Genomic DNA, 70,984 nt, shown 5'->3' with positions numbered 1-70,984 from the left:
CTCAAGTGCAATTGCAAGAAATTCGAAGGATTTAGAGTTTAAGCAGCAAAATCGGAGCTATTTCTTAACTAATTCCCACTTTTTAGAACTACAAGAAATCCTCGCCCTCTTCGATACACTTTATTAGAACTTGTATAGTATCCAGAAAAGCGCGAGTTTCGATATCCGGGGCAAGGTTTTCACTCGCTCACTCCAATTCCATTACCTCAAGAATGACATCGACATCATCAGACGAACATCTGCGGTGGTGAGCGAAGTGTACACCCATTGTAAACGTAATGTCTTAAGCGTTTGAGTGGGGATGAAGGTGTTGAAGACAAAGTACCTCCTTGCCGGAGGCTCTGGCCGTAATAGAGCCCGCCTGGGAAGCAGAGTATCAGTTGACAATAACGATCTTGAGGTAGTAGAGGCTCTGCTACTTTTGTACGATCGTAATTTTGGATTACAACCTAAGCAATTCTCCACAAATACCTACGATCCAACAAGACAAGAATTGCAGAAAGGTACTCTGATACTTCCGGTAGTGCATTGTGAGCCATGAGTTATGGACGATACGGGCGTTGGACTCCAACACTCTCTTAGAGGTATTTCAGTGTGTGGAGACGAAGAAGGAACCACTAGCTAGTTAAACTGTTTGGTGACCAAGGTCGGAAGGATAAGAGGGCTACCATGAAGAGCTTGCCTGACTCATACTCTACCAGGAATGTGCTGGTGAGCAACCAGTTGAGGATCGCAGCAAGTTCGTTGACTAGATTAAGTGGAACAAGATCAGTCGGAGATTAAGTGCAGCCAGGGATGGAGTAGAGCATTCTGCCAGCTAAAATCAATTCTATCCACAGATTTCCTAAGTTAATGCTTTAAAAAATGACGGACATGTGGGCAAAGAAATCGTTTCATGAGGCTATATTTCGTTTGGACAGAATCTGGAAAGTGAGCAGGATTCCAACAATGATCCGAACTATCTATCGAAGCCATTATCGTAACTTAATCCATTCAATCCATCAGCAGTAGATCTCAAAAGGTTCAATACAATAAGTAGAGATGTAAAACGAATAACTTTTTCCAGTTTTAGTTTTAGCTGCCTTCCAGTATATCTAGCACACATGAATTCATTAGCCAATGTTCGAAGCACCTAGTAACGAACGAGTAAAATTATAATTCATTATCGTTCGTCGTGTGTCGATCAATCAACGGATATCCCACCAGTCGCGTTCGAAGGGTTTTGGGTGCTGCTGATAATTAAAAACCCATCAATGCAATTGCATCACTGCAGGTTGCGTCTCGCGGGACCTACTCGCTGCTGCACATGTTCCACCGATTGTTTGCAATTATTCAGCTGAAAATTTATTAGCGAACTTACTGGAAGTGCATCGCTGGTAAGCGTTCCCTGTTTGTGCCAACCCGAAATCCGGCGTCCCTTTTAGACACACCAATCGCATAGCACCCTAAACTACGCTTGTAATCAGTGTAATTGGACACCGCACATGGGAAAGTTGGCATCCATGAGTACGTGTCTAGCGTCAAACGAACGGGAAACGGAAGCACACTTCGGTGCATTTACCGAGTGCAATGTACCGGTGCTTCTCCTCCATGTCGATGGTACGGTTCCCAAATAATTCACACCCGCGACATGCCCGAAAGTGGATTGAAAAGTCCTTTCTCCCCATAAGTCATTTGCATCCCACAACAACCATTTGATCGCGAAACCATACTTAGGACAGTACAATGCTTATGCTTTGTTCATGTCGGAAGTTGCAAACACCCAAAAAAAAAACTGTGGCGTTAATGACGCTGTAATAAAAGAAATAAAGTGATCCAACCACTAAATCTCCCTTTTTATCGCTCCTTTTATAAACATCTTGACGGAATCGAGATTCCCACCACAGCCGCTTGCAGCCTGTGTGTTGGAGGACGGGTATAATATATCCTATTTTCTGGCCACAATTAGATTCGTGCAACTTTTCACAAGATAATTGCCCCAACAGTGAGGGGTCGAAAAGTTTATCCCATCATATTTTTTTTGCGCATTGTTTTTGCATTACTTTTCTGAACTGTTTCGACATCAGCATGGCAGAAAAAAGGTGCCATTTTGATGGAGCTAGAAAACACCGAAAAAAAATGACGTACTAAGAACGGAAGGTTAAAGAGACGATGACACAATCATGGAAAATGACCTTAAAAACCGATCCAACCACATCGGTTTGATGTTTCGTGCTAAACGTGGTGAAGAACATGGTGGACTCTTTTAACGGTGTAAAGTGCCACTGTCACTTGAGCGACGTACGACGAGTGGCCATTATGAAAGTGACTGTTACCGCTAGGAATAACTGTGCGACGGTGTGCTGTTTCTTGATTCGCACCAGCCAAAGAATCACCATTACACAAGCAACATTCAAGAGTTTCCTAATGGACGGTTGAGAGTACATGAGAATGATGGTGTATTTATTTTATGGAAAATTGTTACAATTCATTTAATGGATATGTTTGACTATCTCGTTCCCCTTTGGCATACTTACACTGGTTGAACACGATACGATGGGCAGTGAATTATTATAAAGCTTAAATAAGTACCCAATTTCTATTTATTCTGCCTAAGTCTCTGGGTCTGGAATAAGTTGATCAAATCGCCGAATAACTTCCAAAATCCAAATAAGAATACGCATTCCCGTCTTACAAACTTCAAATTATGTGCTCAAAAACCTCTTGTTAAGAGCGCCTTAAAGTATGCAACCATTATTGCATATTTAACTATTTATGTGATGACATTACCCTAATGTGAGCCCTCTCAAGGGTCAGTCAGTATCTCTGAAATTTCCGAGAATGTTAAAGCTAGGTAACTAATCCGAACCAAGAATTACCTTTCGTTTGATCCGATAAATACCTTCCAACATACAGTACCGAAAAAAGGTTAAACGTAATATTTGCATATTTTCAGGCGCTATAGTTGCATATTTCGGCGGAAATGCATTGAATCGCCACTTTGCGTAAATACTGTTTGTTTCAACCTAATTTAAAATGTTGAATTAAGAATATTTTAAAATAAAATAAAGTAAAGGTAAGGTAAGTAAAGTAAGTTTAAAGTAAAACCGAATCATATTAGAACTAAATTACCAAATCATCATCCTAAACTAAATCAAAATAAGCGTACTTTATGGCTGTTTAGAATTACTTCAAGGAGATGCTTCCATTTACTTGATTTGCTACAATTCTTGCTACGATCAAAATGCTGTCTTCTACCGAAAAAGCCAAATGAGCTGTAACGGACATCATATTTATCTTGTTCCAATAAAATTGCCCCAAAAAAAAATGGTCAACAACCTTGTATTGCAATTGTTTACAAATTTCCCAACAAAGATTTCAGCCAATCCTGCCCCTTCGTTAGTCCTATGCTTTCCATATATCAACATCAAGTCTTCGGGAGAATCTTTTCCCTTGAAACCTATGAAACGCAGCATCATTCACCGTCCGTCAAAAGAAAAGAATGTGCAAACCGTAGGACTTCGTTCCACAGTCGCCCACTCATTGTTCAGCTGTCTCATTACAAAACCGACTCAGTTCTGCCATATTGGTGAGCCCAATCACTGCGATTCAAGTGCAATTAGATTCCTGCCACAGCCATACACATCCGGTTCGGGCCAGCCCACAGGGGAGGGGGGGGTAAATGTGCATTTTCCTGGCAAAAAGGGAAGGAAAAGGGGCAAACCCATTTCGTCAGCGCTTGACCCTCTCGAGCCGTGCCTGGTGACACATTGCCAGTGACACAAATTCCACCGGTCGCCCACTGTCTCGGCATGGGTTGTACATGACCGGGCCGCCCGGTGGCTTTTGTCAAATCCCGAACCGAAGGTTACACTTTTGTCTTGGGGGTTTCGGGGGTGGGCCTAGAATTCATGAGACGTCGTGACTCGGTACCCACCGCAAAGCACAACGTTAGCTGTCCCGATGTGCCATCGCAATGCACTCACTTGTCCACTTTGCATTGTGACTTTTATGCTTGCCATTGTCATGCCGCCGGGGTTTGGGCTGCCCCGGGAGAGAATGTTCACGTCTTCGCAATGTTAGGCGGCCGTTGGCAAAAAGAATATGTGACACACAAATGCTTCTGTGCTCGTTGCAGCAAATCAAGGTTATTGGATGGTACGTTTGGTTCAGGCTTTCAAGATCTAATGATTATTATGATGAAGAATCTACATTAAGTTCCAAACTTAAAGTTCTATTTATTATTTTCCTAATTAGAGAAACAACTTGAAAACTCCAAACTCCTCATTCGACTGTAGAAAAGAGTTGTCGAACTCGGAAAAAGCTTTTTGTAATCCTTTAAACAATCTAAACGCAGCGTCTATTAATCCAAATCCTTCGAGTGTCACAATACGCTCATGGATTGCAGTGTTATGTTTAGCTGCCAATTGCTTCGCACTACGTATCGCACATGACACATCTCCATTACAGTGCCTTCGTAAACAACAAGGTGATGGTAGGAAAAACAGCTTCCTACACACCCCCACCGACCGACCGCACTGGCATGAAATCGCAATCAAACTAATTTCTCTGTCAAAAATTCAGGACAACCTGTTCGGTAGCGATGGCCCACCCTTTTAACCAGCCTGTCGTTAGCGGGCGCAAACGTGCGGGCCTGAAGGGCAGCAACACCCTCGGGGTAGCAGACAACCGGTGCACACAACATTGAGCGCTTTCGATACGGCCGGGCAGCACACAGTCGGGGAAAACTTTCTAATTTATTATAGTCCAAGACAGTAAAAGGGCACACAGAACAAAAAAGACGTTGGTTACTCCGTTCCATTGGCCGAGCAGGAGGACACCCAGCAGCAAGCATTTCGTCGGTAAGCGGAATGGGTAGCATTTTTGCGACACCGGCAGAACGTACCGATTGTGCCGGTGTGTTTTCGTGCTTTTTTTTTCTTCTTAAGCTTCTTTTCCGTACCTGGAGTGGCTTTCCATTCATGACACTCTTTGGGCTATCTTCATTTTAACTCCCGGGCTCCGCATCCCTTAGCCAGGCACGGTAAACGGAATGGTTCGATTGTAAATAAAGCTGACAACCGGTGCGTTCTTCCCTTCGGTGTCCTGCTTTTGCTCTTGGCCCCTTAGCTAGCACGTTGTTTGGTCACGTCAAATCTGCTTACATTAAAACCAGAGCAATGTTGAATTTATTGGTACTTTTTCGTTCGACCTAATCGGCTCGTAAATATCTTCGCCGAGAGTGTTAGAAACGGGTTGAGAAGTTTCAACGCAAATGGGATTTGAATTTATTAGTGTTATAGAAAGGTATAGAAGAGAGTGAATTTTTTCGTATTACTCATTTAATTTTTTTTTTATTAATAGAAGCTCTAGTCTTTTAATTACCATTGGTGAATCACAGTTTTTTAACTTCAATAAATGGTATAGCGTGGTAGCTGACAATCAAAGAAAATACGCCTAAATGTATGCAGTACACAACACAAGCTTTACATAGGGTTTCCAAATTCAAAAGTGTCGAACCCCGCACAGGTTATAGGATAAGAGAATTTAAAACACATGCACGCTAAGTTACACAAACATTAATTTAATTTAATTAAAAAATAATACAGATATTGTTTGACGTAAGAAAATCAGCTTCATCGTTAATATGAAACGGTTTCCTTTTCGATTCCCACTTCTTTTCCATCGATCTTTAGTTTAGGAAGCGTTTGTGTGCACCATTGGTGGGCGAAATAAAATGAATAGAATTGCATTTTTACAAAACCAATGTGTCCATAAACTCGATAAAGAAGCAGTTATTGACTCCAACAAGTTGCAAGCATTCCTTTTGTAGATTTGAAAAGTATAATTTAGATACTTTTTTTAGCTCAGCTAAAATCAGCGTCTAATCCATCACGGGTGGGTGTTTTTTAGGGCATAATTAATATTTTGCTGTGTGTTTTATACGAATATTTCTTATCAAACAATCAAACAATAAAACCATGTTTGCATGCGCTCATTTTTGCACTTTGCACTTTTCTGAATGTTCTCAAACCAATTGACGAAGGCACACCTCCAAAACATGATTTTTGAACGCTTCACCAGCATCTTCTGGCGATGACACCATGAGACACTTCCAAAACATGATTTTTGAATGCTTCACCAGCATCTTTCAAGATCTAATGATTATTATGATGAAGAAACTACATACAGTTCCAAACTTAAAGTTCTATTTATTATTTTCCTAATTAGAATAAAAGAAGCAAAGGAATAAATACACAAGATCATGACGATCCTGCAAAATTGGTTCGCGCACGGCATCAATCTTCTCCGGCATAGTGACCATTCTTGAAGGACCTTCACGAAACTCGTCACTGAGCGAGCATCGGCCACGATTAAATTCATTGTACTAGTTTTGTTTATAATGTTATAGAAAGGTGCTTCATCGCCATACAAAGATTAGAATTCTTCAAGGCAGTCTAGTCGTAATAATCCACGCCGAAAGCTATGAAAAAATGATCGCACGATAATGTGCCCGGGTCAATACCATTTTTTGGTGAAACCAAATCACTTTAAACATCGCAAATTATTAAATATATTCAACGGTTGATTCGAATGCGACTGCTTCGACCGTTTGACCGTAGAGGGCGCCATATCATTGCGGCGATACCGATCAAGCCGATGATATCCGAGCTACGAGGATCAACGGCCGTGAAAAAATGGACTCGAAAAAACTAACGCAGCGAACGAGGACGTGATTTTTTAGCTGTTCTAATTAACCAAATTTGAGACAAACGATTTGACAAATAAAAATGACTAAAAGAAGTCCGTGTTGAGCGTTTTTATTATGTTTGTGCCGTTAATGTTTTATGTAGTGGAAAGTACTTTTGGAAAGTACACAAAATATTGGTCGCACGACACAACGTTCCAAGAAATGTAACAAGTAAACAGAATAAGTATTAACTAAAAACATAACACACAATATATTTAATGTTTAGTTCATAATTCACTCAAAACCAATACTTACCTAATTTTGTTCTTTTATTATATGGTTCAAGGCTTTCCGTTGAGTTGTTTAAAACACATCAAAATATCAACACTTTGTTCTTGCTACGGCACATTACGATATTTTCACTCGCACCATAACTCCCCGTACGATCACCACCAACGGTCACCAAACCAAAACCCAAACCCACCCGCCCCAACGGCCGTGGAAAGCAAACAAACTTAATAGGTGTTGATTGTGCTTTTGATTAAAATTCAACGAACTACTGGAAAAAACGCTGTTCACAGCAAAGCACCCACACACACAGGCACGCACGCACACATACGAGTTTCGCACATCCGACGCGTCGAAGAAAGTTACACTCTCGAAAGAAACACTTTGCACACGGCTTTGCACATATTTCCGGCGGCGTTCTGTTGGAAGATAAAGAATCCATTACATCAGCACAAATTCAAGTGGAAGTGCAGTTTTCATGGTTTTTTTTTTTTGTTTGGTTTGTTTGCTTCTGTCTTACACTCGCTAAGGTTCTATTTTAAGAAAACGGATCAGACCCGAGAGTTGCGAAAACTGAGAAATTAAACAGTAAATCTCGTCCACTAGCGCACTAACTTTCGCTTTGATGTGCATATGCTTCATTTTGCACACATTTTCTTACAAAGGCCCCCACACCAAACGACATTGAATCGAAACGGGCTGGAAAACACTACACAAAACCGATGGGCATTGCTTATCGTTCGTGATACAAGCGCTATGTTTCGCGCCAAAGAAAAAAGGACCTTGCAACGGATGAAAACATGCGGGAATTGCCATCAATAAGGAAATTACTTACAACCTGCCCCACCGTCAGCGGGCCCAAAATCTTTCGCTGTTTGGTTGGTAATTTATACACCAAGTAGCACAATGAGTACAACAACCAAAATGCTGAACGGTGCGAATATGTTCCTCAGAGTTCCGCTTTTTTGTTCACGCATTTTCACGCACACGGACTGGGCGCTCGATGTGGCTCATTTTACAGTGCGTTTCAGAAGTAACCTTCACGCCCTCGCAAGAAAAAAAAATTGATGAAAAAGGAATGAATTTATTCTGCACAAAAAGAATAAGCACACACACACACATACACAAAAACACCACCCAACCACCGCCCGGGTGTCGGTATGAAATGATTGGTTTTAAATTAAATTTTACTTTAACGGCTTCCTTTCATTTTCCATTTAGCAAAACATCATTTTAGCAAAACAGATCGGCGCCATAAAAGTTTACAGTTTGTTTTTTTTTTTTTTTGTTGTCCACTCTTTTGCTTGCTCTCGTGTTCCATTCTTTTCATTTACTCTTGGCCGAGAAAATTGTACACTGTTGCGTTCATGTTGGCCACTTGGTGCGTTTGTATCGTAGCGCTATCTTAAGTTTGGCGTTGCATCATCTTCGATGCATGTTTCGAAATCGAAGTTCCAAACCAAACGAGCACTTTCACTGTGTCCGATTTCACGATTGGTGAACGGAAAAGCAATCACGCGTGTGCGCTAGTTTGTCCGGCCGAAAAAAAACCACAAAACCACACATCAAAAGATCCTTTTGAAAACAATCACATCGGTATTTGTACACGAATCCTTCGTTGTTCTAGACGAGATCTGTAGGTATTTTTTTGTATCATTTTTCCCTCACACACGCATAATATTTTTGAACAGAAGAAAATGTGTTCGAATGTTTCAATTGTACGAAATAACTGATTAAAATTGAATTTTACCAATGAAATAATTTTAAAACTGTTTTTAATTTTTTTTTTGTTCAGTCATAAATACAGTTTTTTTTGCGTGTTATGCGACTGAGGTGCGCCAGAAAAATTTGCGTAACTCGAATTTTCGCATAATTCAAGTTCCCTTTATAATTACGTTTAAATCTAGTAGTCAGGGATGCAATATTTCTTTTCACGTTACGAATTACATTCATAATTGAAATTATTTCGATTTATTAAGTTTATTTCGACAATTACAGTAACAATTTTCCAAAAATAATAATTATAAGCAAAATGTAGAAATTTTTTGAAAAAAAATTTGAGCTTTGGTAAATAAATAATTTAATTTCGCATACAAAATTACAAGAACTGTAAAATTTTTAAAATCCTCGTATCCCAAATTTGCGTCACATAACTCAGAAAACGACTGTATTAAACAAATTTTGGTAAAAATTAAGTTCCACTAACACGCACAATGAACATAATCACTTACTAAATTTTTAAAACATTCTAACAACCACAACCGACACCTTAGTCAATCCAGTTAAACAATTCTTGAGCGGTGCTGTATGGTTCACTCATCGCTCGGAGACACCCCGAAGCGAATGCGTTCGAACCCGAACAAGTCAACGCAACTACTGACGGATGGAACCAACGCGTTCGCTTTCATCGATGGCACGCGTCCGCTTTTAAAGCGTACAGGCAACCGGGCGCCTCCTTTACCCAACCATCGCACGCGGCATGCGGAACGGCCAAAGAACTGATCTTCACTGCTGGTGGGCTGATGGAAGCAGGAGAACAACCTGCAACACTGCGAGCGACAAACAGGGACAGTGCCATTTCGGTGCGGGTTGTAAACAAGTGATCTTCGCAGGGGAAAGCTTGCTATCCCAAGGAACAATTTTTGTGCCGCAACTAACAGTTTTTACACCGGCTACTCATACCCATACTGAGCTGCTTGCTTGGTAAGATAATATACCTATCCCTTTCGCACATTGTGCTGCTTCTTGTACCTTCTCGCTCTTCTGAGCCTTTGTTTCTTTTTTTTCCGCTTCTTCCGCTGCTGAAGGCGGCGTGAGGATTGTTCTAGGATTATTCTAGATTAACCTATGATATCGGTTTAAAATGATAGGTAAGCCAAGTTTGGCCATTTTTGTTGAATTGGCCTTCCAAGTTGAATCGATGAAGCAACATTTACTGTTTAATCATAGGTTCACAGGAAACTCATCGCATCGCGTTCCATGTCGGCAACGGAGCTGGATGGACTCGGCTCATTTCCATCCGCCTACATCTCATCCGAAATACTCCGCTCGATCGCGACGAGGCTAGCACTCGACCTCCCCACTCCCGTATAGTATTTTACTATATTATTATTAATGCCTAAAATAGGAAAGTGTTGTTAAATGTTGCCACTACCAGGACGTCTTAAATAAGTCCCAGAGCGAGGAGCAGAAATTATACGCGTGGCCATTGCAGGAACGCAATAACCATTAGCATCTTCCAGGCACCCAGGCACCAGGCACCCAGACGGCCCCTTCTACGTTCCTTTCACACACCCTCGGTGGGCCGAACAATCCTGCTATTCGGCCCAAAAATGGCCAACCTTTCACTTCGTGCCAACCTTCGCAACTGCTCCGTGGGAAACTCGGCGAATGGAAATGGCAAACAGGCTCGTTCGCGAACCGATAGTTTGCTCGCTCACACTTTCACACTTTCGCCCAGTGTGCCCGAAGCTCAACACGTGCTTTTTGCCGAACGTCACCCGAAGCAACCCGCAGCGTGAAAGCGCGCCTTCAATCCAACAAGCACCAGCTACGGGTACTCGATGGGTATAAATCTGTAAACCACGGACGGATTAGCGGATGGCAAAGGGATTGGAGCGTTTTGGGAGCGCCACAATAAAATTTGATCAGTGTGCTCGCATAATGTCACCTGCAGAAACGCTGGTCGTCAGACAGGTGGTAGCCAATTGCTTTTCCCGTTGCCTCGAAGCTTCATCACAACTGGGCCCCTATTGTTTGGTGCTGGTTTTGCTGGTTAACCGCATCGGTAGCTACCAAGCAACCGGACAGCCCGGTGTGCGTGGCAGTAGTTGGTGATTATTGCAGGCGCGAACCACTGTCGACGGTGATGTCGTTCACATTCGCTGGACAAACGTTGTTGCAAACCACTCGCAAGCCGCAAGAACTGTGGGGGGGACAGAGGGGGGGAGGGGGGGGGTTGCTGAGCACACCTCAGCACATTCTGGTAGTACTTCTTCTAGCAACCTTCTTACTTGAAAAACAAATGAGAATTTCCAAGAAAATTACTCTAAATGTTTCAAGAAATCATGAATCATGAAATTGCAACATTATTTTGATTCGAACGAGGGACACTTTTGATGCTATATTTCATATTACGAACGTTTTGATTCTGATTTCGGACAGGCATCGAAACTTCGTCAATCAGGCTTATAATTCACACACTTTCTATGCTAAAAGCACAACTATCTCGTTTTTAACTTACCACCGTTCAAATACGTATCAAGGGACATACCTGTCCACGATTTTGGTCACATTCTTGTTCTTTTAAGGTAGTTTAATCATGCAAAACAAAGCAAAGCCCCTCGCGGTGACATGTCATGTCAGTTACTGTCAGTAACGTTATAAATTGATTCCAGTGTATCACGTCAATTATGCAACATTATGCAAGCAGTTATGGTTATAGCCTGAGTATGAAAATATTCGTGATGAACATGGCCGTCAGCATTCTGCGAACTTCGTGTTATATTTGTGTTATATTCTTCGTGTTATACATGTTATATTTTTACTGTAATAACTGTTATAAACTGTTATATTGACATCTTAATTAGACCTCGAGCTCTGTTGGAGATTAATAAACGAGTATAGTAATGAAGTCTATCTAGCCATCATTCCATCTCATTCCTGGTTGTCCGGTGTCATTCTAACGACAATGAGTTCGAGCCCACCGGAAACTAGCTTGCCTAATTCGCAGCAAACTCGAGATTAAGATCTGATTTTCGAGCTTGTAAGTGTATATCTCCCCTTAAAGCTCACTTTACAGATATTCACAACGAAGAGGGAAAGCCCTAAATTAAACTTCCTAACGAATGCGGAACATTCGGAGGATTCCTTTACCACGCCATAATTACACCTTTGTACACCGATCTTGAGCAGAGCTATCTTCATCCAGACACGAGCCAGCCCTTAAAGCAGCAAGGAAAATAATTAAACTCATTTGTACTTGATTGAAAATCGCATAAAATCTCACTTGCACTCGTATCGAAAAGCAAATTAACAACTTGAAGCTGCAAAACCCGCCGGCGCTAGCGCAGCCTTTCTGGTTTTATTATTTCTGTCATCAACTCCGCTTAGGAATGAGTGCTATTTAATTAATCTGTCAGCACTAGCGCACCGCCGTAGGTTTGCTTCCCTTATTCTGGCCCCCAACTAAATATGATATAGTCCTGGCGGTACGTAAAGCTTTGCTAACTTTTCAATTCCTCTCCATCGGGTTGGATGTTTGCAAGAGACACCATGCTCATGTTCCATGTATCCATTCCGGGGCAGGAAAAAAGAAACGAATGGAAGGAAAACGAACCATAGTTTAAAGCGAAACGAACATCGATGTGAGCGTTACATTTACAGCATCCTGTCCAATCCTTCCCGGCGAAAAACCTAGATGATTGTGCAGGAATCGCCTCGGCACGTGTTAATGGTGGCATTTCACGTGTCACGGGTGATAATAAGATATATCCAGTACGCTGCTATTATCCAACTCAACAGGTTCATTACGGAAGGAAGAGAGACTGTTCTTTTTGCCAATAATGCTGACTGCATCTGTAGAGAGGTATCCTATGAGGCTACTTAGAGCGATCGTATCAATGAAGTATAAGCGTAAAATTACTTTTTTATGAGGTAATGATGATATAAAAGTTGTACAAATTGTGTAAATATCCCTCAAGGTTCCTTATTTTCGTTAAATAAACAATGATTAATGCCGGAACCTACTTTTATCAACACACAAGCAAGTTATAACATATGAAATTATTTGAGCAAAAGATTGACACAAGCTGGAATTTCCCAACCTCAAACAGTAACTACTATGACTCACTCACACATATGATGCTCTGGATGGGATTTCTGTGGCAAACAGTTATTATTTCTAGTGAAGTTAACCACAGAAGCAGCAGGAAGCCGGAGGTTTATTTAGCGACCATCCGACTGGAAGATGGCCGATAAAGACCACCACCAGCATTGACCAGATGTAGGTCTTTGTTAGGGGAATCCCAACCCTTTAACAGGTTTACATATAACTTGTTTGCTTCGGGGGGAAAAAAAAACAAAGATGTGCTGATGTGTACAGCGAAAAGGTTACCGAACTCAAACCTCGGCTGGACTTTACAGCATGTTCACAGAGCTAATTCAAAAGTAATGGATTATTTATATTGGTTTAATAAAAATAAGCCATGATACATGTTGATAACATGCAAAAGCCGTCATATTGGAATAAATTACATGTTGATAAAAATACAATAGCTAGATCAAGGTTAAAAATCCATCATTTAATTGGAGGTTTACAGACACGATACAAAAAATATGTAAAAGAATAAGTATAATGACATGAATACCAGAAAACATATGTAAACTAAATATATCATAGTCGGAATGAACATAAAAATCCCAAAAAGTGCAATACTAGAAGCGAAATAATAAAAAGAGTGGAGTACAAAGATATTACAAAAACAATCAATAATTTAAGTTATTTTGTAATAACGCATGAAGAAAATGCTGTAGGCATAACTAAATTAGTAAATGTGAAATATAAATAGGACAATGTAGTATTAATAACAAAATATTCTTTTCTAAATATCAATGCGTTGATAAGCAACGATGTAATTTCTTAAATCATAAAACTACGATTTCTAATATTTAGGTATATTACGATTTCCTTAGATAAACTGTAAACGGCCGGAATCATACTCTAAGCCAGGTTTTTTAGTATGCGTTTTGACGTTTCCAGGCTTATCCGTTTACAGCTCGACATACAAATCACACGCCAAGTTAAGCCAAGGAAAAAAGGATTAAATTAGTTTCCTAATGAAAGCAACTGACTGAAGATCGATAAAAGTCAGAATTTTGTTGGCTGGTCTGAACGAGATTTGGCCATGTTTCCCGTGTGCGAAAAAGGTAAACAATATTTTTTAGGCAAAAACATCTAAAAAAGAATAATCAGATTAATACATTACTTAGAATGAATTGAATTTATAGTTCAATTTTTAAACTTTAAGCGATTTTTCACAAATTGTAATTCCTCAAAAATGATCCCTTGTGTGATTGTTTACGTCAAAATGCCTTTACGAAAATGCCCTTTACTAAAAGCATAAGCTTTCTACCTTATGATGTGATCTGCCCCAATACTGAAATAATATTTAGTTTATGTTTAGCTTATTGAGCTATTAGACCTAGATCAGAGATCTAAATTTAATATGATTATAAACATTATTCTCAAGTAAATGTTGACTACAAGCAGTATTTCAACAAAGCCCTCATTGTTAAGAGACGCTCTAATATATAAATAGCCTCAGTGCATTTTCAATATCCCGAAGCATCCTCGTACAACACCGAGAGTGGGTTTAAATCCAAATTGATATTGTTGTGTTCAAAGCGTATGTTTAGCAAATGTAGCCATTAAACATGAATGCCGAAGCTAATTCCTTCGCTGCAAATGCACGCTGCTGCTGGTCAAACAAAGCCACCACGGCATGCCTGTGATATGGAACCAGAACACCACCGCCAGTGAAGGTCAGTTACAGTCGGACAAGTACAATCGACACAACAACAAACCTCCCCCTCTTCATCATGCCCGATCTAAGCCGAGTGAGATCTCCGACGTGAGTACTACCTTCAATTAAAGCCTGTCGCCGAAGCGTAATGTGCGATTATTTGTGGCGCAAACTTAGCGTCACTTCCGAGCGTCTCACACCCTTTCTTCTTTCACTCCCTCATTGGTAGTATCCCCCCACCGCGGGGGGTATCCTGTCCAGTGAAGTGTACCACTCCGAGGACTTCCCCTCCAGAGGCCTCCAGTGGGTTTGATTTATGCTCCCGACTTCGTGATGTTTGTCGACATTGAGCCACCGTGTTCCAGCAGTGGCAGGAGCGCGTGGCTAGCCAAACCCCCGAAGAGATGGGATTTTAACAGAAGCTGGAGCCATACACTGGATTGCCTTTCACTCTGTGAGCGACCCACAATAAGTGGGCGCCAGCGCGGATATTTCTAGAACCGGAACTAGCAGTGGACGAAAATACACCCAATAGATCCGTCTCCGCTTCTCGTTCACTTTTTATTCGCCCTCTATATATTGTGATATTTTAATGGACATTCAGTTCCAGATTCCTGCAAAAGTGCAATCATCTGTGACGCGTATGATAATGAAGCTTTTTACTGCTTTGTCCGACCCCCCGGGTTCCACACACTCGGGCGTGTACTAGTCCGAGTGGTTGTGCGTTCCGTAACCAAAATCATCCCCATTTGCATACCTTCACCGGCCTCGTTCAGCACCGACCCGACGTCTCGGCTGTCGCTGGCCCTGATCTACGGTTAGGGCGCACTTCACACGGCGCATCCTTCCGCCTTACACCTCCCGACCGGATGTGCCGCCCGGAAGCACCGGACCCGGGACGGGGTTTGATTACGACTAAGCACGACCCACACTTGGGTGCCGCAAATATTACATTCAAATTCAAACCGAAATGGAATGGTTTCCATTCCGTTCCTGCGTGTCCTCTCGCTCACCGTAGGCACACGGTGGTTATGAATGTCTCCATTGGTCCGTTCGGCCGCCCGCTTCCTCTGACAGCCCAGACAGCGTCAGATTGTTCTTTTTTCTAGCCTCCCCGTCCAGTCAAACGCGGTGCAAAACTGTGCACTACAGAATCGAGTTGATGCTTTCGATTTTACGGATTTTTTCCTCATTTTCAACACGCGTGGTGGTGATGCGAATTTTACACGATGCCGACATTGCCCCCATCCAAACCCAAGGAGAGGGGGGGTACCCGGAGCACTGGGCTAAAGACTGACAATAATTTGCCACCGACCACTTGGGCACGTTCGGTTTATAGATTTAATTTCGAAGTGAACATTTCCGCCCCGTTCGCAACACCCGTTTTCCCGTGCTGGGGTGGGAGTATCTTCGGCATGGTTAACGGCACCGTACGTGTCCTTTAATCGGCCCTGCCATTAGGAGAAATTCATGCACGCACGCACGCACGTTCGGCGTTTGAGAGGTTTGCTGGCAAGCGAGAATTATCATATGGGGAGCGGGAGACGGTTGATTAGAATCGATGGGGTTGGGCATTGAAGCACACGCGGTTCTCAATTTCGATTCGTGAGTCAAGGGGGGGGGGGGGGGGGGGGATGTTGCAGAATATGGAGGGACAATAAAAATGTTCCTTTTTTCTCCTGGTTTTGGTCGGTTCTATCGCTATTTCTGATACGATTTCTCTGTGCAAAGCTCATCAATTAAATCAACAGTTCGCTCGTTTACAGGAATTTTAATGACGAACAAATATTCGTCTATCGGTAATGTGATGACAATTGCTGAGTTCTTTACTATATTTTTTTGGTAAAATTTTACAAGAAATTATGTTTTTATTACCCAGAACAGTTTAAAATCATTTCCATAGTAAGTTTTTTATATTTTTAGTACGTAAGAACTGTGAGTTGTACTAAAAGTAGCACAGTGTCAAACGTATTTTTATGTGGAACATTTGAATAGGGTAAGTATACCACTAGTGGTGGTAGTGGAATAAATATACCACCACAATGACAAACTAAACGCAATGAAGATATACTTATAGTAATAAGAAATCTTAACAAACACAAACGGCTTGTTTCTGTGTTAAAACGAATTAAAAAGGCAACGTTTTCAAACAGTCTAACCTTGCATATCTCCTTAGAAAAGAATCCTATGCAAAAACAATTGCATACCGTCAGGCGCTCCAAAGCTCAAAAGGCCTCCTGGGACCTGGGAACGAAAAATTAGATAATTGGGCCAATTTCGGCAATACACCTCAAGAATTGCAAATTTCAAGAATTGAAAAGAAATGCAAATATTTGTTCTGTATATTGTAACATAAGATGGAAAGACATAAAATGCACTGCGAAAAAAACATATTTTGATTGCAAAAAGAGTATTTGTGAGGAAGATTCGATCACTATTAGAGAAGAGTAGCAGAGAGAAGACTTACATACGCAGGACTGACTATTCAGCTTCGTATAAGAATTACATAAAAAAAGCAAGAAAAAGTGGGCCTAAACCTTTTGAGCTTGTAGTGCCGATTAAGAAGAAGAAGACAACAAAGGACTTATTTGTTTACTTGTCTTTTTGCGAGAAGACGCGTATTTATAAAACTAAGAATAAATACACTAAGTATAAGCTATAATATCAACAATAAATTGCCTTTAATGAGCGAAAGAGCATAGTCAAATAGCAATTAGATAAAGAAGTCTTATACCATGTCAGACGAGAACATAATAGAATTCTTAACCTGTACATCCAAGAATGTGTGATAGCGTGTAGTAAACACCGTAAAACAGTAACTGACCTTGACATCCAACAAGTTAATGGGATCTTTAACTTTAAAAAGTAGGGCATCTTAAGATACACACCCAACTGCAAAAGATAAGCAGTGCAGTGCACTATCAGGAGATGGAATTTCTAACCCTAACTCCCTTCTGTAACATGCCGGCCCCTATCTGCACGTCGATTGCATCTGTTGAACTTGAAACGTGTAAAAACCGGTCACACAATATCCAAGCGTTCTTGAGACTCCGGACTAGAAGTCCCGCCACCACCGAACTACTTCGTCGGCCTCTTTTTCCGCCCGGGAACAGGTGAACGGATCTGACATGTGTGTGGCTGGCTTTAATAAAAGTGGGCTACACGCGACCCGCCACATATCAGTCTGTCGCGAACCTTTACGCCGCTCACAGCGGCGCTACGTCTGGGGTTGCACCGTCCCGCGGTTGGTGTGGTTAAGGTGCGAAAGGCAAACACGGTTGCGATTGAATGCACAATAGAAAGCAGTGCCAGTGCGCGAGTGATCACGATCGGGAAGTGTCAATCTGTGCCTAGCGTGAACGGTGAAACGAGGGAGCATTAGCTCCGACCAGCACAACAAAAGGGACCGGGAAGGGAAAATTGGTCGCACGGCGTCTGGTCGTCAATTATTGATATTATACAATTCGATTGATGAAATCGATTGATCCACTCGTGGACGTGTACCGTCGCCGCATGATGAAACACACAGTGACGTGCTCAGTGACCCTGTGGTTGTTGTGGTTTGGTGTGAACGCCGCTGCTGCCCAGCCGGAGCGACCCAACATTGTAATCATTGTTGCCGACGATTTGGTAAGGATCCGCACCGCACCGAATCTGCTGCAGGTGGAGTAGGTGCTGGAACAGTGCCTGCAGTCCACCGGTGGCCGGTGGTCGTGCGCATAGTGATCGGGTGTTTATGTAACGCCATCTTGCCTCCATCATCCCGAGTGATGCAATTTTCAATGTTCTCACCGTTCTTGGCAGGGATGGAATGATGTCAGCTTTCACGGTTCGAATCAGATTCCAACGCCCAATATCGACGCGTTAGCGTACGACGGCATCATACTGAATCGTCATTACGTGCCACCGCTCTGTACACCTTCGCGGGCCACGCTGATGACGGGCAAGCATCCGATGAACATCGGCATGCAGGACCATGTCATCCTGTCGGACGAACCGTGGGGTCTCGGGCTGGACCAGAAGCTAATGCCCGAGTATTTCCGCGAGGCTGGCTACCGGACGCATCTGGTCGGCAAGTGGCATCTTGGGTTTTTCCGGCGCGCGTACACACCGACGTACCGTGGGTTCGATTCCCACTTTGGCTATCTTGGCCCGTACATCGACTATTGGGATCACAGCCTGCAGATGAACGAGGTAGGTCGAAATGAGCGATTGACATACGGTGACGGGCTTCTTATATAGACCACTTTATACCTCACGCCACTGTAGCAACAAACTTGTTTACAACTTCCCAACAAGACACTACAGAAGCTCACGATCACATTTTGTGACTAGCTAACAGCACACAAAGAACTGAAATATAAACATGAAAAAAAAATGCCCTGCTCGATTTGCTCAAGGATGGAACTATATTCAACTTGCATTGTGCACCACTTTATATTTAGCGCAAAACCGATTCATGGTCGACCTGTTTTATGTCACAATGTGTCTTATAGCGAAGTAGTTGAATTATTAATGTCCCATTTTAGCTTTGCGGTTTATTTCGGTTGGTTGGTTGTTTTACTGATACCAAGAATTGACGAGTCAAATTTGAAAGCTCGAAACTGATTGTACGTTAAGTATTTATGGCGCAAACGTAACTATGTTGGTTAGGGGAGCGAAATATTTACATTATTACATTATATTTACAAATGTTTGTTTTAAAGACGGTATTGAAAGCTTTTCTGACATTACTAAAAATACCGCTCAGCGGTTTCTAATGAATACAGCTGGTTTTTACTTAAATAAAGCTATATTTTACAAGTTTATATTTACATTATTGATTATACATACAAGAACAAATTCATATTCTTATAATTTCTTGTTTGTCCCAAAGGCTATACAATATGCAGCTAAAACTGGGTCAAACACTAAAACTATAACTAATTAGAACTAAAGTAGTATGAGGAGAAAACGCTAAGACTGAATTTAAAAAGTAGATATTAAATGCATTCTAAGACCATAAATAAATTAATAAACAGATACATAAATCAGATCATACTCAACGAATAAGTAAGCAACAACAAAATCAACCAAACAAGCAATGAAAAAAGGTGAAAATAATTATTGAAAAATATGCATGAATTGAAAGAGACTGGAATTTAAATTTCCTTTCTCTCTGGTTTATTTTAAACAGTTAATAAAAATTCACACAAACATCTTTGTAACACACAGCAAAACAATATTATTTCCTTTAAAATTTAAATTTTTGACTGTTTTTATGATATCGCCATTCGCACACGACACATCGACCACAAAAACACAACATAATCGACCAAAATTTGTCTAATACGAGGTCCTGAAGCTAGAAACAGGCTTAAATTATCATCTGGTATCATTTATAACCAGCAGGACACTTTCGTGCCATCAATACAGATTTTTGAATAAATGTCTTTTCGTATAAAATTCCATACGCTTTCATATGTAATGGGCATCACACACAGGTCATATAAAAGTTTCAACTTCCACCACACATCAGCTAGACACAATTCAACTTCCAATTGCTCACCGACACTCTGCATTTTTTACCATTTCCAAGACATCTGCCCGCGGTTTGGACATGCGTCGCAACACCGACATCAATTACAGCGCGAACGGGACTTATGCAACGGATCTGTTCAACGAGGAAGCGGTCCGCATCATCGACACACACGACCAAAGCCAACCCCTGTTCCTGGTGCTAACCCATCTCGCTCCCCACACCGGCAACGAGGACGACCCGATGCAGGCGCCGGTGGACGAAATCGCTAAGTTCCGCCACATACAAGATCCGAAGCGTCAAACATTGGCAGGTTAGTGTTGGCGGTAATGCAACTCGCTCACGGACAGCTGTCACGGTCAGGGTCACACGCCGTGCGGGAGCAAATTATGCGGGACAGGTTTAACTCGTTTCGGTCGGTCGGTGTTTCCTTCTTTCGCCTTTTGCTTTCCGTCGCACACAGCCATGGTCGGGCGTATTGATACGGGGGTCGGGCGGATCTATCGCGCGCTGGAGGAGCGCAACATGCTCACCAACACCATCCTGCTGTTCTACGCTGATAATGGCGCCCCGACGCTGGGCACTCATGCCAATTCGGGTTCGAACTACCCATTGCGCGGGGTAAGTAGTGCAGTATAATCAGAGCAATTACGGCGCCGAAGGGGTAGTTTTTCGCTGTGTAAATTTATTCAATTAACCACAACATTAACACACCATCCTTATGTCGCTAAATATGTCGTAAAAACCCAGCAAAAAGAATCACCCTGGGAAGGTGCGGTACGAGGTGCGGCATTGATATGGAGCCCTCTGCTCCCGCGCAAGGGTGTCGTGTCCAACCAATGGTTTCATGTGAGCGATTGGTTGCCAACACTCGGCCATGTGGCGGGTATCGGCGTCCCACCAACGAACAGCACCATCGATGGTCAGAACCAATGGGCAACGCTCAACAATTCGACCGCCACTGGACGCACGGTGGTGATGAACAATGCGCAAGATGCGTTTGAGTACAGCAGCTACATTAAGCGTGGCTGGAAGTATGTCAACGGGACTCTGTTCGAGGCATACGATGGGTGGCTGGGACGACAAAAGGAAAGTGAACAGCTGACTCAGGCGCGGTATTACGATCGGCTTATCGCTCCTGGCACGATCGGAGCATCGCTGCAACTCGGCAGGGATCGCGTAGAAAGGGTTCGTTCCTCTGCGACCGTCCAATGTCCGGACAGGGTGGAAAGCAACTGTGAACCACTCACCAGACCGTGTCTTTTCAACATAGTTGATGATCCCTGCGAGCGTAACAATCTAGGCGAAAGGTTTCCAGCCATTCTGGAGGAGCTGGAACATGAGGTCAATAATTATAGAAAAAAGGCTGTCGCGTCTCGCAAACAACCATCGGACAGTAGGTCCAATCCGGCGCGGTATAATTTCACCTGGATGTGGTGGCAAGATGAACTGCAAGCACAGTCATCTTCTAATCTGCAGAGTCTCTTTTATGCCTTTTGGAATTTTATGAATATCTTCTTGAAGTTGTTTTACACAATATAATATAACATCAGTTTAATAACTTATGTGAAAAGTAGTGCGGATATTTAAACTACACATTTCATGTAAAACTAATAAAAAAAATTACAACTAAATGTAAGTCTTCAGGTATAAGTTTTTATAACGCATCTTAGAAGTTTTTTTTAAGAAGTATTTAAAAGATTGTTTTTGTATAAATAATCACTAACACTGAACCAAATAACAAAACTGGTAATAAATAAAATGTAGTAAATACCCATATTGTTAATAAACTCTGGTTAGAGGTTAAACACTTTTCCATCGTTATAACTACCTCAAGAGGTCTAGAGACCTGCCATTTCTGGCGATCTTTGACTTTATTTCTGCGTACGGGGGTTTGCTCTGGATGGGATTTTGTACCGGTCCTGTCGTGTGAAGACCAGCGCTGCCAGCAATACACCGAACGAAAATACAACTAACTGCTTCTTGCGACACTACTGCCTTGGGAACTTGGTATACCATTTCAGACATTCAGACAAACTCGATTGGGTATGTGTAAACGATCTGGTTTGGGATCTGGTAAAGGTTTTGCTGTGTGAAGATCGTCGCCACTATCACTTACACCACCAAGCGATGCTAACAGTACAGTTCCTAAAAGCCCTACATCTAGAATTCTTTAATCATATCTGATTCTTTTGTGACATTTTAGCAAAAGTATACTCCCTGGGAAGGAGCAGTCCGGGGTGCCGCCCTGATATGGAGCTCTCTTCTTCCACGGAAGAGTGTGGTTTCCGAGCAGTGGATACACGTGAGCGATTGGTTACCAACACTTGGGTTCGCAGCGGGCATTAAGTCCATCCCCACGGGCACTACAATCGATGGTCAAAACCAGTGGTTTACATTGCTGTCCGCTGATTCCAGCGGGCGTGCGGTTGTGATGAACAATGCCGACCATAGGTTTGGCTACAGCAGCTACATGAAGCTCGGTTGGAAGTACGTTAACGGGACGTGCTTTGCTGGAGCATACGACACGTGGCTAGGCGAGCTTATCGACAACAGTAACGTCACGGAAGAGGAGTACTACAACCGCCTAATGGACGTCACTAGTATCGGGTCTTCTATGCGGCTTTCTCCAGATAAGGTGCAAGAACTTCGACAAGCAGCTACCGTTAGCTGTGGGGACGAAGCTGCAGAAATACGGTGTGATCCACTGCAAAAACCATGCCTGTTCAATATCGTTGACGATCCTTGCGAGCGCAGAAATCTAGCCGACCTGCACCCAGATGTGTTACGCGATCTGCAGTCGGATGTCGTGCGGTACAAGCGAAACGCATTACCACGGCGAAACAAACCCGCCGACAGCAGAGCAGACCCTGCCCTGCACAATAACACCTGGACCTGGTGGCAAGATACGGTCGACGAGGATCGTTCGTCTCACTACATCCTCTACCTGGCGGCGGCAGTTGAGATACTGATTATTCTGTTCATCATATGGTGCGGTCAGAAGTATTACACGCGATCGGGCGCGAAAAAATGATCGCGCAGGTGATAAAAATGACACGCAACAAAACATTGTAACACACGTCCACTTTATTAACCTCATAGAAGATTGATAAAATTTAAGATAAAATGTAAATGTCGTTGGTAAAATTGGGGCACTAGATAACATCGTCACGACACCGTGTAACGCTCGATGACTAAATTTGTTATATCAGTTATATTACCGCAAACTGTGATAACCAGGGTGAAATGGCACATACATGTTCGATATGTGGTGCTTAAATTTAAGGACAAATAAATCACAACCGAAATGGGTGCAAACTTTTACAAGTGAAAATACAATTTAATCATTTCAAATAAGTTACATTTTACTTCATGATCAAAGCGGACTACAGCGGACGGAAATAAAAGCTCAAGGTTGACGGCAAGATAGACGTCACACGTATTCTAATATCGCCAAACATGATAAGGGTTGTGCAGCGCGACTAATTAATTACATCAGCTTTCTTGTGCATATTTGATAGTGGAAGCTGCTTAGCAAATTAGCTGCGATATCTTGGCACATCGTCAATCATTGCTTCCCTCGATGTTTTCTATTGCTAGCAGCTAGTAATGAGTTGAGCTAGAATACGGATGTTTTATGCTGAAGTAACTTTTATCTCGGTGTAAGCTTTACTGCTGAATGAGAACTTCTCTAGCAAGGTTGAGAAACTATTGGCCAATATATTTATTTAGTTTTTCATAATATTATTATTTTTATAGTAATTTTTATAGTAATTCTTGATTTTTTTTAATTATCAAAATTGAATTGAATCTCAAAATAATCAAAACGGACTCATGAGTGATGCAATTAATTATTATTATTAGCCAGCAAAAGCGATCTTAATTTAGTTAACTTTTCCTGGGAATTTAAGCTGTGTCTTGATTCTGTACGCCTGGGGCTTCTGCAATACATTAATCATTTACCATCAATTTAATCCATTAATCTGTTTAATCCATTTAATCGATTGGCTGACGGTGGTGTTCGACCGTGATCATTTTAGAGGACTTCTTCAGCAGAACGGATAAGTAAATAAGTAATTAAGTAAGTATAGTCAATCTGGCGTAAGGGAGATTGGTCCACATGGGATTTTGGACCGGTCCTGTCGTGTGAAGACCGGCGCCGCTACCAATACACCACCGGTCCCCCAATAGAACTGCAGAACTACTACATTCTTCAGAGCTTCATCCCAGCCGATGCTTAATAAAAATGTTGCATACTTTAAGGCGTTTCGAACCATATATTCATTTCCTCAAACTTTAAACTACAGGCAGTCTCCAAGATGCACTAATTTACTTCTAACTTACTTAGTTATTGGCTTTTCAGGCGCTATAACCACTTTGCGGTCTTGTCTAGCTGCAAGACTTCTCTAAACTGCTCACGGTCGTCCGCCGTCGTCTACCAATTGGCCTTTCTGGCAGAGGCATCAAAGCCATTTTTGGAATCTCTATTTGGGCGTTAAACGTCTCCTCTGTCCATATGGACGACCCTAAAGGACTTTACGCACTGGGTCATTCCAATGACGTCAGCAGCCCTTGGGAACCTGGCGAGATATGACAGTAAGTTCACCGTACAGCCCTCATAGACCTAGTCATTGTAGCGACTCCTCCATTATCCACGATCACCAGAGCACCTTGCTCTCGAACGCGACTAGGAGGGTTTCGTCAGTTTTGGACAAAATTCACGTCCCAGTGGCGTACGAGAGCACTATTATAGCAGACCGCTATAATCCGCGTATCTTGAATCATTTAATCTGCGTATCATTTATACTTGAAAGTTAGCAAGTTGAATTCTTGTTTTGTTAATAACATATACTATTTCAGGTGATTTTTTTACGTAAACCCCCGCTAGAAACATATTCCAGCACAATAATAACGCTTCCTCTAGTGCCACACTATTTCTGCCCAACCTGTAGTGCATTGCATCCAGTGCAGCTCCGTATCATGTTCCCGATTCTAGCTGTCAGTACCCCGGTTGCACTCTATCGCTGGAACTAGAACGGTTCGTTTGCAGCGACCTGTAGCATCCGATCGGGTACGCAACTCTGTACGTGCCACCGACCACTCACAGCGCCTGTAAGCCATTGTTCCACGTTCGTACTATCGGTACAGCTTCTACAGCCGTGCCGTGAATGAGAAATATTGCGCTCGGTGTGCTTTAAATTACCTCAGCTCCGGGACCACAGACAACATCGCCGCAAAGCGAACGACAGCTGATCAAATAGGGCCGGTAGCAGACGAACCAACCCAAACAACGTCAACGCCTGTCCGCCGTTTGTGCAGTGGGAGTATAATTTTCCAGCAATTGCAGCATCTGCAATCCACACACACATTCGGTAACAGTGAAACATTTCATTTCACAAAACAAACTGATTAAAGCAAGATAAACTGCTCAAGGAGATATGTTGAAGGTGAAGATGTATTTAACGTTACACAAAAAAAGTGCTCACTCCATCGAGTAAAGCAAAGATACACCTCTAGTGCCTCCTCCACAAAAAACACATGACTCGTAAGAATGCCCACAAACACGAATTGATTCGTTTCCTGGTGTCCGGTCGTTTTTTTTTTCGTTCAATCGCACAATCACAATCCACTACCGGAAGCGGCTGGCTGTGAATAAAATGTTGATTGACTCCCTTTTCAATCAACCGGTCCCGCAACAACAGCAAAAAAACCAGCTTCCAAAACGTAACTGACTGCTCTATTTGGCCAGTGTAGTGCCTGCGTCACAAAACCTCATAAGCCAAATTCATCGCGTAGAATGGTGCGATCCGTTGATCCAGAACTCGTTGTTCGCCCCCCACCCCCACTGAACAGCGGGATCGTTATTTTTAACCCGCTCGTGGAACTAAACAACAACTACAAAAAGCCACAGCCAGCACAACACAGTGATTTGAGGGCTCCTGTACGGGTTCGAACGGAGATGTTAGCGAAACAGCAGCCGCACATTTTGCGATTTATTCGCAATTACTGTGGCTACTATCGGAGGTAGACGCAAAACCAAATGCACGTAGAAAAATAAATTTCCATGCACGTTAGGAAGTTTTGTGTCAGCACTTTTTTTTTGTTTCTGTGTACTTTTGCGTTAAATAATTATCGCACTTTTTTCGCCATCATCACACACTCCGATACACCCTATTTTCCGGCCATCAACAGACGGGCCGGTCCAAACGTACACTCGGTAAAGGGTTTTGTGATAACAGTAACTGTACCTCCCGCCCCGTCTGTCCGCCAGCGTCTTCAATTCGTTTCAAACGATGAGCGAAAACCATTCCCATCCACGCGGTGGAGATCGCTCATCAACCGGTGTCGACCGAGGGACGAGTTCAGTCCACCGCTAGACATTCGCGCGAACGGATCGTATCTGGAATCGGGCCGCACGTTACGCATATAGCTTGTGTTGTGTCGTAGAATCGGAGCCACTGTCTGAGAGCCCGATCTGCCAAACAGTGTTACATCATTTGCCGTAACCCCCGAATGGTTAGTGAGAAAAGTTAGCAAGTGAGAATTAAAACAAAGTATACAGTACAACGCTCGGATGGAATATCGCAAATTACTAGCAAAAGTACACATGGCTTAAACATCAAAACCGGTGTACGTGAAACTTTCCCCTGTTGTGAACGATGGTGAGGAAAATCCCCGTACACCGGGATCGCACAAACACACCCGTTCAAGACAGATCCAGTTGCTAGCCGCAGCCGTCGAAGCCAGCCGTCCGTTTGTCAAACCGTTTAATTTGTGCGGATCGCTTCCGTGCGAGGCATCACTACCCAACACGCACGGTGAACCGCTTCCTACTTGTGGTCCTCCGGTTCTGCGCAAAGTAATAGAAACCGCTTCGCACCAAACGCAGCCAGTTCCACCAAAGCCTGGCGCCCAGCGCCCGGGGACCCGTGCCCGGGCTATTGAACGTTGCGGTTCCTCACACACTGATTGGTACCCGCTCGCCCATCCTGGAGGCCTGCACGACACGCACACACACTCAAAGCTGCGGACAAACAAACAAGGCGTTGATCTGATAAAATCTAATTGCTTTATTTTGTTTGTTTATCACGCGACGAGATCTGCAAAGCGATCTTTTTTTTGTGTGTGAGCGAGAGATAGTGAGAGAGGGGAAGATAGAGAGAGAGAGAGCAAATGAACACGTTTCGTTGCACTGTTGGTTTGGTAGTTTTTCGATAAAGCAGATCTTCTGAGTAGCAGCTGTTGTTCTTGTTTAGTGATACGGCACCACACCGGGCCATCGTTACACGGAGGCTTCAAGGACACACCGCACGATCTAATCAGTGTGTGGGACAAGCTAGTGAAGTTCCTCCAACAACCACAAAAAACTAACAGCCCATCTTTCAACACTTCTCTCGTATGTGTTTTCAGATGGCGTTGCCGTAATCGAGACAAAAGTGCACAAAGGAACGCCCATACCGTAGTTGCCCGGATCGTTCGTATCAATCTCCAAATAACGCACCTCCAGCAATGAGTAACCCATGCGGTGTAACTACAAAGAAGATGACGCAGCTCCGTACCGTGCTGCTGGTGTGCATTATCGTGCATCGCCAAGCGCTAGCGTACGGCCAGCAGTCCCGAAAACCGCCACACATCGTCATCATCACCGCGGACGATATGGGCTGGAATGATGTTGGGTTTCACGGTTCGAACCAGATAGCGACCCCGAACATTGACGCCCTCGCGTACGACGGTATCATCCTCAATCGGCACTATTCCGCACCGATGTGTACACCGTCCCGGGCAGCCTTGATGACGGGCAGGAACCCGATCAACGTCGGCATGCAGCACTACGTGATCGACAGCGACGAACCGTGGGGTCTCGGGTTGGAGCAGCGCATTATGCCGGAATATTTCCGTGCGGCCGGCTACCGGACGCACATGATTGGCAAGTGGCACCTTGGATTCTTTACGGAGCATTACATACCGACCAGCAGGGGGTTCGATACGCACATCGGTTACCTGGGCCCGTACGTGGACTATTGGAGCTACGTGTCCAAGATGAATAGCGTGAGTATGCGAGTGTTTGGTCTGGGGATCCTTGAGGAGGTTAACATCCTCAGGAATAGCCGAAAGCCATCAGTGTTGCGTGAATCTGAATGAATGTTTGAAGTGATCTGAATCTCTATTTCTAAGATTCTTGACTCATCCCAAATTTGTGAACTCCATCCACGAACTAGAAGGAATAAGTGTTGAGCTTGATGATTTTTTTGAGAAGAATCATGCAAGGAGTAATTAAAATGAATAATCGACTCTCAAAAGATTTATGTATCAGTGCAGTGGCAGATCATGCTTCTTGGAGGCCTAAAGCTAGGGGGAAGGAACGGACTCAAGAAGATGTCCATTAGAGATTCATATAAATTCATTCCATTCATAGAATTATTGAGATTCATCAATCTGAATCAGATTAACGCTACATCAGAAATAATAATATCATTGGAAGAAAAGATTTGCTAATCCATTTTGAACAAACGATCAATTTCTAAATTTATGTCTACTGATATAAAGGAGTACAGATCGTATCGGCCGTGCCCCTTTTTAGCAAGAATAGACTATTCGGTTACGTGGTAAAAATATGCCCAGTAAGCCAGTTATGACTACCATGACCTAGGAGGCAGTTACATGTAGAAGAAGCTCTACTGCAAAATCTACTGATCTACTGACTGAAGATTTGTTTATCAGATGAACAAGTTTATCAAGTTCAACCACAAGGTTGACGCAAAGATTGTACATTTTTTTCCACCCAGCTGGTGGTCTACAAACCTGTTGGTTCCTATTTTTTGCCTCATTATCATGGATGAATCGTTGTTTCTGCATGCTTTTTCAAGGTTAATCAATTCAAAAGCCGGATTATGTCGGATCGATTTTGTCTGTGCGCGTCTTTCACATGAGATCTTGTAGTTTTCTGAATTAAAAAAATGTGTTTTTTTTGCAAAAACATGAAGTTTCTCTACTGAAATTCTATACAAACTTCTTTACCGGAAGACAACTAGTTAGAACGATTAAAGCAATAATGCCCAATGTACAACTTGAATGCCATTAAATGTGAAGAATCGTCACACGCCACCGTTATCACTGCTCAAACACCGACACCTCATAAACCGACAAGACAAATTGCAATGCAACGTGCGCTTATTGTGGCTTTTCTTCCGCCTTTATTTTCTCCAAACGATAGGGTACGTTCGAGGGTTACGATTTGCGTCAAAACCGGCACGTCAACTATGCGGCCAACGGGACGTACGCGACGGATTACTTCACCACCGCCGCAAAGGATATCATCGCGCAGCACGGGAAAAGCGAAGAACCGATGCTGCTGGTGCTGAATCATCTAGCGCCGCACGCCGGAAATGATGACGATCCACTGCAAGCGCCACAGGAAACGATCGATCGGTTTGCGTACATCAAAGATCCCAGCCGCCGCACGTACGGCGCCATGATGTCGAAGTTGGACGACAGTGTTGGGGCGGTGTACGAAAGTCTGAAAGCGAACGGAATGCTCGACAACTCGATAATTGTGTTTTTGAGCGATAACGGAGGTGTTACCCGGGGGATGCACAGCAACACTGGCTCGAACTATCCATTCCGGGGTGTAAGTTGATGTGCAAATTTTCCCGCTTTTTGGAAGATAGCCTATTGAAATGCGTTACCTCTTTCAGCAAAAACACTCTCCCTGGGAGGGTGCCGTGCGTACTGCCGCTCTTATCTGGAGTCCACTGCTCCAGGACACGCAGCGTGTCTCGAACCAATGGTTCCACATCTCCGACTGGCTGCCGACGCTAGCATCGGCCGCAGGAATAACGGTGGGCAACAGCACCTTCAGCGATATCGATGGAATAGACCAGTGGGAAGCACTAGCGTACGGCACCGGAAACCCACGGCAAAGACTGATGAACAATCTGGACGAAATATTCGGCTACACAAGCTACGTGGAGAACGGCTTCAAGTACATCAACGGAACCACCCTGGGTGGGTTAAACGATGAGTGGTACGGTGAGACAGACCCGTTCGACAAACTACCAGGAAACGATGAGTATCTCACCGCCGTGATGTCTACCGACATTGCCCGGGCTGGCAAGCTGGATGAAAAGCTCATCTCGTACCTTCGCCGACACGCCAAAGTTAACTGTGGCAATGCGATTTCCAACAAACCTTGCAACCCGCTGGTAAGACCATGCCTTTTCGACATTATAAACGATCCGTGCGAGATGCACGACATCGCTGGCGAGCATCCGAAGAAACTGCGCGAGATACGACAGCATCTGGAGCAATATCGATTGCGGGCGGCAAAACCACGCAACCGGCCCCACGATCCTGAAGCTGATCCGACCAATTTCGGTGGCGTTTGGAACTGGTGGCGCACCGATCCGGCTATGGCGGCCACACAGCGCGACGAAATACCGCCACCGTCTCACTCGCTCGCGAAGGACACGCAACTGTTTGTAATTATTCCGATCGTAGTAGTTGGTATTATTTTTGTAATTGGCACCTTACTCTATCTTTCGAACAAAAACATTATCAAACTGTGCCGTAGGACAAAGCAAGACTCATCCACAACGCCGAGCGAGATACCGACCGATGCTTCGAGCCCGGATGGTAAGGCGACGGCCGATGCTGCCTTTAGCTCAAAAATCTACGTTATTAGCGATAGGGACCTGGACAGGTAACGGCACGAATTGGCATTCGGTAAATTATTTCTTGTTCTGAAAATTCACCTTCGGGCAAAACAAATGCTTTAAATTCCCGCATAGGCTATTATGAAACTGGGTAAATCTTAACTCTACCGTGCTTTTTTTACACTATCCTCGTTGCACTTCCATTGTACAGCTAACACGTTTGGTGGGCTTCACACTACCTAACTTTAAGTAACCAAAGAAATTCTATAAACTATAGTAACAAAACGTGACGGGCCTTTACGAACTGGTAGGATGCGTATTTCTTACGATCGTTACAGTTAATGTTGCTTCTAACATTTGGGAGTAATATGGTAAAAGGATGTTTTATGTAGGTACACTGTTAAAGAACACGGATGATCTATTTATTTTACAATATTTTACAGCACAACTCCGGCTAAGTTTTGCACGTGATGATTGGTCAGTGACAATCGACGACGAGAACGTTTGCATACGATCCCAAGAAAAGTTAAAACCCCACTATCTGACAAATCGTATTTCACTTTAACACGTTAAATAAAATCTGATGTTAAACCCCATTTTTTAAACAGTGCATTTGCTTTAAAAAGTGTTAGATTAATTTTAAAAAAATTAAAACCTAATCCCGCGCGTTTTTCGTACACGTGGTGAAAGTTTGAAATGGCGCCGAGTTTGACACGTCTGGCGTGAACGTCAATAGATGAGAACTGTCAAATCGCTTTTCAGCCGTCACATTGCAAAACATTGGAGGTTCGGTTTTGCCCAAACTTGAGCACGGTGAAAAATCTGTTTTACACAATGAATTTGCTAATGAAAATAACTTTCTTCGCCTCTGTATGGCTTGCCTGTACCATCGACTACGTAAAGGCGGTAAGTTTGTGTCGTTAAATTGTTGTCTAATGCAATTAACACACTTACACTTTGTTGATGTTTTGCAGAACTCACTCGAGTACGATGGTTGGCTGAACATAGCGCTGTTCCATGCGCTGGATATCGACGAACCAAACAAATTTACCCTACGGGGTAACGTTACCGTCACGAACCGTAACACCGGACTGGTCTCCGTGGCACAGGAACCGCTCTCACTGCAGGATAGAAACAAATTGAAACGATTAGCACAGGATAATCGATTATACCGCCTAGAGGCACATGTCACCGATTCGGACGGCGTTACTAAATTTCTTACCTCATCCAAAGCGGTAAGCGTAGACCGTAGCGTATGTAGGCAATAGTGGCTAACAATTATCAACCTCCAATCCCCTTACAGTGTGCTTTGGCAAAGTCCCAGCTCACCGATGTGCTGTGGGTTTCGTTGGACCACTCGGGGACGGTAACTGCGGTCACGCAATCGGTAAATAATGGCAATTTGGACGAGTGTCATGATCTGTCCAGCAGCGATGTCGACGTGCTGGAAGAATTCAATACCGATGTGTACGTGAAGCATACCGAATCGGCTCCAATTCCCGACACGGCCAGCTTTATACAGAAGATGGAACGTGAGCGTGAAGCGCGAGAACGCGGCGAAACTAAGGACAACCGTAGCTTCTTTGCGAAATATGTAAGACCGTTCATCTTGTTCGATTGTTATTCTTATCAATCTGATTGTGTTATGTGCTTCTTTTCAGTGGATGTACCTCGTGCCGGTTGTGATTCTGCTACTGATTTCTGCCACCAATCCCGAGGCAGGCCAACGCTAACATGGGGATGTAATTCCACAACTACTTTCTTAATTTATGCTGCATTTCAGTCACCACCAAATATAGAAGCATTCTCATGTGCGTTCCCACTATCGATACTGGTGTAATTCTATTTATTTCATTTGCTCACTCGGTACATCGCCGTCGCCAACAACCTCAAACTGTGCCGTCTTTTTCTGCAACTTTTCCATCATTTTTTCCTCCTTTTCCTTCCGTTTTGCTTCTTTCACCTTCTTGCGATCTTCGCGCTCCTTCAGTGCCAACATTTCCTGGAAACGCTCATCCCGGGGATCTACCTTGAAGCCGAAATGTCTTCGAACTTCCTCGACTAGACGATCCTTCCGTTCCTTGGCAGCGCGAGCTTCTGCTTCCTTCTTCGCTATGCGTGCATTCAGATCCGTCGTCCATTGATCAAGCTTTTCGAGCTTCCGTGCAACTTCCGCTTCACGTGCTTCTATCGCCGCTTTGCGTGCCTTGCGTTCGGCTTCATTTGCGTCCATCATTTGCTTCAGACTGAAAGGAAATGCAACACGCTCGTACTCCTGTTTTTCGTATGCTTCCGTTTTAGTAGGAAAGCACACACCTGAATAGGAAAAACGTTTCGCTTAACATAAATGGCATAACATAAAATAAATAGAATCAATGGAAATTGATTCTTTAACCTAACTCACGTGGATCTACCCTGCTTCCATCGATACCGTACCGACCCAGCATCATGCGTTTGTACTTGACGGTTTCGTGAATCCAAGATTGCGATTGGTCGTAGGGCAACACACCGTGTAGCATGTTTCGATGCTGAGGCAGCAGGCGTGATTTGTTCCGCAATGTAGCTATCCGTGCTTCACGTTCTTCCGTGGATTCGGCATCATCGTCTACGAAGGTTACCGGCAGATCTTGAGCAGCCAGTTCTTCGTTTTCCGCATGTTCCGCTTTCTTGCCTAATCGACTGACTCCACCTGTTAGCGATCGTACTAGGGTGAAATATTGTCCAACGGTTGCCGTCGGTAGCGTACGCAGTGGAAAAAGATTCACTGGGAACATCCCTAAACTGTATTTCTATTGTTCTTCCGTACGAAGATCAATCGCTGGTGTTATGTTGTGTAAGTGAATGTTTTGGTGCTAATGTCAAATTAGGCTGTCGCACCGGACATGCACGCGACATTTCATCAAACGAAATGTTTTCAATTGTATACAATATCGGCGTAAAATAATTTTGCATTGAAAAACTAAATTATTATAACCAATAGCTTGCTAATTTCTTTGTTTTAATAATTTTATTAGAAGCTTCATTTCAAAGTGGGTGTTTTTTTTATTTGTTCCTTTATCACCCAACTGTCAAACAGTGACATCATTTTCGTGTTTGAAAAAAAAAAGAAAAACAACAAACGAAACAGAAACCGGATTGCGAAGCGAGCTGTGTGTTTTTCATTCCATATATAGTACAACGCACCCACAACATTATCGTTTTCGAAGTAAAGTGCATCCGTCTGGTACGCGAAACAATCGCGAACCCATCGATTGTGTACGGGGCGAGTCCCGAAACGTTACAGCAGCAACAATGTCCACAAACAGTGGCGGCAGTGCTGGTGGACAGTACCCAGCAAATGTAGCAGTCTCCAACTACCACGATATTTACGTTCAACAGGTATGGCGACGACGTACGATGGTGCCACGGTGCCGCGTCGTTACGGTTCACTCTCTCCCGTACACATTTCACTGCCAACAGTTGAAACAGCCGTCCCAAAGTCAGCCGAATGTCATGTACCACACGCGCTTCCTAAGGGGATGTCCGAAAACATCCCGAGACGCTTTCGCCGCGCGTGTGACGACATCTTTGCGAAAGTGACCAACGAACGGCACGGCACCCAAACAAAGACGCGACATTTTCTCTTTATTCCGATACGCGCCCGAATCGATCCATGCAAAGCGCGAACCACACAGTCTAGTGAACAGTCCGGTTAAAATGGTGCGTTTCTTTTACTCCGATATGTTTCAGCAGCCCGGCCAGGAAGAACTAGATAGCACAAATACAACCACCTCAGCTCCACCGGTACCACAGCCAACAGTGATAGTGTCCTCGCAGTCGGGCACACAGACCAGAAGCGACAGCAGTTCTCTCTACTTCCCGACAGCTCCACCCGTCCCGTACAGTGAGCTCGAGGAACCGAGCACCTCACGGCGCGGAGAACCGCCCAGCTACGATGAAGCGGTCGATGTGGAAGCGCCACCACCGTCCTACGATTCCCTGTTCGGACGGGTTCGAGAAGCGCGCAAATCTTCCCGGGGAATTCTGGATTTTATAGTAAACATTATTATTCTGGTGCTTGGCACGCGTGAGTATAGCACTGTTTTTGGATAACCGTATGCATTTAAAACAAATGGACGAATGGCACCAATTTTTCATACGAATTCCCTGCCACCAAATGGAGAACCCAGCACTGTTCACTGCATTTTCCGTGAATGTCCACCAATCAGTGGATTAAGGCGTTTTTTGCGTTCTGTTATCGTTAGCAGTGTTTTTTTTTGTCGTTGTCCAAAATTTGTCCAATTTGTTTAATGCATGAATTACTTGCACCGTTCGGAAGTTATATTGGGTATTTCTCCTTTCAGTCGGTTGCACCATCGCCCTGGGCATTACGATCGTCATACCGGTGTGTATGATCGTGTTCGGTTCCCTCTACCTGTACGATTGCCCGCAGGGTGAATACATACCGGTGTATCTTCTGGTCGGCGGTGGTTTCGGAGTGCTGAAACAATTGCTACACCTATCCACACGCGTCCGCAGCCGGGAGGAACAGGAACTGGAACGATTGCGGCAGACACCGACGCAAACGCTCATCAACTGCTTCATGCTCGGTTGGTTCATTATCGGTTCGTTTTGGATCTACCAAATCTACGAACCGAATTACGATCCGGCACTGGGCAAGTACTGCAACAAATCCCTGTACCTGTTTACCTTCTGGCTCATCACGTCCGTCTACATGATGCTGTTCATCATTACGATCGTGCTGTGCAGTGTCAGCATCATCAGCCTATGCTTTCACCGGCAAACCTAACCGGTATTGCCGGACGTTTCGATGGACACGGGCCCCGCACAGGCCCCTCACCCGACCAATGCGCACCACTAGAAGCCATCCTGCATGTGGCTAAAACACGCCTGCGCACATTATTCTCGCCGGAGGAGCTTGTTGTCGTGATGCATCATGCGTTGCACATAATTACATCTGATCTTTTATAAAAGATCGAGATTATCTGTTGGACGAACTGTGGATGGTTAGACAAAACCCCGATTAAAAACCCGCTATTTCAAAACGGTTTTAATTTGCTTCCGTTTGTTCCCTCTCAATGGTTTTTATTGTTGCGATCGTACAATCGATGTGATCTGCACCAAATAACATCTCGCCGTCGAAACAATCAGATACGTTGAGCGTGTTTGATAGCTCCTTGAGAGTCTGTTGCTTTTTTTTAAGATAACACCTCGATGTGGTAAATCGTATTGGTTGCAAAAAGTATAAATTTTGCACATTCATGATTTTTGTTGAGATCTCTTTGCTTTAAGGATCCGCAGGATCGCAACTTCTGCTTTCCAGCTACATCCACATTAAAGTTTTTTGTTTGTTTGAAGAGAAATTGTCTTTCAGCTTTTTGCTTGAAGCCGAAAGAATATGATGAGATGGGAAAATATTTTGCTTTGCACAAACGCACGAAAATATTGACGAACTGATCTAGTAAATTACTCCTCTGTATCGATTTTCTCCCATTTATTGCTTTCTTTTCCATTGCTTCAAATGCAAACTATTATGATACATTAAGTTAATCGAGCCCACCCAACAAGCCACGTACGCTGGTTGGCGTCAAACTTTTCTCCCTAAGTTGTTCACAACCGAACCCGAGACAGTTGAGCACTTGTCTGTGGGGTCTGTGTGGCATCGCATAGGTAATGCGCCATTTCGTTGGTCTATTTACAACCAAAACTATATGCCTCGAATTTTCTAAGCGTGTACAATGTGCGTATGCTTCCTTATGCTTTTAATAAAGAGCCGTGCGCACGTTTGCTGCACGAAGCTCCACTGCGGTAAGAACATAAAATAAAACGCCAAATCTATAGTGTACAGTAACGAAACACACAACAGCTGCGTTCGGTGTCGCACATGATTTAAATGTTTAGATATCTATATTATACATATATATATGTATTATCCATAAGCCAGTTAAATACACACACACATGCTACGGTTCAGTTACAGTGGAAGCTTTCTGTCTTCGTTTGCCACATGTTGGCGTGTGGCAGCTGTACGTGTGTATATCTATATTTTTTTAAATCATCCATTACCAACACCACAATGATAAATGGTGTGTTAAATTCTTAACGTTTAAATGAACTGTGTAAAACCACGAAGATTATACATGCATATATACATATACGCAATCGATTTATACAAAAAAAAGAGAATAAAGGGTAGACCTTCACGAAACAGACCAAAACAAAAAGAGCAAACACTAACAAACGGCTAATGCGCCATGTAGCGGTGCATGGTATAGTTAAATGCCAATGTAAATCTTGTGTAATGGAGAAAGATTTATAAAATGCTAAGGTGAAAGGAGCAAAAAGGCACACAAAATGTATAGGAGCAGAGTAAATGGTCTTACCTTTGGCGTTGATATAAAGTGCATAATGCATCTTACGGTCAGTACAACGCTTCTCTTTCTCATCAATTCAGTACTACTGGTTCAATCGGCCCAACTACATCCAAAAGCTGTACGATGTTTGTAATAACGATACGCGGTTCTATTTCATCTCACTGAACAGAATCAATAAAACAAATATTGGAGCGAGCCCTGAACACCCTGTGTCTAGTGGGAATTGATTTTTTCTAGGGTTTTTTTTTCTAAAGATGCGAGATGCTTCAATTTGCATAATGTACAATTCGTTAACTACATCTCTCATATGGTGAGAAATGTTTGAGGACGCTGTAGAACCTCCAGTATATGTCTCAATCTTCAACCAAATAGTCAATAATGTTGACTCAATGAACTATTCTGTTCCTTGATCAGGACACTGCTGAAGACTTGCTCAATACTTTAGTTCTCAGTTGGCAAAGGTCCCAGACAACTGGAATTAGCGCTCGTTGTTTTGGTTATTTTCCTTTCCCTTGCTTGGCTTATGTCCAAGATTTGACTGTTACGCGTAGACTCTGTGGAGTCATTGTGTATTCTCGGCTTATCCACCTTTGATGTTGCGCTATTACTCTCTAACTTCCTTAAGGTAGACCTTAAGTCCCTTAATTTCTAAATTATTAACGCGATCAATTTTCTCCCCGGATTATTCACGCAACAAATTGGGTACACAATCAGATACGTAATTTTATCTCCGCGATAAATTTATTTTTAATGCACTTGAATCAATTATACAATTAATTTTAAATGATTGTCAACATACAGTAAGCCATAATGATCGCCGGAACCATTACCAACAGCAGCAATATCGATGCTCCGCCGAGCAGCAAACAGTTCCGCACCAACGCCTGCGTGATCGCTTCATAGCAACCCATCCGGTAGATCGTGAGCGAGGTCTGCAGCTGCTGGCAGGGTCGCTTCCGGGCACCGTAATCATCCATACAGCACGAATCCGGGATCCGCTCGCTCCAGTCACGATAGTCCTCCACCCCGCAGCAGTGCAAATCCTCCTGCGTCATGTCCCAGGAAACGGTCGTCAACCGGCGGCGTCCATACATATCCAAGCTCTGGTACATCTGGTCCTGCAGCCCAACTGCAATTCGCTCCCGAAACGCGTAACCCAATACGGAACCGACACCCAGCACTACCACGGCCAGGAATGATAGCAGAAAGTACTGCGCATTGTGCCCACCCAAAGTTGGAAAATGGCGGAAAGAAATGGGAAATTTAAATTCTTTATCGCTTCTCTCACTTTATTAACCACTACATAAAAGCACATGGAATTATACAATCGTTCTGTTAGCATAAATTTTGCTCCCTCAATTTGCTTGTCGTGTCTTACAATTTGCAATCCTCTGTTTCTTTTTGTCGTCTCGCTTCCAGCCGATCGATTGTGTTAAATTAAAATATAAAAAAAATGCCTTAACAATTAGGATGTAATGAGAGCAAAGGGGGGGGCCTGCGGATGTGTAAATGCCTTACGTTTACGCGTGAAGCGCAAAAACATTTTTCCAACGCCACAAGGGAAATGTGTGATTCTTACGCTCAAATTAAAGGAAAGCACATTTACAACAAACAAAAAAGCTAATGAAAGAAACCCCCGATGTAAAGCTCCGTCCGGTCTACGCGCTGTTACAACGAATTTACACAAGGTATGATTGTGCCGTACTGGACGGAATGCTGTTGAAGCTTGCAAGTTTGTGTTCTGCCCCGTCCGCTCTGTTCGTTCGCCGACTCCACACGGACAGGGGAGCCATGAAACGGGCAGTAAAAGTAGATGTCTTAAAGTATCGAAGTACAAAGTTTGTGCGACTCGGAGATGGATTCTCGCTATTGCTTGCTCAGCGTGCAAACCCGGTGCATTACTTTCCACGGAGGATGGAAAGTCCACCGGCGAGGGGGAAACGCCCCGGATGCCGCCTTGCTTATTCAATCATCCGGAACAGTGAGCACGAGAATATCATGCCGAATATCAGCAGCACCGCGACACCAATGCCGCCACCACCGATGATGGCCGCATTATCCCGTATGTAGCTGGACGTGATCTCGAGACAACCGTTGATGTAGATGTTTTCCGGGCTCGGATTTTCGATGCACGGTTTGTAGCCGTCCAGCGTGCGCTGGCAGCACGACTGCGGGATGTCACCGCGCCAGTCGCTGTAGCTCTTGACGCCGCAGCACTTGAGCCGCTGCTGTGTTTCGTCCCACGCCGTCGTAATGGTGCGCCGCGTACCGTACAAACTCATCGACGAGCGCATCTCGTCGCCCATCGTTTGCGACACCTTCTCGCGGAAAACGTACCCAAGGATGCCACCGATCAGCATCGTCACGAAGATGAGGAACACCAGTATGAAGTACTGCAATTGCGAACCCCGCAGAAACAGCGTGCGAATGCGTCACCACCGCCCCGGAAGCGTTCAAAGAGCCCGTGGCGGAGGGGGGTGGTAGGTTGGTGAAGGATAGGTGCGGTGGCACACACAATCGGAAGAAAAAGAAAAAGAAGCATTTTAATCGAACGGAAGAACAACTCATTTTAACTTGCAACGTGTGTAACTGCTTGTTCCAATCGGGTTTTCTCGTTAAGCGACTACTACTCAAGCGACAACAAGCTGTTGGAGCACGGGGAAACCTACCGTCAGTAGCATACACTTGTACTCCTTAGCCGCACCCATGCATCCGAAGAACGACAGCAGACAAACCAGGGCGGAGGTGGCAATCAGCACGTACACCGCGCCGGAGAACAGATTCGTACCGAGCAGCTCGTTGATGAAGTGTTTGTCCACCAGTGTCCAGATACCCAACCCAAACACGATTGCGCCACCGAGCTGTAATGCAACAGGGTTGTTAATTCCCGGCAGAGGGCGTACGCCACTGGCGACGATACTCACGAAGATGACAAAGTTGGCCACAAACATGCTGTACTTTACGCACTGCCCGCAGCAGTCCATTCTACCTCCGGATCCCATGGTGTACGGTGCTTGTCCCTAACCTATGCCAGAAGTGATGCCGAACCTGCCGAGATGGAAACATGTTGGGAACATTGTTATATTTTATACTAAAAAATGATTTTTTTGAAACTAGAACGATGCAATTATTATGACGATGTGCGAGTATTACTTCAGTAAAGGCACTAGAACTGGAAGTTACTATAATGGAAGAGGATCGCATTCTTGGAACTCTTTTTTTACAGAAGAACGGCCAGACCGTATATCTTATAAGCTACCCTTAATATCTAACATTTTTAACCAAAACAACTTAAAGCTAACAGGTTTGCTGATAAGTCCCCGGTCTGACACATAGATGGCGCCGCTAGTATTAAATGCATATTATTTTTATATAGTACCAACCTTCAAATGATTCGTGTCAAAATTTGACGTCTGTATGTCAATTAGTTTGTGAGACAGAGCGTCTTTTGTCAAGCAACTTTTGTGCAAGTGTTGTTCCACCAAGACAACGCACCGTGCCACAAGTCATTGAGAACGATGGCAAAAAAAAAAATTCATGAATTGGGCTTCGAATTGAGGCAAAACCGAAGGAGTACTACCAAAATGGTTTTAAAAAAATTGGAAGGTCGTTATAATCGTTGTATCGCTCTTGAAGGGAACTATGTTGAATAATAAAAACGAATTTTGACAAAAAAATGTGTTTTTCTTTGTTAGACCGGGGACTTATCAGCCAACCTGTTATGTGGATGAGAGACATTTTCTTCTCTAACCCTGAGGTTGTACCTTATCCCGAGTGGATTCGGAAATAAGTGTATGTTAAATGCTTGTACTGCCATCATATTGTAGTCCTTTGGAGTCCTCAACCTGGAAAGAAAAGCCATGCGAACATCCAAATTGCGATGGAGTGAAGGTGACTTGGCGGCGTGAGTGGTTTAGTGGACTCCTGCAACAGTCCAACACCTCAATGCGTCTGTAACACCATCTCCAATTCCAACGGACTATCGTCCATGTTTGGGGAACCAGAGTTAGTAGTCCAAGTTCAGCATATTTTACGCTGAGAGTTCTCGCCTTATATTAACCTTTGAGCTCTTTTGATAATAGGATTGATCCTAAACATCGTAGGAAACTCCACGTCAGAGATTGTGACTGCCTAAGTATCTTATAGTCACCAATAACAAACAAGAGTAGTAGGAACTACTGATGAACAAGGCAAGAATAATATCACAACACACATTCTTGGGAACACTTATTGGAAGTTAATTACTTGATCATACATTTCGACAGTTTGTTGACAGTACCATAGTGGAGCCTGTTTTGATCAATGTTTTAATTAGAAACATATAAGTTCACCCGTAGCGAACCTTTGTACAAAGTACGGAAATATTTCATCCAAGGATAGGACGAGGGATTCCATTTTTCAGTGTCAAATGATCCAAGATTTGGGGAGCTATTATGAAACTATCTCGTCAATATCTCATTGGGAGCAAGTTCTTGAAAATGGTTCCAGAACTTCCAGCGCTCCGTACTCCAACAAGCGTTACTGGCAAATTGTTCTCCTCTGTTTGAGTGTACTCTGAGTTGATATTTCCTTGAATGCGTTGGTACTCTGGGTTGGTGCTACTGTCATTTTCCCGGTGCGCCCACCCGTAACGATCCGATAACGTACGTCGATCACCACTTGCGTGACTCATATGCTGTTGACAACGAACTCCCCACAGTGTCACCTTCGCGCACAACCGTAGGTGCCAACCTCCTATCGGTTTACCGTAAACACTACCCTCGCTTCGACCTACGGACCACGCGGCGTCTAAGCGGCGGAACCTTCCCCTTGGATTGTTCACGATGTCAATTGCTTAATTGACTTTAGCGTACAAACCACAGCATTTACGCACTGCTCCAGCAGCATGGCTCGGTACCGGCAGGTTGTCCGGTAAGCAGTGTGTAACGTTCGAGGCCACCGGGCTACCGTTAAAGGCCACGGTTGGCACAAGTGTAGCGTGCACACGTTATGCTGCGGTGTGTCGTTAGGCCCAGCTCATCAGCGCCGGATGTTTGTGTGTGGATCCGCATACTCGACCAAGGTCAGATGCCGCTGTTTACGTCGGTAGGAGACGCATTATTAGCGTGTCTTTGTTGCTGGAAGCCATGATCAAAACCGAATTTCTAGAACGATATTTTTAAAGATGTCACAGATGTCGAAGATGGCGCAGTAGGGGTGCTATGAGTTGTTGCCACGATTCAGATGTTTTACGCAACATGATATGATTCTGGGATGCCTGTGGTCTGATGTCATTTATTGGAGACTTTCGCTATGCTTGATTCGTTCCGTAGGTGTTCTATTACAACACATATGTGGAACTATCTCACATTCTTAATCCTAGACATGGCGGTACTCATACGGGCACCAGAATAGCTAACATCCGTTGGATTGTACTAATTGAAGGACTACTGTAGAGGAAACACTGTAACACATCATCAGGTTACCTTGTAGTTCCAAGTCAATCTAGATTACCTGGCAGCATTTTCACTATTTCCCCAACAAATCGTTCCAATCTCATCGTGATTGATCTCACAAGATTATTCATCAAACAACTGCGGACAAAACTCAATCTCGTTACGTACACCGTTGTTCACCGCATATCAACCCATCTCAGCAGTGTTGGCCACTTCCTGCATCCCATCGCCATCTCGATGTGTTGCGCGCGGTTCCAAAAGTGAACGGATGGCTGCCATTCATCGAAGAAACGCACGGTCGAGGGTCAATGCCGAAATCGTTCACCGTACCTTCGTAACCTTCCACCGGTCGAACCACCGTTCACCGTCCCTGACCATCGAGGTTCCGGTTTCCTTGGGAAGTGACCACACGGTACTTTCGCTTTTTGTGTGTGTGTGTGTGTGTGTGTGTGTGTGTGTGTATTGCGTCTCTCTCAACCCGGCCAGACAATATTTGCTCTCCCTTCCTACCCTGATCTGCCCCGACTAGCCTGGTTGGGCCGTCCTGGGAACCAGATTCGGTGGGTGTTTCACGCTCGCAAAACGCGTCTACTTGCACGTTCGGCCCATCCCAGCGGCGGTCAATGATGCTGGCGTAAAGTGTAGGTAATGCTGGATTACGCAACAGCAACTCGTCGAGCGACCATCAGACCACGTACGAGACCGTGCCGTCTAATGGTGAGGGTCCGCGAGGGTTGTCCGATTATGTCGCCGACGGTTTTGGTGCCGCCCAGTTCGGGAAGCATGCGCCATCGGTGGCAGATGGTTACGACACTGGGAAGCACCGTGCGGGACCACCTTCTTCATTTCTTTCCTTACTGCCCGATCGAGCCGCCATCAATGTGCGATCTTTACGTTCCCCTCGCGCAAATGGGCACGTAAAAAGCAATTAGTGTGTGGAAAAGGGTTTTGGATCTGCTCATGTGCAGCAATTTTTAACTAAAATAAACATAAGCAAGCAGGAAATAAAATAACGCTTAAAAACAACCCTCTCAATACCTAAAGATCGCTAATGATGATCGTCGTTTGCATTTTTCATATGGATACGACCATCAACAGGGAAAGTTGGAACGCTTTGTCTTCCATACCCAATCGTTCATCGTTGTGCAACGGGGCTGTTCGTTTGGGTTGGATACTCCTTGCGGTGGTTCGGAGGTTTTTTTTTTTTGGACACAACAACACCTCAGGAACACCAATCCGGGGATAATCGACGCGTCATGACGTTAACAATCACATCTTGGCGCTATTTATGAACATTCAACCAACGATAATCTAGCAGATTAATGAAACGAAGCTGCAAACAATGCACGTTCAACACGCCTTTGGGAGTGACAGTGATAAATTAAGTAGTTTTATCTATTTAAAGCAGTGAATTCATGTTGATAAAGATATGATAAAGGCGCGATGGTAGATAAAGTTGATCAAGCGGTACATTTGGAGTATTTTTCTTCGCTTTCTAAGGTCTCTTTCGGCGGCATGTTGGTAGCGGCACCGGTCTTCACACGAACGGACCGGACCGAAATCCCATCCGGACCAATCCTCCAAACGCAGGTGTGGCTTTCTAACAGCGGATAAATAAAGTCAAAGAAAGCCAGAAATGGTGTAGGCCTAGACCTCTTGAGGTTGTTGTGCCGATGAAGAAGAAGGTCTCTTTAAGTCTAAGTCTAAGTCTGACCAAATAAAACTTATATTCAATGGTATGACATGACAATATGACAGTAGGACAGTATGACATTAACACAGATATACTTAATACATGTAATGGATATACTCAATCATATGCACTAGAATAGAAGAGAATAAATTCCTCGAATTCCTTAAAATACTGAGCATATTTTATTGCTCAATTGACTCATTGTTTGTCCTTCTTAAAACTTCTGTGAAGAATCATATTTAAAATGTCACTAAGTTTCCCAATCACTTTGCTAAACTTTAGACATAAGACTTAACTTTGTAAGCTGAGCCCTTTTCTTGAAGATATGCTTCGTTAACATTCCTTCAAAAATTGCTTTCATTCACACAGTTCCGTTCGGTTGACGAGCGAAATCACGACGTCACGCATAACCTGAACGCACATTTTTTTGTTTCGCTTGCTATCGAAAATCCAATCGAGAGGCATAACGAGCCACTGTCCCCGTCAATATCACACCCAAGTGCGGATGGCTCCCGGTGTCATCTACGGTGCCGATCAGAAGATCAATGTTCCGGCCCGAAGTGCTAACAGTCAAACACTCGCATCCGATAAATGGTGAGTTCACCTGAGACACTCGGTCGTTCGTTAGGGCACAAAGCTACAACACAAGCGTCATTTGAAATCCATTATCGCATTATCCATATGCTCTTCAATCCGGTTTCCAACGTTCCATCCACATTGGAATGTTTCTTGCAAAGCGAAGTTATGATTCATTCACTATTCTTAACTGAGTTGGTAAGTTGGTTGGTAATTATAGTTCTACTTTACCTTGCCTTTTTTTTAAATCAATATTCAAAACACTGACGGTTAGTGCAACGCAAGGACAAGCGATCGTTACGCGTTACGATCGCTCAAAACACGGAACGTGACTCGCTTCTATGACTAGCTCCAATTAAGAGTTCTATTTCTGCCGTGCCAGTTGTGCTACGGTCATGCATCTGGAATGTCGTTTGGCTGCGCGATCACTGGAAGCAACTCGTGACTTGAGTCATGTGACGCTATCGGGAACATGAGCGATAGCTACATTTAAGTGGAGGTAGCTTCCTTATCCCTGAACTCCACCACAACATGTTGAAATGTTTTGTTTTTTATTTTGGACCCTTTGCATAGTTTCCCACAAACACTTAACTTTAGGTGTCTCTTTAATGTGAGCATTTAAAACCACTAAAAATTGAATTAAAATTGCCGGCACGAATTTTTGAATCCCCAACCCTGCATCTTGTCGCAATGTTACGCAAATCTAATCTTATTCCGGCTAAGGATGCATGCGCCAAACCTCGCGAGCATAACAATCATTGCTATTGATGGAGACACCAAGGCAAACCTCGTCGGGGAGTCACTTGTGAAAGCAAAAGCCTCTTTTCGCCGTTGCGCTGAGGTTTCGTTTGTTTTGCCTACGTTTTCGCTGCTTCTTTATCAATTGGAGCGCTTTGAATTTCAATTTCGGTTGGAACGAACCGTGAAGTAACTGTGCAAACTTTGGTGCGAATGTGGTATGTGGTGCTGTGTATGAGCGAATTAAAATAAGTGTACACCTTGTTTGAGTGGAAATGTCCTAACTACTTATGTCTTGCGTGATTAGTTTTAGCATCAAAATCATCAAGTGCCAATTGCGATATTCATTTTATACTTAACAAAGAGGTTTGTCAATTTCAAACTTCAATCCGCTTTAAATCGAACTAGAAATTGGTGCTTTAAGCGCCAATTGTTGCTTCAAAGTAGGTATTTTAGCCCCAATTATTAGGGCCAAATGCCGCTATCACAAAGAGGCTAAACTGCTTTTGCCTTCATCGCCCGATGGAAATACTTTACAAGAGTTGCAAACTGTTATTTAATCCATTTTAATCAAGGCAACAATGAGAGTGCTGCCGCTACTTAAGAAATAGCGCCAAATCACCGAACTTTGTGTGACGTCATGGCGCCTGGTAGTATGCAAAAAAAAGTGCAAAATCTAACCAGAAAAGATCTAGCGTAAAAGGAGAAAAGGCAGAGATGTATCTTGTAGGTGAAACAAGTGAAATTCCTCTATTTTAGAAACGGGTTTTACAATTTATTTAACACTCATAATTATTACCATAACCTTAAAATTTGTAGTTTTCATTGGCTACCCCATAATTAGTACCTTAAAAATATTCATTTATGTTTGGGATTCCTCTGCTTTCAGCTGCAGTTTTCACCCATAAATAGTTATATCCAAGCATCACTTTCCCAATACCTCACTGAGAACATCCAGCAATTCTCCATCATTCAAGCTTTTCGAAACCAGCGCAACCCCAAAACCACAGAATTCTCAGAAGGTTCAACCCGCTGATTCGAAATGATCCATAAATAAGTTTGCCCCCGTCCCATATATTTAAAGGTGAAACTATTGTCTATTCGAAATTAAGCTCATAAAAAAAAATCTCCATTCACACACCGCCAAAGACAATGTTTAGGTGAGGCAATAACCGGCAATCTAACTGGTTCGGTGGAATTTTCTCCAAATAAAGATCACCGAACCGACTGGCCCAACCGGCGTGGAAGAATTGTTCGAACCAGTTTCAAGCTCAAAGTGTCCGGCTAAACCGTCAAACAAGCCTGTTAGCATCCTATTAGCATACGGTGAACGGTCAACCATGTGAAACGTCGCTCAAGAACGTGGTCAGATGTTGTAAACAGGTGAAGATTAGTTAATTTGGCGTTGATTCTTCAAACGTGATACATCCTGGGTGTAAAACCGATTACAGACCCGCAGTCTAACCTAGGGCAAGCGCAGTATGAAGTCACTTTTTGTGCCAAGTGATAGCGTCATTCTATTCACGTCTCCAACCGGCAAAAAAAAACAAGGTGACTGACCCTTGCTGACGGGTTCCTAATGGTATTGGAAATAGTGTTTCGTTGCACCGCCAGCATTCAAACCCCAACACCGCTCTACTCGCGACGAACGACGATATGAATCTCGCTTTAAAAATTGCACCCACCATTCCATTTGCATTGCCGCCCCAGGACACAATCGGCACCCGGGCATCCGAGCTGGGCTTGGAGTTAAGCTGGTTTTGTTCCCTGCTCCAAACATCGCAAACCGGAAACGGGCGTAGGGAAGTGTCAACCGGGTTCGTTTTTTTTTTATGGACACTTTGCGTGTTGCAGGTGATTGATTAGGGCACGTGTCAATGTACGCTGCGGGTAAATAGTATGGGTAGTAAGGTAAAGTTCATTGTACATTCAGTAGCAGCATGAATAGACAACTCATTGGGCAGCCATTTGGAGGGTTCTTTTTTTTAGAACTTCTGTCTATACGGCAATTGCTAGTAGAATTTGTTTGATTTTTAGATTACTTGGAAAAAAATCTGCTTCAAACAATAATTTTAAGTAAACTATTGATCAGATCAAGATTTTTCTATTTTTACTGCTACTAGACTTCACTTTTTTTCTCTTTAATCTACTTCTTTCTTCTGTTCTATTTCTTATTTCTTCGCTTTTCCTACTTTATATTAATCTTTTTTTCTTTTCCACAATTTTTCTTCCATTACAATCAATTTAAAAATATTAATTTCTCTTAATAAAGTTTTTATCGGACTTTTTGCGAGTTGTTCTTCCCTGACATTGTTCTTTCTGTTAGCTTTGGTTAGTGGTGGCAGTCTTGCATTCCTGCCTAATTAGTCGTACGTGATGTGCAAACGGACGCTTTGATCAGCCTATTGTTCATCGGGTTCTTTGAACAATTTTTAAATCTATTGATGAAAAAGTACTCAAGCCGAATATTTAAAATATTTCATATTATAAATTTATCTTGCCTGCATTCTTGCTTTGCCCAGCCCCAAAACCCTCCCGGGACACATTTGAATCGGTTTCAAACGGCTGCCCAAAAAAGGGGTGCTGAAATTCTGGCTGACTTTATTTTAATTTTCCTAAAACACCTGTTCCACACACATCGCATGATCCAACGCCACATTCTAAACACTCTCGCTTCATTCCATTGTTCGAGCCCGAACCTCGCTCGATGTTTCATTCTCTTTGTTTTTCCCCCAATTTTAGGGGTGTTTGGATGCATGTGTATAACAAAAAAACCGAAATACACGCACAAAACGTACAACTTAATTAATTACACTTCCGGCGTTTCGGCGTTATGTGCAGTACGAGGCTGAATATTATTCTGTAAAAATAAAGGAAACCTAGGGGAAAGTAGGTAAAGACGGACACCCTAAGATTAAATTTAAAGATCTTTTCAACTATAAATGCGGTGGTCATCAGCAATGTGTAAACCTTATTTAGCTTACGCATTATCGAATAATTAATTTACATCTTAAAATTTTCACAGATTTTGATGTTTTTGTCAGTGAGGGAAAGACAGTTGAAGGGTAAGTCGACCACTTATAGAAAAGATTTGAAGCTCAAGAAGCCAATAAAGTTTTATCATTAAGCATTGTGGACAGGCATGTAAACTAAGCGGTTTTGCATGCATTAAAGAAATTATTTATAAAACAAAATCTTAAACCTTAGAACTATCCATCAAACGTAAGCCATGCCAAACATCAGCTTTCACACATGAAAATCAAATAATCAAAATCCAATAGAACCTCTTTTCTATGTCTCACGTATGTTGTGCCAGTTCCACTTTTTAATCTATGTTGAAAACAGAAGCAAGAGGTCCAAGCCGCAAAATATTGAGTTTCTCTGTTAACCAACCATCGATAACAACAAGTCCTCAGTGTCCGTCTTTCCCATTAAGTTGCCTATTTTTTGTTTGTTTTGAATTACAATAATGAACCATTCAAACAGCTATAATTACCGTTATTTCCACAGCAGCGTACTTAATACTCAAGACAACTCGTTTACGTTGCAAACCAACCGAATATACAAATTACAAGAGGACGTAGAACATAATACCCGTAATAACCAAATAACACCCCTTCACGTGCTGATGAATAATACTAATTTTTTGTTTATAATTTTGACACACGGACAAATTTGACAGCATAACAGTTCTTCAATGTTTTGTTTACACGTTCAGTTTTGATGCTGCATCATTGCATTATTTCATAAAATTATTTAACCAACAACTATAAAAGGTGTCCATCTTTGCCCTACATTCCCCTACATCCCAATAAAACAATTCACACCGTGCGTCGGTTTCAATTTGTTAGGGGAGTGGTAATATGTATAGAAAAAAAACCCAAAAATTAATACCTTTCCTTCTCACCAGAAGGAGTGCTCTCTCTGCAGGATCGTCAGACCGGCAACAGCCCGGTTTCAGTTTCCGGTTCGTAAGGATCGCAGCGGCGCGATCGATAATCGTAAATTATTTCCAAAACAATTATCTCGTTTGCGCTTCGTTTCTTTTACACTCTTGGCAAATAAATATTCTTCCCCCAGGGATGCCTTTTTTCCTCGCTTGGTTCTTCTAATCCGAAGCAAAACTCGTTAGCATAGCACCACTCGACAAAATAGTGCGCCTGCCGTTAAGCGCGTACTGGTGGTCGGATCCGTTCGGTCGAGTTTCAAAAAACTGTCGAAATGGAAATGGAACACATTACTCCAATGATTTATGCTAATCGGTACCACTCACGGCAGATAGTAAATCGTACGGACCCCTTCAGAAAACAAACGCTCCGGAAGACCAGCGGGAACCTTCGCCTCGCTCGAAGAGTGAAAGTTGACTGATGAAATACGGTCGAAAGATTGTACGGTTCCCCAAGCTCCCCCGGCTGTATGATGGATGCAAAGTGTGATAAATTATCTACCTTTTCTGTTTAATTTATTTGCTACTTAAATCTTGCGCGGTGACATCGACACACTATTGCTGCCCAAAAACGTGACCGGAAACATTATCTCGACAGTTTTTTCAACTATGGCTGAAATCCACATCTAAGCCGTAATGTTTTGATAACAAAAACCGATCCGTTTTTTTTTTTTTTACGACACATTTCCGTAACATTGGGCGCCCACAGCTGGTGTTGTGCAACGCTTTTCTCCGCGTGCGCATACAGTCACGTGTCGCGCTTTGTTGCCGCATGAATGAGTTGACGGATCGATTGTGTGATGATTGGCGTGATCGTACGCCCTAAATGCACCTTCCACGTGAAGAATTTTAATGAAGCAACGAATGGATTGTTGTTTGGATGGTTGAAATGATGCATTGGGTTGGGGAAAAATCATAATACTTGAGCCGGTTGGAAACATGCTATAATAAATATGATGGAAATCTAATGGAGTTGACTAAAGAAAAGGGAAAGAGTTTATGGGAAAATAATTAATAGCCAATTGAAAGTGGACAATTTATGCCCCAAAACAAATGGCAAACGCATTAAACTTCCATAAATGGTGCATTATTCCGTGAGCTGTTGAGCACAAGATCGCAGGAATTCACAACAACTGCGCAAAAAAGCATTACTTTCCTCACTTAGCAACACAATGTAAAATATTCTTTGCCGTGCCCCGCTCAACATGGGCAGCATGAATAATGATCTTCGCTTTTCATTGTATTTTTCCACACCAACCCACTAACAAGCATCGATCGGTGCCGCCCCCAACGACCATATCTTCCCGCAAAACGGTTCGAGTTTCGGTTGACGATTTCTAAATAAAGCCATTACGATAACCGCACAACATGTCGCCTTCCCACACCCCGTGGCCATGCTGTGCGCCCCATATCAAACAAGATCAGCATCGTTACCGTGCCGCGGACAAAGCACGCCTACACCGACGCGCCAACAGACACTTAACGACGCGCTAAGTTTTTTTCCGTTCAACAACGCCGGCAGCAGCGCCGGCAACGGCAACATAAGATACGTGTCACCCATCCTCGGCCGTGTGATGCCGGGGGAAGGGTGGTATCATTAGAAACGTAAACAAGCGATACGTTGTCAACTTTACGAGCCCCAAAAACCCGTGGTGAGTACCCCACTGTGCCGTTGAAGTAGAAAGTCTCACGAACCAAGGGGGAGGCTTTATGACGGATTTTAATGGTTTAAGAATCTTAAACACGTAGTGTTACAATTTATGTGCCTGCCGTTCGTTGTTGATGCGATCGAGAAGATCTATCTGCCGTGTGAGCGCTGTTCCGTGGGTGTATCTCATAATACCCACCAGTAGCCCACCGTTAGTTAGGCAACTTTATTGGGCCTTTCTGTTTTGTTTGTTTGTTCTTAGGGAGTTTTTTGTTATTATTCTGATAATTCGTAAACCTTAATGGAAATGGATACCTGTGGTATAAATCTGGAAATATTTCCTTGGAACATCTTTCTTTGGATGATGATATATATAAACCTTAATTCAGGAGTAAGGACATCATCAAGGATGAATAATCCACTAACACTGCAGGTCTGTCTGTAGAAGCTTTGAGCCTATATTCGCCGCTTTACATTTTTACAATCTATTTTCTTATTCATGGTACTGTGTGTGCTACGTGTTTTTAATTGCTAGTTTTTCACTCTCTTGATTTTTGTACAGGTGTGTAATTTTTTCTCAGTTCTAAAGTTTTTAAGATTTGCTTTATGAGTTTTATATGTGCTAAAGAGTCTAGCCATTTTGTTACTGTTTTTCTGTCACTGCTCTGAAAAAAACTGAACAGAAAACTGTTCTTGGCAAAAACCATATGTTTTCTATTAATTAACTGAATACTTCCTCTGTAATTACAATAATTAATGATTGCATATTAAATTAGTTAACAGAAATGAAGATCACAATATCTACTTCCTGAGAATAATTGGCTTGATGTGATCAATTATGAATGAATTTTTATTGAAAATTGTGAAAATAGATAAACAAATTTTATACATTCTATGGTAATGTAGTCGGACAAAAGATCTTAATTGATAATTTATTGCAGGTTCTTCGTCCACAATTTCAAACAACTAATGTACCATAATTAAATAAAAATCAGTTTACGATCCAAAAGCCATATTCCGTCCGTATATTTCCTGCCAATTTGTAGATAAAATAGGCAAGCGATGATGGAAACCATTAGCGCACCGTACCACCATCAAGGAAGCAGAACTGTGGATCAAATCAGGTTATATGATGCATCACTAATTTATGAAAATCGTTTGCCATACAGTAATCGTTTTTTTTTTTTTATTCCACCCAATCATGGTTGGCTTCCCTACCATTCGATCAAGTAATCCATGGAACCATGGAGTACTGCTTGGTATAAACGCAAATCCTCCACAACAAACCAACCACACACACAGACACCAGACATATTCGGGTCAATGCCATCCCGTGCACGTTTGCTATGGTACGTTCTGAGAAGAAGCGTAAGAAAATCCAAGCTAATCAAACAGATTTGGTTGCAGCGTACAAGCGGCAAAGTTAATGCGAGCGCCAACAAGTGCTTTTACAACGCTACCCAAACAATCTTCCCACAAACATGGCTTTGAAAATACCAAAACGAAACATTGAAATGAATTCACACTTTCGCAGGCAAACGGAGACAAACAAACTAGCACTGCAACGAATGTCTTGTCCGCTTTTAAGACAATAATAAAAAATAAATAAATGAACCCCCCATTTGTTTGCGATGGCCGGTAGCCGGATTTATCGTTCGCTCGATTGGAATGTCAATGTGAAGAAACAACGCAAGAATACGCGCGTTGGTTAATTGCGCTCGGAGCGGTTTTTGTCTTGAAGGACGCCCATTGAATCATAAATAATATGACGTTTCGGAAGCGAACTGCATTAAAAAAAGGCAACAGAAAAAAAACAAACAAAAACCAGGTAAAGGAAACGTTTCGTTTTTGGAAAAAGAAAAAACCAAAAACTTCAAGTTCATCATTTTGCGAAGCCTAAATTGTCTAATTTGTAGCTGTTTTTCTCTCTCGCTCTCTCGCCTCTCTCTCTCTCTTTTCTACAACGGAGGTCAAAATGTTGGCTTTCCCAGCCTGCTCGATCGTCGCTAACCTTCCGCGACTTCGATCGTGCAAAATTCATTTCCAACCGTGCACAGAACCGAGTGACTTCAACGCTGGTATAGAAAGGGAACGTTTGCAGCACTGCGTCGGTGTGCAGCAGTGTGCCCAACCGCCACGATTCCACTTGCCACGAGCGGTCGAGTTTACACACGGTAGCAGTAACACAGTGGCCAACATTTAGCGTACCGGCAACGGAACAAGGGAGGGATGGAGTAATAAAAGGGAGGGGAAAAAATGCCTAATGACCAACGCGGGCGCACTCGTTTCAGGCTTTGCCTCATGCACCCCTTCCCCGCAACACTGCAAGATTAAAGGTGGCTTGTTGAGAGCAACAACAACAAAAAGAAACAAGTTCCAGCAGCTCCATGACGACCACGCGCGCCACAACACGTCGCACGCACACCAGCGCAGCGGCACGATCCACGTTCGCATGCACACCACCGCGTGCGCACCGTTCGCGTGTGAAGGTTTGCCCATGCCGGCGTCAGTTTGTTCCACACAGCGTACCACGCTTACCAAATCGTGCCACAACTTGGGGTCAGGGCAGCTGGCAGGGTAGCCTCATGCGGGTTCACTTTTGTGGGACTTAAAGCACTCTCCGGCACAGCCACTTTTGGGGGGGCGGCCACCTGTAGGAGGAGGACTTATGCAATCGGTTCTTATGCTTCGGAGGCTGATATTCGCCTGTGTGTGTGTGTGAAAGTGGAAAAGCTTAAACGAATTTTAGAGATTTACTCAATTTACAATTTTTTTTTAACTATTTAAAAACTCTTTAAAGTATTCTAATTTACACCATAAACATTTTAGTTTGTTTGTCGCACGAAAGATGTTAGCCTTTTTGTCATGTAGGGCGACCGTTCCGTGCTCTTGTGGCGTCGGTGTTACGCTTTTAAGGTACGCCAAGCTCTCTACTTCTACAGCGTTGCCAAATTCGAGGATCGACACGATCGCCATTTCACCGAAAGAATGACGCACACACATACAGCCACACGCCAACGAACAAAATAACAAACACTTCACAGTTTGGGGTAATTCTTAATTTTATCTCAACAAAATGCACGCGTGAGAGATGCTTCAACTTGACGCATTCGTTACTAAACTACTATTTACTTGTATCTGTGTTCCTGTCGTGAGACACTACACACAAACACGATGTTAGCCTTGAACGTTAACAATCTTCACAATCGGATGGAGGGAGTTTTTTTTTTGAGGCGTTCAGTTGCATAGGCAACACTAAAGGAAAACACATTCTACCACTACTACACTGCATCTGTAGAATTCTTTTTGCACAAGCACCGAGAAAAGCGCCACTTTAAAGATCACCGTGTTGCGTACATTTCATTATAATATATCTCGGTTAAGCTCTTGCTATAACAACACAAAACAGCACCGTGCCACCGTGTTCATCCGACGACGAACTTTGGCGCTATCCACCGTAGCATCATTGCACAACCGATGCCTAAAAATATGCCTTTCACAGTTTTAACCTCGCCTCGTCGGGGCATTGCTTTTGAAACACCAGCAAACGCGTTAAGCCACAAACAGGTTCAACAACTTTATGCATTCGCAATTACACTACGCATTATTTTAATTCTAACCAGCACACCACGAACACTTTTGTGCGTAACAAACACACCAAACCTTCATACCAACCTGCGACCTGGAGAGAGAAGGCGCAGGCGCTTGGGGAAGTAATCGTAGCGAACACTCGCGAATATTACCTACCAACAAGGATTTCGATGCGACAGCTGCAAATTATCCTGCAAACACACTACCAGCACCGGACCCGATGACCGTTTGTCATGCACTTGCGACGATGAGTAGACGCGTGCTGCTCGAAGCGCGGTTTCAAATTAAATGATTCGTTGCTGGTGGTGTTTGTCGCGTGTTGCGCCGTTGGACGCTGCTCGTGCAGGGCTGTCACACTCGGGAAGGAAAGCGTTGGGGCTGGGTTATATTATTATATTATCGTATTCATCACATTTATAAAGTGGAAAGTCGGTAGTAACTCCAACTATGAGTTTATTTATTTTAAGACAAACATAACTAAAGTGAAATGCACTCTTCTTTTGTTCCTGCTTCTCGTAAAAGTCAGCAAGAAAAAAAATTGTTGTATGAAATTTATCAAAAGTAAAATGCATTTTTATAATCCTAATAATTAGGAATATTTACTAGATTTAGAATAATAATATACACCTTTGGTAGAGGATTTCGTTACAATAACTAGCTTTTAGCTTTTTTATTTTTTAAGGAAATATTTTTTTAAATATACTTTAATGTTAAATTGCCATCGAAACTGAGGTAAACGTGTGATAAAAATGAAAATAAATATTTAGCTCTTTGCCTTTTCAAACCCTTTTTACCATTTGCATGCACATTCATGCACTGTGAAGTAACATGAATTTACACTTAAGCGCCTGTGGGTATGCAATGAATTGCATACGATATGTTGCCGTGCAATAAGCATAGCTGTAGAGTAAGGTGGGGCAAAATCATACTTCAAAGCTAACTAAAATATTGTTTCTATTTACATACTATGTTATTTTCTAATTTATGTATCAATTAATACGGCATTTACCGTATTATCCAACCCAATTGCGAAAAAAAATGTACAATTTGTACAAGGCCTTTCCTCGTAGTAATTTGCCCAATAACGTGTAAATTTGGATGAAATGTTTATGTATTACCATAAAATGAATAAAATGTTCCGCGCTTATTTGAGATAAATAAATAAATAAATTACAAGGTAGATCGATCGCAGAGTCGTTTCATGACGATAAAACAATCAATCAATTTTGTCTCCTAGCCGAGCGGACTGACAAAGAATTGTAAGCCTTTGTCGAAAAATTCTCGATTACCCTTTCTCAGTTAAAATGTTACACACAAATTAACAACCCGTACTTTTCGGCCAATAAATGAAAGGAAATATTTAGTTTCTTTTTCAATTTTGAATTACTAATTTCACTATCGTTCAGCGAATTAGACTCGTCAAGCTCCGGTAGACTGATCATGTCATGAGAATGACACCGGACGATTATTCGCTCTATCGGTAACTATCAAGCTAGCTACACACATAGCAAACCAAAAGACCAACAGACGGTATGGAACCAAACAAGTAGTAAGCCCGAACCGTGTGACACTATCAAACAGTTGAAAATGGCGCCATGATGGTAAGATGTTTGATTTAAAGTCAAGATACAGATGGATACACACTTACCAACCAAAGCAAAACAGTTTCGGTGGTCGTTATCTGCTTTCCCGCTAAAGATCGCAAACTTCACAATTCACTCGCTAAAGCTCCAAATTCAGTGAGGTTGTAATACAACAGTTCGCTCCGAACAGATACAATTTCTTACCCGATAGCAAATGTGCGGTACGATTGTGCTTCGTTATCGGTATCGAACCCATGTCAATCGCGATCAGTTCTAAGAAACTGAAATTGTTGTTCTCATTATTTAGCTCGTTCTTTGGCAGCGATCGCCATCACCAGTGAAAAGGCTTTCACTTATCAGCGCCACAGTCACAATTAGTGACCGATGGGCATCAGCGTTCCGATAACTTCGTGGGGTGCAAAGGTACACGTTCAGGGAACAGAGAAACTGATCCCTATCGTCAAACTGAAACAACGTCGATCAACCACGGAAGGGGTTGTTTTCGGAGTGTATACAGTGCGGTTTTGCGCGAGTGGCAAACAAATGGATGCAGTTTCCCCTATTGCACGGTGAGCAGTCCCACTATCGGCTGAAGGTCGAATATGTTGTATGCCAGAAATATGTTTTTTCATAATCGTTTTGATTTCTTCCGCTAAAAGCCACTTCGGAAACATTCGGAAGGAAACGGAAACACGAACCTCAACTACTGTATACTGGTATACTACATACTGCTGTAAATTTTACAGTATTTAATATACTGTCGTTATTTGCAGTTTACCAGGAATAGATGAATCAAATGCTTGAAAGATTCGTGTGTAATTAAATGTTTACGTCTTTGCGTATTTTATCATAGTTATCGACCCTTTGGTACGTGTTGTAAATAAAATGGAGTCGCCCAGTAGCGTATTAAAAAAAGTCCGAGCAGATGATTTCTTTTACGAAAGCGATTGAAAATTAAAGATGCGCGTAGAATGTCGCTGCGAAGAGTTAAATCCCGAATTAACTAAAAGTTTAAATCTTGCAATGAAGACCCTGTATTTTAGCTCTTTAACTCGGATATAAATCCTTGACTGGAATAAAATTTTCCCATCACAATAGGACGTAGAAAAGTCCATTTTTTTGCAAAGTTCTAAAGATGGCAATTTTTCGATTTTCGATTCGATTTTTAGAGCTTTCGATTTAATCTATTGAAATCCTTCTAATTACCAAAAAAAATTACCCAAATTATTTGAAAAACTCGTGAAACTGCAACATTGTTTTGATTCGTATTAGGGACATTTTTGGACGTAAATTTTGCATTAAGTATGTTTTTATTCAAATTCCGGCCAGCGTCCAGAATCCTTGTTAAAAAGGTTGACAAATCACAAGTTTTCGTTGCTAAAAATACTAAAAATGTCAAGTTTTTCATTTCTTACCGTTCAAATAGACATAACGAGACATGCTTGTTCGCAATTTTAGTCACATTATTGTTTCTTGAAAGTAGTTTAATCTGGCAAACATAAGCAAAATCACGCAAAGTAACACTTCTACGCCTTCTGTTGTGGCTTTCTTCTTTGAGTTTGTATACAATTACAATATAATCCGGCTGTGCGAATAAAATTTAATGAGATTGTTTTGCGTAATTCAGAGTTTACAATGATGATCCACGATAGTTTTCTCGTTTATAATTATCTCAAACATCGAGTCCAATGCAACTCTCAAGCAGCTAGGCCAGAATAAAGAGAATTGATGATGAATTTACACTGGAGCCGGTTTAAAGTAAAATTCCTAAGAAAGCCATCGGTAGCGACAGTTGGAAAGTATTAATTTATCGTAATTAGGGCCAGTAACTTTATGAAATAAATAAGCGGTGTTTGTATGAAAATATTTAACCAAAACGTAGAAGAATGTCACGAAATTTAAAGCTGAAAAAAATTTAAATCTCATCGAGTTTTTTCAATATTTTTTTCGTCCATTTTTATTTTTTCGTCCAGCAAAGTAAAAGACCGAGAAATATTCCACTTTACTAATTTCTCAGCTTCATTTTCCATTTTCATAAATTGTTTTTAGTTTTGCCAAAAAAAAGACGATAGTGAATTTCGATAGTGTTCACCCGATAACTACCCACTGTGCATTGGTGCTTGACCTTCAGGATTTAAGCGAACCATTTATGCATGGTTCACATGTTCACATTTTAACACGATTTCGTTCGTCAGCATTAGCACCACCAGCACTTCGTGAGAAAATGATTTCTTTCGCTTCCTGGCGGAAGGAGACGATTTGTCAAACGTTGCCGTGCATGAACGAATGTCAACAAGCGGTGCACCGTGGTGATTAATGGCGATGAAATAGCGCACAAAATGTATATCGAATCCTGTATTAAGACATTACTTGCGCGTTGTTTGTTGATACCACTGGAAAGTACAATCTACCCATCTTTGTGCGTTAATCGACTTGATCCGCTGGTTGCACATGAGTGCTCAGTGCGCAAAACAGACAAAAAAAAACACCACCACCAGCCAGCGTATGATTAATAGCAACATTATGGTTGTGCTGGGATGCTCCGCCGGTGCGAAAGAATGCTGGGAAAATTCTCGCTTCCAGCAAAACCCGTGCACTCGGCGCTACTGCATCGAGGTTTGCGCAGCGAAACAAAAATCCCCACTGGGGCTCTAATCCATCAAGAAAATCCGCACCAACATGACTACCATCACCTATTTCGGGATTGTCGATAAGTCATAACCGATAGGCTTCGATAACATTTTATCTCGAAAATCGATGACGTTGCCTGCGGACACACCTCTAACCGTGCCTTTGTGCTAGTAGTTGAGCACCATTTTGTTTTATTTGTTTCAAAGTTGATTCATTTATAGCAAAAAAACGAGCCTCCGAACAGGACACAAATAATAATTGATTGATTTCCTGTGTGAGCATTCAGCGCTTGCTTCGCTTTGTTTTAGTTGTGTACCACATTCCTCTTCTAACCTATCTTTTTTCGTGAATGGAAGGCATGCGTGTGTGCGGTGTTTGACCAGAACCGCAATGGGTACTCAATGAGACGATTATCACCTGCTGGCGGTGGTGCAGACGACGATGTGTGATAAGCAGGCTGCCCTCGCTCCGGGCCGATTAAAAGGAAAGCATTCCATTGATGGATGGCATTGGCTACGTGACGGTGCGTTGAGTGAGTTTTAAGTAACTCAAATCGGTGAAAGTGAACGGACAATAGTGTGCATGTGTGTAAGTTTTTACTATTTGGAACGAAGGTTAGTTTTTTCTTGATGAAATAAGTGTATTATGATTGTAATTTTATGCAGTTGTTTTGTTTTTATATATTTGTTTTGACAGAAAAGAGGTCTAAATTCAAAAGTATTTTTATATTTACAATGGAGTCCAATTTGGAGTTTCCTACAGTTATGTTCCAGGTTGTACATTATTTATTTTTGCACTCTACAGTGTGCTAAAATGCTATCACGAGTAATGACGTAAGTTGTGATCTTCCTTGCTTAGTTCTACGATGAGTTACATGAATATCAATTCCAAATTCATGTATTCCACGATAAGCTAAGGAACATGATAAGACTATCTTTACTGGCACAAAAGCAACCAAAGGGATTGGTTTCAATTTAAAATTACAATAATAATCGCAGCCTACCAATTTTCACATGCCAGCCGAACCCTTCGTTACATGCGAAGCTATTGATCCACTGACAAAAATGCACCAAAAAAAATCAAACCATTAGCGCTTAAGCATTTTATATCGCAATTAAGTGCTATAAAATTTATTTGCTAAAATTTATTCAAACATTTCAAATCACTGTTTTAACGTTTTTGCTCAAATATTGTGATACACACTAACTCAACTGACAAAATTCTAAAAACCGCGTATTTGAGTATTATAATGGTCCATTTACCTTACATCATCCCTTTGATTCATTTTTGTGTTGAATGTACTTTGATTGTATTAATTTATCGTAATAAGGGCCAGTAACTTAGTGAAATAAATAAGCGGTGTTTGTATGAAAATATTTAACCAAAACGTAGAAGAATGTCACGAAATTTAAAGCTGAAAAAAAATTGAAATCTCATCGAGTTTTTTCAATATTTTTTTCGTCCATTTTTATTTTTTAGTCCAGCAAAGTAAAAGACCGAGAAATATTCCACTTTACTAATTTCTCATTCTTTGATTCTTTGATTTTCTCTATCTAACTAACTTAGCTGTCAAATTTCCAAAAAACGCGCATCTCCGAAACCGCGTATTAGAGGAAACGCGTATCTCGGAGACTGCCTGTACTTACATTATTTGTTGCATTGAACATGGGAATTCCAGCGTTGGTTGGTAGACAATGTGTCGCCGAATCCGACAGTGTTTTATTTAAAAAATTCCAACTTTTTTATGTTTAACCATGTATAATGATTAGCTAACTATTGAAAAAATTAAATATTGGGAAGATAATAGCTTTCCACGCAATATAAAATTAACTAGGATTATTAATAAAAAATAACAATGAAAGGGAGTAATCGCCATTTCTGAAGTTGCAAACCCCAGAAATATATTACAAAAAAAATAGAAATATTTAACATACGTACGCGCTGCTTACGCAGTTAATTTATAAGAATGTTCAACCGGCGGTCCGGTGGTGTATTGGTAGTGGCGCTGATCTTCACACGACAGGACCGCCATAAAATCCCATCCGGACCAAACCGCCGTACCGGCTACGTGATAACCAAATTTTAGGTCTAGTAAGCCAGAAATGCCAAGAAAAGGGAGAAATTATTAAATTTATTAAAAATTATGTCTCTACCTTGGTTTTGTGATTAATGTGTAGTGACAAAATCTTTTATAAAATATCAAATTTGACAACCAATCTGGCTCAATGTCATGCGGCACATTGTACATTTTTTATCTGTTTGATATGCCCTTTCCTGCCCGCCTTTCCATTAGCATTTCACTTGAAGCGAACTCTCCACAAGCCATTATGTGCGATTTTTCTAACGAATGCCCTATCTAATGTACGTCCGTTACTGACAGCTTACCGCTAGGGGAATAGTCCAAAGTGTCTGTGCTTCATTTTATCGTTGCAGCACTCATTTCCATTGGCTAAAACTGTGCCCCAATTTCAATAGTCCCAACCAATTTCTCGCAACCAAATCATTGTGTCGCACATCCGCGTGTGCAAAAAATCCCCGCCGAAGGCAAGAACATCATTATCAACCATCGCTCTAATCAACCCTCCGTTACGTCTGCTCGCCTGGATCAAAGGTACACGTCCTTTACGTCAAACGGCGCGGAACCGAAAATAGCTCGTGCGGACAGTTGCCAAAAATCCGATAGCAATTCGCTTCTATCGGTATGCCAAGCCTTTCCGCACGCATTATCAGACCGGGCAATGCATTATTATCGCCGGCTGCCATTGCCACGTACGCCCCGATATCATCTCCCGTTGCGGCGCGTTACCCCTACCGCCTAACCGCGTTGGGCGGGATCCGATCACCATTCATCCGAGACATGCAGTTTATTTGTTCATTCATCGAAACACATCTCCTTATCTAATCAGCCCAGCCCGTTTTGCCCTTCGGTCTGTCGTGCCCGTCCGCGGAGAATGCGTCCCAAGGTTTCGTACATTTGGCCAAACGTGTTGAATGAATCTGCAGACCCTCTGCAACTCGCGCTTCATTGATAACTAACAAGCCGATGGATACGGTGACGTTGGAAGCCCCCGTAACGACGTGAAAGGTGGCGAACCGATCGGCACATGAAGGAAACGCAGCGTGGGATTCCTCTTCCTGTTTCGACGGGTGCGAATGTACCGAGCCCGAGGAAGCGTGGCGATAAAATCCCGGTCCCGAAATACCTGCTGGAAACAGGATGTTCGTCAGTGGTGCTCCACAAGTCACTTGTGCGAACCACCGAAATGTCAGTTACTCGCGAGCAAATGGTGCTTTTTTCCTATTCTTTTTTTTTCCCTGCTGCTCTTGCGTCTTTGTGGGATGTTGATATTACTTTTGGATGTCAGTGTTTCCAGTGAGTTTATCGCAGGAAACAGCTAATTGGACCCCGTTTATTACACGGACCTCTCCTATCGTTTCGCGACGTTCGATGAGTAGGGTGAAATTATGGAGCGTAGCAAAGGCTGCATGGGGGGTGCGGATAGAAATGGCATTTGTTCACACGTAACACACACACGTTTGTTCTTGTCGATTGGTGTATTGTGTTTGTCTATTGTGTGTAAGACACACGCATTTACTTTGGACCGGAAATTACATTAATCTGACATCCTTGATCGAAGCAATGTGACGATCAATCAGCTTTGCATGGAAACGAAACACCATGGCAACGCTACTACTCCATTTGTCATGAGCTCTGTGGCTAACTAGAGCAACATGCATCTTTCCCCCTTTTATCTACTCATAAGCAGATTAAACGAGCAACAAAGTAAATATGTTTTTAATGTAATCGTGTGGTGGAATGTAATGGTCTGCCTTGATACCACCTTCGCGTACGTTGCTGTGTACGCAAGGGTTTAGTGGACAGCGCCGGTAGCAAACACTATCTGATAAGTGAAAGGCTTGTTTGGGGATATCTTTCTGCCCCGTGGAATGCATTTAACACCATTAAAATTTCGCTATTAATCGCAGTCCGTGTACTAATTCAACTAATTTTAGCCGCGTGAGTCACACATTTTAGATGCTGATTAATGCTCCTGAGGATCGTGAGGATCCTGACCCTATCACGATGTGAGTGATATAAGTTTCAAGTATGTTTCGTGGATTTCCCCACTACCGTGTCGATTCTCAGCACAGAATAATGTCACCAACCGAATACTTCCGAACCGCAAGAAACGATTTAACTAACGTAATTGCACACGTAGCGTGGGTAGAAAACAATGGGGAAGGAGAGGCAAAACAACTCAAGATCAGTCAACAACTCCACATATGCAACTCCCATGCAAATGCCGGGCGTTCGTGACTCAACAACTGCATAGGAGCGGAAATAGTTGCTATTTTGTTGTATGTTTTAATATGTTTGGAAGAATATTCAGATATTCATCCGTTAACCGCTTATCCTGCGAATGTGTTTTGCAACAAAATCGTTGCACTTTAGCCCTTTTTACTTGATTTACCTTAAACTTATAGGATTATGGAAAGATTAATATATAAGAAATTATATATAAGATTATATATAAAAAATAAATTACAGGCGCTTAAATAATTGAGTGACAATTTTGAGCCGAGTACTAAAAAATTTAGCACAACGGTCAAATGGTTAATATTATGAAGGTATAATGTAGTATTATTACGAGATATTGTAATGGATATAATGGTTTACTATAAGTACCGTATTGCTACATGATTAAGATGCTCCCATTTATAATATGGACCTCCCTCCCCCTCGATGTTAGTATTAGAAGTTGAGGAAAACATTTTTGAAACTAAAATCAACGGTTTCAATATTTAAAAACCCAATAAAAATTGTATTTATTGCTCACACAACACAATCAATGGAAATCCTCTTCAGTGTTATCGAAAATATCAAAGTAATTTTCAAAATGTCGTATTGTAATACCAATGTGTCGTCCTCTCTACTATTTGTACTAAACTTATCTGTACTAAAAATAGTGTATAGTGGCATGGGTATAAGGAATACTCACATTTTTAAAGGTCGAATTTCGACAAGAAAGTGCATCTTTTAAATTGGGGAAATACAGAAAATTTACCACTCAAAAGATCAGTCAGTCCCAACTACGAGAACCGTCGATACAGATTTGAGTCATGCAAAGATTATTATTATTCAAATTTTTATGATATGAACATCTCGTCGATATTATTATACATTGGAATTTTATTAGTGTCAAATCGGTTTCCTTATTATAATCCTAGTAAATTGAAATAACGTCGGGGTTGTACTTAAAAGGGATTTTGTTTTTGCACTATCGCATTTTGTGCGATTTTTCCTCACATTTATTTATTTTTAGTACAATGGAATTTCAGTACAAATAAAAAGGTTTAATGTACAAGACTACATCTTTTTATGTGCTACATTATTTTATGTAAATACCAGGAATTTTTAGTACCATTTGTATATATTACAAAGTATCCAAAGGGTTGATCAATTTTCAATCAATTCGCATACCGAAACGAAACATACAAAAATTACTTCACCAACTGAAACCAATCATTCTCCTCCACAACCTAACCAATACACATATACACATATTGCCAGCAACGAACGAACCGATGCCAAAACAGGGACAGGTTTTTGTTTTTAATCAGCTTATTTATTCAACTTCCAAACGACGCTCATTTCTCCACCATTCTACCTCCATCATCGCCAGCGGTCGAATACAGACGAACGACCACGGCCAAAAAAAAGCGAACCAACACCTTCAGGACACACTTCATCACGTACACAGCAGCGCTTACAGGTTGGCACGTACGCATATCGGCCATCGCACACATTTAACAATTGGCAAGAGATTTACCAAAGTGCCATTTCGTGTGCACCACCCGGCACCACCGTGCCTTTCGCCGGCGTGCGGTGCCAACGAATCGCGTCCATTTGTCAAAGGTCCCGACCGGGGTCTAATGTCTTCCCGTGGCGGGTGTCTATCAAAACGAGCGATAGTGACAACCGGCGTAGTATAAAATGCGGGTCTCATAATTACATTGCTCTCCGCTTTCGCGTTCGATCCGAGCCTACACAGAGAGATTTCATTGTTGCGGACACTAAGAACGATCGTGCGCAGTGTCACCGCCAGTTGCTAAGCGCTCAAAAATTCACGCCCAAAAGGGTTCGTTTAACCGCGGCCGCAACAATCTGTCGTTTGTTTTTTGGCGGGTATGAATTTGCGCTCCGCAGGTCGACGTCCGTTTCGCTCAAAAGCCGTGTAACAATCTATCATTTTATACACGACGTCGGCGGGAAAGTGTGTGGTTGTTTGTTCGCAACATACATTATACAACAAAGCATATCAAGTGAATTGGTTGATTATTTCGAAAATTGTGCCGAATGTCCTTGAATGTTACACGGAACTGTGAAAAAAAAACATTGCTCCTTTGCACAATGTGAAGAACAAACATGTACAGTGTAAACCTTTGTGCAAGCCGAATATCCTGTTCTGTTTGGTTGGATCGTTCAAAAAAAGGAGTAAGTAAGACTTATTATTAAACTTGAATAAACAGTTCCTAAAACTCATCATCATCAACACACGAGGGAACAACATCCCACGCTTTCATGTTCTTTAGAATACTTTCGGGATGTTAAGAAGTCATTTTACTTCCTACTTCAGAAACATTTTTGTTTGACATCAGTAACTCCACAAGTTCTTCTGGGGATTCGAGAAAACTCTTCAATATGCTCTGTAAGAAGATCTTTAAAATTAACGTGCTTCCCATAATAAGTTCTCTAGCATCAAAAACACATTAACAAAAGCCTCTCTGAAAGCGTTGATCTGAGCAGCTCCTTGAACATTCCATATCTGACCTACATTTCTTCAATGTTTTGACTTCGGTAGAGTAGAGTAGTATCGGGGCGATGTATAGTAAAGATACCTTTTTGTATGAGATCAAAAAGGGTCGTCTAGTTCTAGTTAAGCTCGTCATATCTGAAACAAAAGGATTAATATTTTTATTGAAATCTGGATGGTATGTAGCAACTATTTTCATATTAATTCCCCGATTTGTATTAACTGTAATCTGTAATGTTTTCATTACTTTCGTAACAGATTTTTTTCCAGCTTATGAGCTATATCTTATCTCACTATAATATAATCTCATGTGTTTTTTTTAATATAAACTTTTATTTTCTTACTTGAGACTCCTTTTTGCGTTCCAGTTAACTATATTATACCCTTCTTTGGTGTGAAATTTAATAAATGTCAAAACATGTCAAACATGTTAAAAATGTTAACAAAGAGTGTTAATTTAACTGCTCTTTGTATGTATCCCTTGTTTAGTACAAGTTGTACTAAAAATTAATTAATCTTGGCAAAACGAAATACTAAGTCATGTAAAAGCCTTTAAATGAACTTAGTGTTTTGGTACTGTCATTTCATTCTAGACTTGAAAAAATTTAAAAGAAAACTATTTAGAAAATAGTAAGGCACAACTGATAAATCATAAATACTAATAAAAACATTAAAACACTACATTTCACCAATATCATTAAAAAATGTGTTAAGAAATACAGCGAAACCTTTTGTAAAAAATACATAAAAGTGTAACAACAAATTATCAAACCATAAGATACATGTTCAATGATAAAAACTGACTGAAAAAAATAAAAAAAAAAAAACAAACAAAAAATAAACGAAATCTTGATGAAAGTTCTAAATGTAATACTATATTCTAATTAATATGTATCCTCTTGAAACAACAAAATACCTTTTTTTCATATCATAAATGAAGCAGACAACGTAAGCGAAGAAAAGAGTAAACAATCGTTAGGGATCAAGTCGAATGTGTGGTTTAAGTACACGTTAGCTACGCTCGGCACACATAGACAAACGTAAGCGATCAAACCAATGACGTGGGAGTGAATAATAATGATCAAATCGGGCAAAACAAAAAAGACAAAAAAGAACGTTAACAAAGTAACAGGAATACGGATGGAGCAGAGCGTAAAACAAAAAGCACGCACATACACACGCAACCGAGTGGGAAAACAAAATCAACAACAGCAAGAGCCTTATAACACAACGCCACACAAGGGGATTTGCGAGTAAAGATGTGAAAAACAAAAACTTTCAAAACGAAGATAGAGCCAAACGCAAAAACACGCACGGTTTGCGGGCACAAAACCTGCACAGGGGTTTCGGGTTTATTTTTTTTGCGCGCGCACGCCCGCGGTTCGTACGCCTGGTTGAGACGTACACGCAACGCACACCAGTTCCAGCGAAAACAACCCCCACCGGTTTGTGTTTAAACAGTGCATACGGGACACGGGGGGGTGATTGTGGAGTTCGGCACAGGAAGGTCGGGGTTTTGGAGTTGTGCTGGAATGGCCAATAATCTCTGGTCGCTCTCGCACTGCTTGCCTGCTGTTGCCAGCGTTTCTCTTTCCCTTGCGCGAGCTGGACGCGAGAGCGAGAGTGAAAGCCAAGGCGTCGGGGATTTTTGCGTCGGTTCGCGGCTCGATCGGCTTAGCGCGAACGCGTTCGCAAACCGTTCGCTTATTCACGAATCAAAGCCCGACCGAAGCAGGCGTGGATGCTGGATACACAGTGTGCCTGGATCACCGTTGATTTTTTCTCGTTGTTTGTTTGTTTGCCCCGTACCCCGTACCCCGTGTGTGTGTGTGACGACGTGGTTTGGACGCGTCCGTTTGGAAGTTTTGCCAAGTGGAGTTTGATAAACCGGTGATGAGGTGCAACTGACAGTGCGTTGCAGAAAAAAGCGTCCCGCACGCAATGAACAGTAGCGAACGAGTGGATCAAGTGCAGGACTTCAGTACGGTACGGTCCACTTGCCCCAACAGCTAGGACGTACGCGATCAAGATCAAGCCCCGTGAAGTGTTACAGAGTGTGCGGCGAAGGTCGAAGATTATCAACTCGCATCAGCATCAGCTGGGTGCTTGTGTACCTTAGTCGTGCCACAAAAAAAAAAAAACATAAAAACTCGGAGCCACAATCCCACCCAGTGCTTCCCACCGAAGGCAAACACTGAAAGCACCTCGAACACGAAGTGTGCCACACGGCCTGCTGATAGCGCCAACCGTCCCCGGGCCAACCTTATCAGTCGGGTCCGACAAAACAGACAAGCGGTTCGCAAAAGATTTCGCCGGATTCACTGTTTGTCCGTTCTTACGGTGGTGGTGTGCACAACTGCTTCTATCCTTACCGCCGTAAGCTTTACTTTCGAGTAGCTTCGAAACCGCACGAAAGTTACAGCCGAGTTGCAGCCCAAACATTAAGTGTGACGAACAATCAGCCGAAATAACTGGCGGAACGCGATTAAATCACCCAATTGAAATTGCATCGAAGACAAACAAATCCACACCACCTGCACAATTGTTCTTTTTCGGTTTGTGGTGAGGAGATAATTGAAGCCCAAAAAAAAAAAAAAAAACAAACAACCCACCTATACGCGATCGAAGTGAAAGGTGAAATAACATCGTCGTACAGTGAACAGGCCGGGTTTTAGTGCTTTGGTTGCGCGCGTGCTTATCAGTAACTCCCGCGATTCCATTTCGAGCGATTTGATAACGCATCCATTATACGGTCATCAACAACTCCCCCCCGCTGCACCCCCACCCCCATTGTCACCCCTGCCCCCGGAGTAAACAAAACAAATACGCGCTCGGTATCGCTCAGTGCCGACCGAACAATAATGGCCTACGAAATGATGCTGTACCCGAAGGAAAAGGTAAGCGAAGATAGCGAACAAGCGAACAAAAAACCACGGCCAGACAGATAAGCCTTTCTTTCGCTTACTTCATTTCCCCCCTCCCCCGAACGAACGTTTTTTTTCCACGCGCCTCGATCGATTACACCTGGGAAAATGAGGCGTACACACCAGGGAAGGGTGATGTAATTTTCACGCGCATCTTCCAACGCCGATGACGCACTGTTGCTCAAACCCCGGTGCGTGGTTTTGGTTTGGAGGTGTACGTGATTTTTTTTGCTGTTCGTTTCGCACCTCCACACTTCACACTTCTCCAGCCGGTTCACTCTATCACCTCCCTTAACCCACAGCAAGGGCCATTAAAACGCATTTATTGCCATCCCCCCTTGTGCGCAAAACGGAACGCGCACGCGCAGGAATAGTTAATTTCGGTGCAAATACCTGAGAGATCCCACCCGTCTGGTTGGTTTACCAATACACACACTCGCAACAACGTATGGACAATCCTCGGTTTTGCGGCGCATTACTGCCATCGATTGAAGCGCGGACGGCTGTTTACCAAAACACATGAGCGCAAATCACAACACAAACATACACAATTTGCTTTCAATGTACGCTTTGGGGATGAAGAATTAAGGTGATTCCCCCGCCGATCGATTTTTTAGGGCCTTTTTTTCGTGATGGTGCTAATGTACTTAGTACAGTCTGGAGCTGTTTGCTGTTTGGTTTTTACTAACTCCGGTAGTGTTAGTGTGCGTGGTAGAATTAGCATGCTTATTTCCTTAAAACTATCCCCCCACAGTTTTGTATCGTTTAGAAAATGGTTTAAACCGACTGCCGAAGCGTTATGGCATGATTTGTGCTAATTGCTTTATTATTGTACTAAAATAGTTTTTAGTACAACGGTGCTAATTAACGTCTGCTATCGAGACAATGTTAAAACGATGGGTTTAAACTGTTGTATCAGCTTGCTAAATGTTAATAACAATAGAAAACAGTACCGAATGCTATCATTTCTAATCGTAAAAGGTTGATAATTCCATAAACATAAAGGTGAAGCTTACAAAAGACCATGCTTCTCCATCGACATTTGACATTTGGCATTTTGCAAGGTTTGGTCGATTCTTGGAATTATTTCTACTTTAAATTTATCAAAAAAAAAAATCAATATAAAAATGATTAATCAAGTTACTCGCATCCTTCGCGTTTGAATTTGACTCACATAAAAACTTTGATGATTAAACCACCCATAACCACCTGGTGGTCGGATTGGCAAGCTTTTAAATAATAAAAAAAAATCCCCCCGCGATCGTGGAATTAATTTTCATTCCATTTTGCAACCAAACCTGCCTGTTCTGCCTCACTTCCGAGGGTGCCTCACGACGGTATGGGAGACCGGTTTCGTGCGGACGTCATTAGCGGTGGGCAACGGTTACTCACTCACCCAGCACAAATGCATGTCCTGCCCCGGTACGCCGATCAAGGAGAGGCATGAGTGATATGCAAAAATGATCACTACGCTAGTGCGCAACCGCTTAGTCACGGCCAGCGCTGGAAAAAGCACCTTGAAATGATGGCGTCCATCCCGACGCCGTACCGTGTGGGGGGCTTTCTAGCGATGGAATCCACCATCAGGGATGTCGTTCGCTCGCCATCTGGAATGTTACACCATTTCACCAGTTTGTTCGAGTCATTAGCGGTAGTGTGACGCTGCAAAAAAAAAACACACACAAAACAAAAACCATCGACAGCACTGTCTATTTCACTTGCCAGCTCCCTGCATCGTGATCGTCGTGCGACAGTTTTTTTTGAAAGGAGGAAGATAACTTCTCACTGCTGGAACACTCGATGGGCGGGGAGGGAGGGGTGGTTTCATAAGGGTGGCGGTGAGGAGGTAAGATCGCCACCAACGCTCAACGTCTACAAGCACCTGGAAGCGACACCAACACTACCGCACCATCCTAATCCAACATGGCCGCATGTCGCGTCGATGACATCATCCACGGCGAATGGCCCTTTTTTTCCCGCAGACAGTTGCACAGCTTTTGCGCGGCGCGGCTGGCCAAAACACGTTGGCTCTTGTTCGGGCGAACCTCAACCGCGCTAAACATGCCACCTTTTTTATGTTTTTTTTTTAAATACCTCTCGGTCGAGTCTGTTTTTCTTTTCTGCACACCGTCGACCTTCGCAACACATTGTTCCGTCCGCGTAATGACTTATTTATGATCGCTTGTGCCCACTACTTGCCCCGTGTAAATACAACCGTTTCTTTGCTTCTCGGACGCTAGGTGTAGCCCTTTTTCCCGTACTGACACTCGTCGTAAAATTGCGACACCTTTTTTTTTTTTTTTGGTTTTTGTTCCTCTCTGCCCGGGACACACCGGACTTTACAACAAACTTTCACTTTTATCCGTTTTGCGTTGTTGT

The 70,984-nt window shown here is 42.7% G+C and overlaps 8 protein-coding genes across 8 annotated transcripts in view; 5 read left to right on the top strand and 3 right to left on the bottom strand.

Annotated features, from left to right (window-relative positions):
• Window positions 1-17,952: 17,952 nt before the first annotated feature.
• Window positions 17,953-23,033, top strand: LOC128718709 (arylsulfatase B-like). Its single transcript, XM_053812329.1, has 5 exons — window positions 17,953-18,111; window positions 18,286-18,675; window positions 20,060-20,312; window positions 20,463-20,620; window positions 22,206-23,033. Exons 1-5 carry the CDS (start codon window positions 17,953-17,955, stop codon window positions 23,031-23,033), a joined length of 1,788 nt encoding a protein of 595 aa, XP_053668304.1.
• A 4,475-nt stretch (window positions 23,034-27,508) lies between these two features.
• Window positions 27,509-30,866, top strand: LOC128718708 (arylsulfatase B-like). Its single transcript, XM_053812328.1, has 4 exons — window positions 27,509-28,048; window positions 29,214-29,627; window positions 29,695-30,698; window positions 30,863-30,866. Exons 1-4 carry the CDS (start codon window positions 27,509-27,511, stop codon window positions 30,864-30,866), a joined length of 1,962 nt encoding a protein of 653 aa, XP_053668303.1.
• Window positions 30,867-31,485: 619 nt separating this feature from the next.
• Window positions 31,486-32,384, top strand: LOC128719477 (ER membrane protein complex subunit 10). The gene is made up of 4 exons (XM_053813100.1): window positions 31,486-31,557; window positions 31,626-31,886; window positions 31,955-32,245; window positions 32,313-32,384. The coding sequence occupies exons 1-4, from the start codon at window positions 31,486-31,488 to the stop codon at window positions 32,382-32,384; spliced, it is 696 nt and encodes a 231-aa protein (XP_053669075.1).
• A 113-nt stretch (window positions 32,385-32,497) lies between these two features.
• On the bottom strand, window positions 32,498-33,425 carry LOC128718707 (growth arrest and DNA damage-inducible proteins-interacting protein 1). The gene is made up of 2 exons (XM_053812326.1): window positions 33,056-33,425; window positions 32,498-32,967 (listed from the first exon to the last, which is right to left on the bottom strand). Exons 1-2 carry the CDS (start codon window positions 33,423-33,425, stop codon window positions 32,498-32,500), a joined length of 840 nt encoding a protein of 279 aa, XP_053668301.1.
• A 517-nt stretch (window positions 33,426-33,942) lies between these two features.
• LOC128709004 (uncharacterized) lies at window positions 33,943-35,440 on the top strand. The gene is made up of 3 exons (XM_053803987.1): window positions 33,943-34,029; window positions 34,381-34,717; window positions 34,995-35,440. The coding sequence occupies exons 1-3, from the start codon at window positions 33,943-33,945 to the stop codon at window positions 35,438-35,440; spliced, it is 870 nt and encodes a 289-aa protein (XP_053659962.1).
• Window positions 35,441-37,804: 2,364 nt separating this feature from the next.
• LOC128718706 (tetraspanin-9-like) lies at window positions 37,805-38,137 on the bottom strand. The gene has a single exon (XM_053812325.1). The coding sequence runs from the start codon at window positions 38,135-38,137 to the stop codon at window positions 37,805-37,807; it is 333 nt and encodes a 110-aa protein (XP_053668300.1).
• An 849-nt stretch (window positions 38,138-38,986) lies between these two features.
• On the bottom strand, window positions 38,987-40,027 carry LOC128719839 (tetraspanin-11-like). Its single transcript, XM_053813478.1, has 3 exons — window positions 39,950-40,027; window positions 39,695-39,886; window positions 38,987-39,418 (listed from the first exon to the last, which is right to left on the bottom strand). The coding sequence occupies exons 1-3, from the start codon at window positions 40,025-40,027 to the stop codon at window positions 38,987-38,989; spliced, it is 702 nt and encodes a 233-aa protein (XP_053669453.1).
• Window positions 40,028-68,542: 28,515 nt separating this feature from the next.
• Window positions 68,543-70,984, top strand: part of LOC128718705 (DNA-binding protein D-ETS-4) — a 16,140-nt gene continuing 13,698 nt past the window's right edge. Inside the window, exon 1 of the mRNA XM_053812324.1 lies at window positions 68,543-68,578. Within this exon, the coding sequence (XP_053668299.1) occupies window positions 68,543-68,578 (36 nt within the window). The remainder of the gene's footprint in view (window positions 68,579-70,984) is intronic.

The sequence above is a fragment of the Anopheles marshallii genome, chromosome 2 (assembly GCF_943734725.1).
Source record: "Anopheles marshallii chromosome 2, idAnoMarsDA_429_01, whole genome shotgun sequence".
NCBI classification, from domain to species: domain Eukaryota; kingdom Metazoa; phylum Arthropoda; class Insecta; order Diptera; family Culicidae; genus Anopheles; species Anopheles marshallii.
Note: the sequence above shows the minus strand (reverse complement) of the source record. Positions and strands in the feature narration are given on the sequence as shown.

What these genes read in the sequence shown, in the direction of transcription:
- LOC128709004 (XM_053803987.1), top strand. Translation starts at nt 33,943, where the DNA reads ATGTCCACAAACAGTGGCGGCAGTGCTGGTGGACAGTACCCAGCAAAT. An exon ending in ACGATATTTACGTTCAACAG is followed by an intron (nt 34,030 to 34,380) that starts GTATGGCGACGA and finishes GATATGTTTCAG; the next exon opens with CAGCCCGGCCAGGAAGAACT. An exon ending in TATTCTGGTGCTTGGCACGC is followed by an intron (nt 34,718 to 34,994) that starts GTGAGTATAGCA and finishes TTCTCCTTTCAG; the next exon opens with TCGGTTGCACCATCGCCCTG.
- LOC128718709 (XM_053812329.1), top strand. Translation starts at nt 17,953, where the DNA reads ATGAAATCGATTGATCCACTCGTGGACGTGTACCGTCGCCGCATGATG. An exon ending in GAAGCGTCAAACATTGGCAG is followed by an intron (nt 20,313 to 20,462) that starts GTTAGTGTTGGC and finishes CGTCGCACACAG; the next exon opens with CCATGGTCGGGCGTATTGAT. An exon ending in CGAACTACCCATTGCGCGGG is followed by an intron (nt 20,621 to 22,205) that starts GTAAGTAGTGCA and finishes GTGACATTTTAG; the next exon opens with CAAAAGTATACTCCCTGGGA.
- LOC128718707 (XM_053812326.1), bottom strand. Translation starts at nt 33,425, where the DNA reads ATGTTCCCAGTGAATCTTTTTCCACTGCGTACGCTACCGACGGCAACC. An exon ending in TGGAAGCAGGGTAGATCCAC is followed by an intron (nt 32,968 to 33,055) that starts GTGAGTTAGGTT and finishes TTTCCTATTCAG; the next exon opens with GTGTGTGCTTTCCTACTAAA.
- LOC128718708 (XM_053812328.1), top strand. Translation starts at nt 27,509, where the DNA reads ATGAGTAACCCATGCGGTGTAACTACAAAGAAGATGACGCAGCTCCGT. An exon ending in ACGTGTCCAAGATGAATAGC is followed by an intron (nt 28,049 to 29,213) that starts GTGAGTATGCGA and finishes TCCAAACGATAG; the next exon opens with GGTACGTTCGAGGGTTACGA. An exon ending in CGAACTATCCATTCCGGGGT is followed by an intron (nt 29,628 to 29,694) that starts GTAAGTTGATGT and finishes TACCTCTTTCAG; the next exon opens with CAAAAACACTCTCCCTGGGA.
- LOC128719839 (XM_053813478.1), bottom strand. Translation starts at nt 40,027, where the DNA reads ATGGGATCCGGAGGTAGAATGGACTGCTGCGGGCAGTGCGTAAAGTAC. An exon ending in TGGCCAACTTTGTCATCTTC is followed by an intron (nt 39,887 to 39,949) that starts GTGAGTATCGTC and finishes GTTGCATTACAG; the next exon opens with CTCGGTGGCGCAATCGTGTT. An exon ending in ACAAGTGTATGCTACTGACG is followed by an intron (nt 39,419 to 39,694) that starts GTAGGTTTCCCC and finishes TCGCAATTGCAG; the next exon opens with TACTTCATACTGGTGTTCCT.
- LOC128718706 (XM_053812325.1), bottom strand. Translation starts at nt 38,137, where the DNA reads ATGTACCAGAGCTTGGATATGTATGGACGCCGCCGGTTGACGACCGTT.
- LOC128719477 (XM_053813100.1), top strand. Translation starts at nt 31,486, where the DNA reads ATGAATTTGCTAATGAAAATAACTTTCTTCGCCTCTGTATGGCTTGCC. An exon ending in CCATCGACTACGTAAAGGCG is followed by an intron (nt 31,558 to 31,625) that starts GTAAGTTTGTGT and finishes GATGTTTTGCAG; the next exon opens with AACTCACTCGAGTACGATGG. An exon ending in TTCTTACCTCATCCAAAGCG is followed by an intron (nt 31,887 to 31,954) that starts GTAAGCGTAGAC and finishes ATCCCCTTACAG; the next exon opens with TGTGCTTTGGCAAAGTCCCA.